This window comes from Protopterus annectens, chromosome 3.part0 (assembly GCF_019279795.1).
Source record: "Protopterus annectens isolate FY-2018-M chromosome 3.part0, PAN1.0, whole genome shotgun sequence".
NCBI classification, from domain to species: Eukaryota; Metazoa; Chordata; order Ceratodontiformes; family Protopteridae; genus Protopterus; species Protopterus annectens.
The window spans coordinates 1559715094-1559787182 of record NC_056731.1 but is presented as its reverse complement, the minus strand read 5'-3'; positions in this window follow the sequence as shown (position 1 = coordinate 1559787182).

Here is a 72089-nt window from a genome sequence, read left to right as displayed (position 1 = left end):
TTCCCACTCAGGAATCATAGAACAACTTACTAAGCTAGGCATCAACCCCTATATCACTAGATGGGCTGCAAACTGGCTCACAGATAGAACCCACAGTGTGAAAGTAACTGAATCCAAGTCAGACTGCCAACCAGTCATGAGTGGAGTCCCACAGGGTTCAGCCCTGGGTCCTCTCCTGTTTGGTATCTGCTTCTCTGAAGTCCAGGCCAACACGAAGGGACTCTGTCTGAAAAAGTTTGCAGATGATTGCAAGTTGGGAGCTATTATTAACTCCCCAAGTGATGTTGACATCCTGCAAAAAGGCCTCAAAGAGACCAATGACTGATGTCAGAATCATGGCCTTAAGCTCAATGCCAAAAAATATGTCTTCCTCCTCTTTGGTAAAAACCCAGTTCTCTTGAATTACCACATTGATGGTAGTCCACTGAACACAGAAGGTGTTATAAGAGATCTGGGAACACAGGCTGACAGCAACCTCTCTTTTGACCACCACATTGCCACTGTGGTCATAAAGTCCTTCTATGTAGCACATCTCATTACAAAGGGTTTGGCATCCAGGAAGAAAGAGGTCATTGTCTCCCTCTACTCTTCCCTCATTGGGCTAATCATCGACATGCCCCATTTGGTATGTACCTCACTAGACACCTGCAACAACTGGAGAGGGCACAAAAGTACCTCACAAAGAGGATCCTAGGCTTTAAACACTTGTCCTATAATGACAGACTCAAAAAACTCCAACTATTCTCTGTCTCATATCACCTACTTAGAGACAATCTCTGCTTGACTTACAAAGCCATGTCTGATGCAGGTCTGTTAGAAATGCTACATCTAAAAAAATCCCAAGCACTCCACACCACATGTTCCGGAGATCTCAACCTTATTACCACAATCAACAGAACATGCTGGAGGGACAGGTTCATAACCCAGAGACTGCCCATGTTATGGAATAGACTTCCCATACATGTCAAGCAGAGCACCTCACTGGCCCTCTTCAAGAGAAACTTGATGAGCAGATGGGAAATAGAAAATTCACACTGGGGATTACTCCAGTGGATCTACTCAACAGAGGCACTAGGAACTAAGGTTGGGTGGCATGATGCTAGGGTAATCCTGAAGGCTCCAGGGCCATTAGCTAGTACACACCTAAGAACCTATAAGAAAATTTTAGAAAAATCTAAAAAAAATCCAGCCTCTTATTGGCCAACTTTTAATTACTGGCAAGAATAATATAAAAATGGAAAAAGATTCTGTAGTTAGAAGCTTAAAATATAACCCCGGTATGTTAAAATCACAGCTACAGACAGCAAGTAGAACAGTTAACAAGTTACAAAAAGATACAGATGAAAATTTCCATTCCTGGGTTATGTAGCCTTTACAATAGTTAGGGAAATTATCACTCACACAGCCAGAAGGATCAGATTATGCTTGGCTACCATTACCTTTTGTAGCCCCTCTACCTTATGACCGACGTGAATCTCAACACACTGACATTTTTCTAGGAGCGACTCATGCTATTGGACAGCAGGACTGCAGCCCCCCAGCTGTAAAAAAGAAAGGAAAAGAATTTAAAAAAATAAAATAATTAGTATACTATGCATAGTGACTTGCTGTTACTCGAACTGCACATGTGTGCGAGTTCCAGGTTTAAAAAAAAAACAATCTGGACTGCTGTTAAACCAGTCCAGATTAAGAAGAGAGGCATGAGTATACAGCTGCCCAGAAGTCTATGTGGTTTGTAACCGCAGTAAAATGGAAGAGGATCAGACTACCACATCCACAATAACATATATGACACTGATTAGTTCTCACTGCAAGAGCATGTTGGGCAGACTGGCTGCTGATTGGTTCTCACTGCAAGGGCATGTTGGGAAGGCTACTGATTGATTCATTCTTGCTGCCAGGCATGTTAGGAAGGTGGTTACAAAGCTCCAACAGATTCTTACTGCAAGAGAATTAGGATGGCTACTGAATTCAGGTTTGTTATTGGTATGGAGGTGTGTGTGTGTGTGTGTGTGTGTGTGTGTGTGTGTGTGTGTGTAAAACACCCCAGTTAAATATACCTGGTGGTGTGTGAAATGCCCCAATTAAATATACTTGGTGGCTAAAGTGGCTTAGGCTCAAACCACTTGTGAAAACTGCCCATGTTTTTATTCTGTTCTGTTCCTCATAAAATCTGTTGTTTTCTGGAATTTTTGTAATAAGTGAAAGAGTGAATTCACTAAATAATTACAGGCATTTGAATTTCAGACTTCATATTCTTCAGAAAATACATGGTAACACAAAACTTTTTATTCTAGCAGTTTTGTAAGTTTATATGATCAATAATTGAAACTTGTCCCTATTCTGGGGTTGTATTTCCCCATTATTGGCTTTTTCCATGTGTTTTATGCTAAGAGGTTGAGAGCTATGGTGAGAACTGAATTCACTAAATGATAGCCATTTAAGTTTCAGTCTTCCTGTCTTCAAGAAACAGCTGATTTACCATAGTGGTAGGTTGGTCTGATTGTAGTGCACAGGATCCTGGGTTCAGGACTTGGCAGTAAAACTCATTGTGGTAATGCACACCATTTTATTCTAGCAACTTTCCAAGGTTATACAAGCAATGTTTAGAATGTGTCCCTGGTTTTTGGGCTTTCATCCCCCCAATAAATGTTGGCTTTTTCCAGATTTCTTGTGCTGCAAAGTTGAAAGATACAGTTTAGTTTCGAGTGGATTTTACAAGGAGTTGAGAGCTTCAGGTGAAGAGAAGTTTAGTGCTGCTTATGCTAAATCAGCTAGCATTGTTAATAGCATAACAGGCTGAATACTTGCCTTTGATGCAGAAGGCTGTAGGTTCTACTCCTACAGTATATAGATGCATTGCTGATACTGTTGGGGGTGGATGCTGCAGTCCTAAAAATGCCCTCTTTGGTGGAGATGCCTAGTCACTATGAACCTATCAGTTTGCCATCCAGTCCCTATTGTAATATTGCTAGTTTATTATTTTTTTAATGTAACATAGGCAATTTATTCCTCAAGGGCAGCGGGCACTTTATTTGTAGATGAAACAATGACATATAGAGTTCTTTGCTAGCAGCAACCTCTTCATTAGTTACAGATCTCTTTAATGTGGAGTTATTTAGATGACTGTTATTTCTGCAGGGATTGTGCATCTTTACTGATACTGGTGGATTGTAGAAGTGTGAGTAAACTTTTATGATGGAAATGTTCTGAATTGGGCAGTTTTGTCATTATTGGTGCATGCATTTTCCTTCATTGTTTACTGGAAAAATGTTCAAAACAATATATTTAGAATGCCGTCCAACAACTGTACTGTATTATACAAGGAATATAATTTAATACAAACAGAAAGGTGTATCAAAGAACACATGTATGTTTCATGTGCAAGGGGCCTATGATTTAAAAACAGCCCAAAGTTATCCGCCACTGGCCAGATGTATTTTCTTTGAAGGTGGGTTTCAATGCTGTTTCAATGAATGTGAGTTTTAAGGGCAGAGAAGTTTTAATGCTAAGTCTATTTTCATTGAGAGACTGAATTGCTTTGTTTAGCAGATGTCTATTAGTGTTTGTGCTGTAAAATGTAAAATAAAACTTTTAAATGAAATCCAAATCATTGTAGAAGTAAAGCAGTATGCACATTACAGTGTTTATGGTAAATGGGGTGAAATAGCCAAGTAATGGGACATTGGAATGGCTACGGGGGAGGCCCCATTCGACCATGACTTTGTGAGATGGGAAAGGGCAGTAAACTCAAAGACAGCCCCAAATGAACTATACCTCTCAACTGTCCAGATTTTCACAGAATGAATACATTTTTGCTTATTTTTGGTTTGTTCTTCATAAAATTTGTGGTTTTCTGGCAAATCATTTAGGAATGAGGTCACTAAATAATGACAGACATTGAGTTTCAGTCTTCATACCCTTCAGGAAAATGCATGCTAAAGAAAAACCTGTTATTCTATCAACTGTCTAAGTTTATACAAGAGCAATTTATAATATGTTTGCTTGTTTCCCCAATATATTTGGCCTTGTCTAGATTTCCTGTGTTAAGAGGTTGAGAGGTACGCGCAAATAAATTGCTTTATAGAATTAGGTATATCCAAACCTCTCAACTGTCCCCAGTTTTGGCTGAAAATGTTGCTCTCCCCCTAATAATCCCTCTGCAAAATGGTAATTTTGGAAGAAAATGTGGAGGGTGTACAATTAACATATAATTGCAATGATCAGTATTATATATTACTTTTATTTCAGAAATGCATGTAGATTCTCTTATTTTTTCAGCTGCTCAACTTAACAGTGCTAATATTAAAAAAGTGTCCCTTCTTTGACAGGTTCCCAGCTGTATCTTGTGGCTATTTTATATTTTTACATCACAGTTTTGGTCCATTTTTCATAAAATTGTGTTTTTCTGGCAAATTCATGGCAAATCATTAAAGATTGAAGTTAGAAAATAATGACAGACATTTGAGTTTCAGATTTCATACCCTTCAGAAAATTCATACTAATGCAAGACCTACTATTCTATTATCTTTCTAAGTTTATAAGAGCAATATTTAAAAATTATCCTTATTTTTGGTCCTTTGTCCCATGTCTATTTATGGCTTTGTCCTGATTTCTTGCTCTGAGTTTGAGAGGTATGACAAATGTGTCAGGGCCATCATCATTAGCCAGAGACATTTCAAATTGTGGCATACTTGTTGTACCCCACTCCCCCATATAGTGACTCTGGATGTGCCCAAGCAAGGCAAGGAGCAGTTATGCAGTGTAAGTTTGCAGAGTATCCCCCATCCAAGGTAGACACAAGTACTGCAGTGGCTTTTCATCTGCCCCTTGATTTTGTAGAATGTTCTGGTTTTCTGTCATATTTTTATAATGTTGATTTATGCTTCTTGTTATTCAGAAAATGCATGTTGTTGTAGTGCCTGTTGCCCTGTGTTTAAGTTGCAATGCTTTAATGACCATCAGGTAAGCTTGTCTGAGATTCTAAGATGCAAGTAAGCTTTAATAAGCATACTGTTAAAGAATTATCAACACTGAAAGCCTTTTTGTTTTTACTATGCAGAAGCTATTTACATAACTAGATAACGTATAAGCCTTAGGTATTGAAATGCATATGACAGTTTTTGTAATAAAGGACAGAATTATAGTATTTTCAGAAGCTCATTACATTTGTTGGAGACTTGCAGTCATCTTTTAAGGTTTTACCCATAAACTAAACAGAATGCCAATCTATCATGTGTGGTCCATAACCTGTGCAGTAATCCTTTAAGCAATTTATCTTGAGATTGTTTCTTGTTTGCTGCTCATTTGTTTACTTTGATCATGTTTTCCCCATGAAACAAGTAGATAGTTGTTGTCAGGCAGCAGGTCTTTTATGGATAAGAAACATTTTTACAAGTGGGGGTATCACAGAGATTGTTACTCTCAGCATGTTAGTTGGTACTTTTATAAAGCTGAATATAAATTATAATTAGAGCTGCAGTGCAAGGAGAAGTGGTTTGAGTTGAGTGCTGCTTGTTTTTTTTATAATTGATTTTGACTGGCATTCCAGTAATGTATTTAAAAAGTAATTTATTTGTTCATGCCTCACAACCTTTTTGTTTCTATCTAGATATTAAGTAAGCTGTCTTGTAGCTAGTGCAGTAAAATATTTTTTTTTCTTCTCCACTTCATTTTGTCTTGATTGGACTCTCATAATGATGGTTTGGCACCCAGGACAGCGTATTTAATTAAAGTCCCAGTTTTTGTGGTTTGGAGCATAGCTCCACCCTTTTCTAGTCCTAACCCATAGGACTGTCATCAACATCCCCTTAGTGTGCTGGCTGTTGGGGTGCTTGACATTTCCTCCTCCTATGGAACATGAGGGACAGCAACTTATCCATCTTGCAGAGGCATACACCAATAGTGTTGTGCATGACCCTATGCACCAACCCTGGTATCACCTGGTGGGTGATGAAATCCACACTTCTGCTAGTACCCCTGGTGTATACCACAGCACCAGCTGCTGAGGCAGTGTTACCTGAGGGCACAGGTAGTGCAGGGGCAGCAGAGGCAGTACTGCCAGGTTGGGTCCCAGATGTGCTGAGCATCAGTGGGAGAGCTGGTGCAGTGGGGGCATGCTGAGCCACTGGGGTTGGCCTACCTCCCCGGGCTGTGAAGCATTTAGTGATTTGGTATAAATGGTTGACATGGAGATATTTTGACATCACATGATAGAAAATAAAAAAGAGAAAAGGATTGGGGTGAGAGAAAAAAGAACTAAAATTTGTACCATCATATGTGACATACAATGCATTATCACAATAATACAACAATTCTATCTGAAGTTTTAATTTAAGTATACTTTCTAACAACTACAAACTATAATTACAGATTGTTCAAAGAAATTCTTGCAATGTGCAGATGTTACACATATGCTTGGTCCAATTATACAGATTAAAGTTAACAGCAGGGCATTTATGCTTGTTCCAATTATACAGATTAAAGTTAACAGCAGGGCATTTATGCCATTTGGGTAGAATTTAATTCCTGTACTATTGTTAAAGGATTGCACTATTTTATACTTGTATTTCAACCTAAAACTTCTGACTACAGTTTTATACTTGACTCCTAAAGTTGGTTTGTGCTAGAGACTGATGCATGCATACGTGCTTATAGTTAGGATATTCGTGCTTACTTTGCTACTACTGTATAGAAAAGAAAACATTTTTTTTAATTTTTAAAGCTACAACAATACTTCTCTTCTGCTGCATACATACTACTTGCTTCCCTCAATTTCTCTAGATGATCACCATGGGCTTGCCTAATCACATATTTCAGAATTTACTGTGAAAAGAAAATAAAAAAAAAAAAAAAAAAAAAAAAAGGAAAAAAGAGCAACATGTGTACTGGTCTTGACTATATTTAGCTATATATGTATTATAAATTCTCTTTATTAGCATGCTTTCACAACTGTGGAATGTTACTATTTTGGAACTCATCCAACCACTGGCTGAGTATATCCCTCTTGTGTCATTTCTGGTCATTAAGGTGGTACCTACACTATTCTCCAGTGCATGGGATGCCAGTCACACTGGATACAGCCTTGGCCAGACTATTCCAAGCCTCAGACTTATACTGGGAGCCGGCATAGTCCACCTGCAAAAGCCTTTGTCTGCGGTGCTTTACCAGGAGTCCAATAAAGATTCTGGACTCTTTGACACTCCATTTCTGTGCCCTAAATTGGAAATAAGGAGAAAATAATCATAGGCACTAGACGGCCTACAATTGCAAGTACCTTGCCGAAAATTACGGGAAAACAGCTCTTGTACTACACAAAGAAAACACCTAACCAAGCATGTCCAAGGGTCAGCTTCCTGTGATTTCTCTTGTCCATCTGGTGAATCTGGGCATACTGGGGCAATGCAGCAATTGCCTCATGTACCTAGACAACCCTCTCCTCCTTCCACCAAACACTACAACCTGCGAGTGATGCACTTACATAGCCAAACTGGAAGCAAAGCTCTCTCCAGCCAAGATTGTGCTAGATAGTCAAGAGAAGAAGGTTCACACCCACACAACACCTCAAACAACACATAGTCCTTCAAAACCCACACCATAAAAACCCACACATAGCAGCACAAAACCCACATATGCTGAGGCTCTTAACATTAACAGGCCCAAGCAACAAGGACCTCCGAAGCTGAAATGCAAACACCACCCACAAACACAACCAAAGTGGCACATAGCTCACAACACCAGTGTGCCACCCAACAGCAGCCCCTAAGGTAAGGCAACGTACCCAACACTTTAGTCATAGGTGACTGTATAGTCAGGCACAATGATGTCCCACTCACCAGGCTGAACAAGGAAAAAATTACAGCTAGTTGCCTGTCGGGTGCCAGGATCTGCCACATAATGCATGCACTAAAGTCAGTCCACAACAGGTACAAATATGACTCTGTCATTGTCCATGTTGGAATGAATGACTTGAGACATACCTCCCTTGACTACATGAAAAGAGACATGGACGAGCTCTTGGATCATGTAGCCCAGGCAGGTATGGCCCTAGCCCTGAATAGCATCCTGTCATCACCCAGAATGATACCACAGTATAAGGACAAAATGACTGACTTCAATAATTGGCTAAGCTTCTGGTGTCATTCAAAGGGGATCCAGTATCAGTCTGCCTGGGAATGACATGATCAACAAACTATGATGCTTTGCAAGAGATGATTTGCACCTGTCACCCTTGGGATTCAGGTTACTGGCTAAGGTCTTGCCACCCCTATAGTGCCTTTTTCAGGCAAGGTTCAAAGGACAAAACTACCACTGTAACGGGTACAAGCAAGCAAAATCTGAAGGCAATGCTACTCAATGCTAGAAGTCTAAACCTCAAGATGCACTCTCTCTCGAGGCTCTCATAAAAATAGAGAACATCAATATCTGTGCAGTAACTGAGACCTGGTTTAAAGCTCCAGAGAGCACCCCTGAAATACCAGGCTACAACTGATATCACACTTTTCGGACACCAAACCAGGACCAAAACACTAAAGGTGGAGGAGTGTCCATATTCATCAAGGATAGTCACACCTCCAGGCTGGTTGCTCAACACAATGCATCTGAAATTCTCCAGGTGCAACTAACACTAGGTAAGACTGCAATACAAATTGTAGCTTGTTAGAGATCTCCCACCATGCCTCAAGGCTCTCACTACACCTTTCTAAACATACTGGAAAATATTAAGATATAACCAAACACCATAATACTGGGTGATTTCAACTACCCTGCCGTTAAATGGGAAAACTACTCCTGTATCAACATCTTTGCTCAACTGTTCTGTATTCATAAATTCCAATGCCCTAGAGCAACTAATTCATAGTCCCACCGGGGGTACTAATATTCTAGACCTGGTCATTACCAACATGGGAGATTGAGGCTCCACACCAGTTGTCACCATCTCGTTAGTCAGATCAGACCATAAGCTAATCACCCTTGACATCTACATCCCAGCCCACCTCCCTTTAAGGAAACCTCCGTAAAAAAGTTCTTCAAAGCCAACTTCATGCTTCTCAAGTCAGAAGTAACAAACTTCATGACACCCATGCAGATGGGAACTGGAAGTTCAACTGCTGAATCCTACACTAAGGTGCTGTACAAGCACATTCACTCGTGTATGGACCGAGCCATCCCAAATAGAACCAAGATGTTGTCCTCTAAACAAATAAGCCAATGTGGTGGTCCCCTGCCATAAACAAGCTGTACAACAGAAGGAAGAAACTGTTGCAGAAAAGAGGAAGAACCCAGGATTCAAAAAACTCCCTCACCAGCCTCAGTAGAAAGCTGAGACCCCTGATAAAATCTTCCAAAGCTTGTTATGAAAACAAAATTACCAAAGATTCCAAAGACAACCACGGGGCATTCTATAGCTATGTCAAGAATCTAATTGGCAATACTCAAATCTGCTCTGAGCTACAGCAGAATGGCACATACTGATCCCAAGGATATTGCCAATATCTGGAAAGATAGATTTAGTGCCAAATTCACCCTCCTCTCACCGCCTAAAGGGCCCATCTCAGTACTGAAAGAATGCCAGATTCCAGTAATCATGGCCACTCAGGTAAAAAACGCACTCTCCAAGGCCAAGAATACAGCATCCATGGGACCAGATAGCATCCCTGGCTGTGCACTGCATGAACTACAAAATGAACTGGCACCTTACCTATGTCTCATGTTTAATCATAGCTTCACCTTAGGCTTCATGCCCACAGAGTGGCACACAGCTACTGTCATCACACTCCACAAGGAGGATCCACTTTGGATCCCGGAAACTACCATCCCATCAGTCTGATGAGCCTGATCTGCAAAGCCATGGAATGTATTATCATGGAACTTATAAACAAAGACATTGGCAGCCTTCAAACACTGGACCCCGTCCAGTTTGGGTTTGTGAAGATCCAATCTTTCCTCCTGAACCTGATCGACTTCTTTGCATCAGTCTCCAGAGCCATGGATGAGGATAAGGTGGTTCACACAGCCTACTTGGACTTTGCCAAGGCTTTTTGACACTTTCCCCTCTCTGGAATCATAGATAAACTTACTAAGCTGGGCAATAATCCCTACGTCACTTGATGGGTTGCAAACTGACTTACTGACAGAACACACACTGTAAAAGTAGCCGACTCCAAATCCAGCTCTAGACAAGTGACAAGTGGTGTATTGCAGGGTTCTGTCCTGGGACCACTCTTGTTTGGCATTTACTTCTCTGAAGTACACGCCAACACTAAGGGACTCTGACTTACAAAGTTTGCAGATGACTGCAAGCTAGGAGCCATTATTGAATCCCCAAATGATGTGGATATACTACAAAAGGGCCTTACCAAAAGAGATCCCTGATGCCAGAGCCATGGGGTGAAGCTAAATGTCAAAAAATGTATGGTTGTCCCCTTTGGGAAAAACACATACCTGTGAACAACCGCATAGGTGGCAGTACACTAAACACCAAAAGTATGATAAGAGACCTAAGGACACAGGTAGAAAGTGTCTCACCTTTGACAACCACATAGCCTCAACAGTTAGAAAATCCTTCTATGTGGCACTAAGGGATTTTCATCCAGAAAAAAGGAGGTAATTTTCCCTCTGTACTTATCTCTCATTAGTCCCATTATAGAAAACAATGCCCCATTTGGTATGTACCTCACAAGACACCTGCAATGGCTAGAAAGGCTGAAGAAATAACTCACAAAAAGAATCACAGGCGTAAAGCAGATGCCTTATGCTGACCATCTAAAGAAACTCCAGCTATACTCTGTCGCATATTGCCTACTCAGAGGCGATCTCTGCCTAACATACAAGGCTATGTCAAACCCAGAGTTGTTGGACATGCCACACTTAAAGAAATCCCAATCCTTCCGAGCCACATGCTCCAGGGATCTTAACCGTGTCATCATGATGAATAGAACATGCTGGAGGGATAGATTCCTGAAACAGAGACTCCCCATACTCTGGAATAGGCTGCACATACATGTCAGGCAGAGTGCCTCAATGGCCCTCTTCAAGAGGAACCTTCATGATTGGATGGGAGATAGGAAATTCACCCTGGGGATTACATCAGTAGCCCTGTGAGACAGGGGTCCAGAAAAGTAATACTGGTGGGAAGCAATAGCCAGGGAATCATTATGGCTAGGCTTGTATAGGCCCTAGGCCCGATAGCCTAGTACCTACATATGAACCTATGAACATTCCCCTCTAACACCAGACATGTCTAACCCAAAAGCAGTGCAATAGCAAATAATGATTTTCCTCCAGTTCCTGTTGTCGCATTTACCATTAGTGCACAAACCCGAGCAACAATGCCAACCACATTGGAGTAATGTTAAGCAGAGAGCAAAAATGTTGGAAATTGGAAAGTTAAATTTACACTTGACTTTAGTTTGAAGGATGTGTAATGCTGTAATTGTTAGGTGATTTATCTTTGCAAATATGCAATGGGGGCATAAATTTCATGATCTGACACATGTTTGGTTTGGCTTATACACTGACAGTATTGATTTTTACAGTGTGGGGTTCATATGTATGCATATGGGGCAAAACATATTCTTTCACAGATGTGATTTTCCATCTTTGCCACAGAAGAAGTGTTTCTCAGACATAGTCATGAATTATTTACAAATGCAGATGACAGATTGAGGTGATAGCAGTGTATGTGTGTGACCTAACAAGGTCCTTGTATATACATTCATTTGTGAATGTGTCGTATTTAAGTGTGAAGGACATCCAAATCCAGATAGCAGAATTATACTTACAGAAACATAGCAGACAGACTGTATACCTTCACTCATACATCTGAACCTTCAAACCCAGTAAGGGTATCTTTTCGCTCATACATATAATTCATATCAGCTCCACTGCTATGCATAGTTATTGTTATTTATAATTATGTATAACTTGTTATAAGTAATATTTAATATAATGTGAAATAGAACAACAGTAAAAATGTCTGGAATTTCCTGTATTAGAACCCAGGACCATGTATATGGCAGCCCAGCCCTACACTTACACCTGTTGCTACAGGAATATTGAAACAACACTTGGATATTTTCCTGTTCATTACTATAAACTGAAAATAAAAATATGTTGCACTTCCTGTATTAGAACCCAGGACCATCTGTATTACCATCTTACACTTACATCTGCTGCCACAGGAATAGTTATATAACAGTTGGATATTTCCCTATTCATTAATTAACTTCTGTGTGTTAACCACCATGCAACACTGCTTACCGTGTTTGAGCAGTGCCCAACACACACTTGATGCAATGTGTCTGTTTTGAAATTGTTGAATGCTTAATAGTTGCAGGTGTTTGGGAAACTTGCTAATGGCTGCTGAACATTGTTTGAGGTGTTGTGTGGTGGTCTGCAGGTGTTTTGTCTGCTTCCTGTGTGAGGAATTAGTCCAGGTTTGCACACTGCTAAGCATCACACAAACAAGGTAAGCAAAGCTAAACATGCCATTTAATGTGTTTCTCCATTTCCCCTGTTTGCGCTAAGCTGCTCACCTCACAAATACTGGCATAAAACAAAAAAAGGAAAATTAGAAGAAAGGAAGAAAAGAAATCTATTAAATAAACAACATTGCAAAATTTATGTTGATACACATGAAATATTTTTACATGGGTTTGGATTTGAACTCTTACACTAATGAACTTTCAAAACACAGTAAGGGTGTCTTATCTCTCTTTGCCATAGAAACAGCTTTGTAGCACAGAATGAAAATAAGTGTGCATACAAGCAACTGCGATGCAACATCACTCACAGTATTAACAAAACATCTGACAGTTATACACTTCTGAGTTGTTTGTACATGTATTCATTTCAGATGTAGTGCACTGATTGATCACACAACCATGTATGACTACTGCTTGCAGAAGTGCAGCTTTGTCTTACCTCTCTGTGTTTTTTGCTAATTCTTCTTTTATCTGATCAGTAATCTGAGACATGTGGTCTGTAAGGGATTCTGTATCATTGTCCTTAAAATGTGTGGGGATATTAAATGGCAATAATATACAGCTGTCAAGAAATGTAGGTGAGGTTGGATATTACTGAACAGAAACTATGAAATGTGTGCTGCTTACTTACATTTAAAATTTTGATACAATTACTTTTACATTTTGTAAGGCTAACCTGGCTGACACACCCACTGGAGGTAAGGGAGTCTGAACTGCTATTGCATTTTCCTTCTCTCTACCAGTTGCAATCCATTAGCAACAAACACTGAAGGAATGCTTGCATTATGTTTACATTTGCTACAGGGAGAGAAGAATGTTGGATTCAGCAATTCTAATGAGTTCATAGCTCATTTGCATATTCACCATGCTCACAGCTCTGAATCTATGCTATAAAAAGGGAACCATGCAGCTAAGGGACTTGAAGGTGAAAGAACTTGTTTATGTGGATAACACAGAAGAAGACTGCTGTTACTTTGGATTTATCTGCACAGAAGACTACTGCTCTTGATATGGTATGATTGCATTTTTCAGTTATATACTGGATATGCTCAAATGTCACTAAGAAATGCACACACATACACACACACACACACACACATATATATATATATATATATATATATATATATATATATATATATAGGGTCTATATTATATATTCGTTCGAAGTTTCAAAACTTCGAACCTCATATGTTCAACAACATATGAGTAAAGTCTGAAACATCAAAAATATAATACAAAATTAAAAATAAAAACTTACCTCAATGCTCTGAGCAGGGCAGGGCAAGCCTCCCTGCAACCCCCACCCACACCCTACTTAAATATATCAACTCCGAGATTGCACTTCAGTGCAGAAAAGGGAAATTTTCCCATTCTGCACTGTACAGAGCCATTGCTTTTCACCTTCTAACTTTTTAAAGTTCGATCACATGGTGTCGACCATATGACATTTTAACTTTAAAAAGTTTGAATAATTAATAGGGACCCTATATATATATATATATATATATATATATATATATATATATATATATGTATGTATATACGTGTATGTGTGTGTGTGTGCATGCGTATTAGCAAATGCTACTTTTATCTGTATGCACAGAAGTTTACTGATGGCATAGGCATTTTTGTCAGAGCATTTTACTTTCTCAGATGCACATCCTTATTAACTTTCATCACAAGTGCTAATTTTGATTTTCTCTTTACACTATTCTATTGTTATTTCAGTGAAATATGAATGTCCTGTATTGCCAATGACACAGGGGTGCTAGCCTTTCTAGGATGGCCCATAGACACTTCTAGGGAAGTGCTGGCCACAGGAAAAGGTGACTGACAATTGCATAAAATTGAATGTCCTGTGGTAAATATGGACACATGATTTTGGGACAGTTTATTTAATAGCTCTATTAGCAGTTCACTAGTGTTTTATTAAAATGTGTCACTTGCCTGTTGTTTTGGGGATAGATGAACCATTTCTGAGTTGTCACAAACAGAGGTTTGCTTTGCTACTGTTTCTCTCCTTGTTTTGGGTCCAGCATTGCTTTGTGTGTGACTGAAATATGTTGCAACCACATAAATCATTGTTTGTATTTGCATAGCTTGACTGTTTCTTGTTTTTCCAGTGGGTAATATTGAAAAACTACCATTTTATGTGTTATACCTAAGTATGACTTTTATTTATTTGATACGTATGTGCATTTCCTTCTTTTGTGTTTTATGCCACCTAGGATTATGGCAACCAGGCATCCCAATCTCTGCAACCTCCCTTTCAGCGACCCTGAGAATGAAGTAATTGTCAAAGCATTTAGGTGACATAGTGTCTTTCTGCTTAACAGAGGATGTGAGAATATGTCTGGGATAATGAACATTTGATAGCAGATAGGGACTGATGTAAACACTGTAGGTGGCCAGAGCAGGTCATATGATCAGGTGCATCATAGGGCCACTGACATGATTTCATCGATCTGGAGGGGAGCAGCTGCAGTCACCTGTAGATGGATGGCTACCAGGGGGGCTGCTATATAGCCATGACTGACACAAAATGAAGAGCTCCTGTCCACTGTCAGGGATCCAGAGATCTCAGTGGAAAGTGCACAACAGCATGTGATTGATGTTGGTGATGATGTTTCAGGGAGGACAAGAATGCCCCAGGAAGAGCTTCCGGGCAGGCTTACCTGTCTTAATTGTTAAATACTTATTTTATAGTAAAATATTGACTGCAATGCTTAGGTTCTGTTTAACATAAGTTTTTTTTTTTTGGGGGGGGCGTGGAGGACAGTTGCAGACTGACACAATTAACAACACATTCTGGTAGATTACACACAGGCTTAGGGAGAATGTGTCATCCCAGTTTTTGTTAAAAGTATCATTAACAGACACATAAAGGACAAAAACAATACTAATTTCATGAACTTTAATCGCACTTTAACTTAGGAATGGGGTCCATTCCCATCATGGTATTAGAAACCCAAAAGACTTGGAGAAATTAATAAGGGAGAAGACAAAAAGTTTTACTCTCCTCTGCTACTGTTAATTGTGATGATGGTGTCTTTACCTTTTGCTTAACTTCTTTCAGAAATTATCTGCATATGGTAAGCCAAACATTTTTATGTCAGTTATGATGATCAGTTCAAAGAAACATTTATTTTACCCATATGTGTGCTGTTGGTGTCAAGCTTGTTATGTGTATTACTCTGCTTTCTGTAATAGTGGCACTACTGTTAGTTTGTAAGCATATATTGAACTGTAGTAGTGTAGGTATTAATTTCTTCCCTGTGTTTGTTACTTATTATCACAGGTTATCTTGACAGTGGAAATGTAGGACTCTTACCACCTGATGTTAGAGTATCAGCAGACTCTGATGATGGTGACCAAACACAGACAAAGTCGGGGGGATGCAGAGGTCGAATCTGACACTAAGGTTGATATTAATCCATTCCCTGTAATTCTATCAGACACAGCCAATAGGCTTATGCCAAATGATTCCAGTGAGTTCTCTAATATTGGACAGGTGGAGGGTGAGACACTCAATCAGGGTAGTGTGGTTACTGCAGCTTCAATGCCTGTTGACTCTGGTTGTAGCCAAAGTGTAGGTGAGGTGCCACACAGGAAGGTTGTTAGGAGTGGTCGGAGGAGGCCTTCTGTCCATCCACCACATGATCCAGGTGTGTCTTCCCATTCCACTGGATGTATGCTTAGGGCCATCATGGAGGTGTAAGCACATTTCAATAGGTCCTCCAGATAAATGCTTAGGGTTGTAGATGTGGCACAGGCTGACATGCATGACTGCCTCCACTGTGTTGCCAATTCAATGGATCAGATAAATGACATGTTGGAATGGGTGGTGTCTGTGATGGAATGTCTGCTGGGAGGGGGACAGCATCCATGTGGGCATAGGTTAGCTGCATCATCTGATGTTAGCTGACATGGCCATGCCTGGTCACACTCCCATAGTAGCACTACTTCCATTGCTCCATCAGTGGTTCAGGTGTTCACACCCAGATGTGGTAGGCCATGGGGTCATGGTCTTGGGTATACTCATGAGGAGAACTTGTCCAGAAGACATCAGCCATATTCAGGTAGCAGCAGTGCATCTGACTGTGGGTGTGGATGTGCCAGTGCAACAGCTGGCAGAGACAGTTCTTGTGGTTGGGTACAACTACAATGAACTGCCACGTCTACCATGCATGGCTCACATCTGTCTGACATACCAAGATGTAGAGCTAGCACAGATCATAGCCACGTTCTTGCAGACACTCACTCACTAGTTTTACCTGGAGGGTCCACTCCCCTCCCCCACACACACACACAGCAATTACCTGGTTCAGCCATGAGGCTTAAAGCTCATTCTGTCTCAATAGCCATTTGTTACGTTATCCAAATGTCTGACTGTTTCTCTTTCTGACTGATACAGACTCACATTTTGTGTCAGCCTAGGCTTCCTGCTACCACTTTACAACATCCTGTGCAAGTGATGATACGTTCATAGGATGGTACTAGGCTATTGACCCGGAAGCCCTTATAAACATAGCCAAGAATTTCACTCATGTTCCTACAAAGTCAGCACCTCTTTTCCCTATCCATCAGGGATATAGGTGGAATCACAAGGGTATATTTTCTGTTTTCCATCCAGTCGTCCAGATTCATCTTAAAGAGGGCTAGTGAGGTACACTGCTTGATATGGAGACAGAGTCTTTTCCACAGATGGGGGAGTCAATGGGACACAAATTTATCTCGCCAACAAGTTCTATTAATGTCACAGACCAGGTTGAGACCTTGACTGTGGGTTGCATGAGTAGAGTTTGACTTATGGATATGCAGCAACTCCATCAAGGCTGGGTTTGAGATGGCCTTGTATGCCAGACACAGGTCACCTCTAAGCAGTCTGTATGAGACTGAGTATAGGGACAGGGCTTTTAAGCCTATCTGTATAGGATAGCTGTTTGAGAACCTGGATTTTCCTGGTCAGGAACCTCTGTGGTTTCTCCACCTGTTGCATGTACTTGGCAAGGTACATGCTGAAGGGGGCATTGTACTTGATAATGGGTCAGATAGGGAAGGAGTACAGGGATGTTATGACCTCCTTGTACTTGGATGAAATACCCTTACTTATGAGGTGGGCCATGTACAAAGCCTTCCATACAATGGAGGCAACATGGTGGTCAAAAGTCAAGTTGCTATCAACCTGGGTGCCCAAGTCCATCAAAACTGACTGCATGCTTAGTACGTTGTTATTATAATGATGGATTTCTTGGCATTCAGTTTGATGCCATGCTTCTGGCACCAGTCATTAGTTTTCTTAAGACCCTCTAGGAGGATGTTCACATCACTAGGGGAATTTATGACAGTGCCCAGCTTGCAGTCATCTGCAAACATCGTCAGCCACAGACCACTGGTTTTGGCTTGCACCACAGAAAAGCATATCCCAAACAGCAGAAGCCCCAGGACCAATCCTTGGGGTATGCTGCTTGTTATGGCTCTACTGCTATAGGTGGCTTCCCCTATCTTGACTGAATGAGTTCTCTCAGTGAGCCAGTTAGCTACCCATCTGGTAACATATGGGTTGATGGCTAGCTGGGAGATTTTATCTATTATGCCCGAGTGTGGAACAGTGACAAAGGCTTTGACTAGGTCAAGGTAGATGGTGTGCACTGTCTTCCGCTCATCCATGGCTTTGGTGACTGTTTTGAAGAAGGCAACCAAGTTTAACAGGCATGATCTCCCTTTGACAAAACCAGACTGTGTGGGATCAAGCATTTGGAGGTTGCCAGTGTCCTTGTTTATAAGGTCCATGATAATGCATTCCATGGCCTTGCAGATAGAGCTAGTTAGGCAGATGGAGCTATAATTGTCTGGATCGGTAGATGCTCCACCTTTGTGCATAGTGATGACAGTGGCTGTCCTACATTCCTCTGGGATGAATCCGGTTCACAGGCCTTGGTTGAATATCGTGCCTAGTGGTTCTGATAGCTCTTGCCTGAGTTCATGTAGGACACAGCCAGGGATGTTGTCGGGTCCCATGGAAGCTGTATTTCTTGCTTTTGAGAGGGCATTAATAACCTGTTCCATGGTGAAGAGGGAAGGGAGCAGGTGCTGGGGATGTCCTGTTTTACTGATGGGGACAGGGGGGGTGAAGTTTTCACTGAACATGTCTGCCAGCAGGTTGGCTATATCTATGGCATTTGTGTATGTGGTATTTTTGACCACCAATTCAGAGCAGATTTGGGAGTTACCTTTAAGACTGCAGATGTATGCGAAGAAGGCCTTGTGATTGTCTTTAGTGGATGTGGCCAATTTGGACTTGAAGTTAGCATTAGAGGATTTCACCAGTGACCTTATTTGCTTGTTCAGACAAATGAGAAATTGCTTCCACCTTGGCACCTGGTCCTTCTTGGTCCTGGACAGCAATGTTTTCCTTTTATTATAGATTCTGTTTATTGCTGCTGTCCACCAGATAGGTTTACTCTTCCTTGAGGAAGATGATTTGGTACTGTCAGGTATTGCTGAGTCTATGTAGCTATATAGATGCTCCTATAGCTTTTTGGTGTAGGCTTGGACATTAGTGCTTGTTCCAACCAAAGGGATGGTGGCTGTGAAGCTACTTATATCTGCTCTCAGGAGGTTGTAGTCAGCTTTGGAAAGGGTTTTTTGTTTGACCCTGGCAAGGAGGGGGGTCAGGGGAGTTGATGACCTCAAAAGTGATTGCTTTATGGTTGGATCTCTAATTTGAGGGAACCTATGCATGGGATAAAGCATTTAAGAGCTGCCTCTGTCCATTAGTAGTACAGGGGCAGTCCTGGGGGAAATTTTCTGTTTCCTATCCATTGTTATTGTTTAGAAAATGCATTTTAATGCAACTCTGTTGTTATATTAACTTTGTAAGTGAAGCAGTGTAATATTTAAAACATTGTTCCTGACTTTTGCAGTTATTCCTCATTATTTTTTGGCTTTTTCCAGATTTCATGAGCAATGATGCGAACAGGTATGAGAGACACCCCCACATTAATGCACACACATTCAGACAAAAGAAGTAGATTAAAATAATGGGCCGGATTCACAATGGCTTGCACGGAGTCTACGAGTAGAGTAAGACTCCATGCAGCCATCGTGTCCAACGAGCAATCCAGGAACAGCCTGTAGGGGCGTGTAAGAGAGCTCCTAAAATGTCTCCTACACGGACAGGGCTGGGATATGCAAATTACCTCACTTGCAGCCGAAAGGCATGCAAATGAGGTAAATTTGCGATCCAGGAAGCACAAACCTGTCCGAGTAGGAGACGTGTTAGCTGCAGAAATGTACTTAGTTGACAACTGAGTACCGTTCTGCAAATAGCATAATGGAGCCTTGTCAGCTCCAAATAAAGGTTGCATATGGTTGAGGAAGCATGTCAATGGTCAAATATACGACCATTGGAAAGTTTCCCAGATGCAAAATTAAAATAAAAACAATTTTTTTCGGCGATTTCCGATGTTTAAGCATAGTGCAGTGCTGTGCAAACGGGGTGCGCTATAAAAATCATAAAATAAGACAATAAAAGCCACAAACGTGGAATTTATGAAAATTGTTAAGTGACAATGTAAGGGAATAGCAGGCTGAAGACAACATGGCCACCGAGTAGGGGTTGCTAAGGGGAGAAGCCCAGTCTAAGACATGTAACCAAGCATTAGTAGGCAATCCTATGTAAATGAGTGTTAGGATAGTGAATCACACTTTTACATAGCAAATGAGCACAGTCAGTGGAGTGTAGGAGTAGGATATGGGGAGGAACAGAGTAGGAGATAGGTGACATCACAAGGGGGGTATGTATGAAAGTAGTGAAGCTCATTGGAGCACAGTGGCATGTGTTAGCTGTCAGTTAGAAATCATGGAAAAAGGTGTGTCAACAGGTAGGCCAGGGAAAGCCAAGAAATGGAAGGTGTATACTGTGGATAACACCAAAGTTTCTTGCTGAGCGGGTATGCGCGTGTGTGCACGCCTGTAAACTCAAGTAGGACAGAGTGCGCAAGTGGAAGCGTGAGTGCGCGCGTTTAAGCTGGAGTAAGCATGTATAAGGCTGTTGGAAGACCTGTAAGCGTGTTTGCGCTGGTGTGTGCACGTTTCAACCCGAATAAGCAAGTTTTAGTCTGTCTAAGCATGTGTGCACGCGTGTGAGCTGCTGTGAGTGTGTTTCCGCTTGTATGCGCGTCGCTCCCCCGAGGAAACAGAAATGAAAAAGGAAGCACAACAAATAGTAGGAAGATACCAGGGAATACTAATAGAGCTAGCAGGTGCAAACAATCAGAATCAGGCAATTACACAGGCAGAACACTAGCCCAGCCCAGCACTTAAAACTCTGCAAACAACAGTGCAGTTTGTTTCTCTCAAGAGACACTGCAACACTGGAGTAAGCTACTAGAAGTGAAAACTGAAAAAGCTACACTCAGACAAAAAATGCTAGGGGCTGCCATTGCTGTTATAAGGTGACATATGCAACATGCTGAGGGTGGTGACAATGCAAATGCTGCTGGACAACCCACAGTGAGGAGACGGAGAAGAGTGTACAGGCCCAGGGTCACCTACCAGGGGTTACATGAGCTGGAGATAGTGGAGCGCTATAGAGTGGACAGAGACCTCTTGCAGCAAATTGTTGAGCTGTGCAGGCCACGCCTCACACACAGAACCCACAGAGGGGAACCCATCCCAGTGGAAACCAAGGTATGTGTTGGCCTAAGAATACTAGCAACAGGTATCTTTCAGAGACCAACTGGTGATATGATAGGGATATCACAGGCATCAGCATCCAGGGTACTGCACCAGTTCCTGGATGCCATGTCAGCACATGTCAGTGATCATGTATATTTCCCCAATTCCCATGAGGTATTGGCCAGCAATATGCGTCTCTTCCAGCAAATAGCAGAATACCCTGAGGTAGTGGGTGCAATAGACTGCACGCATATATGCATCAAAGCACCAGCCGGTGAGTGGGGTAGGGCCTACATTAACCACAAGGGCTTCCCCTCTATCAACTGCCAGGTCATGTGCGATGCCCAGGGCATAATAATGAATGTGTGTGCTGGCTGCCCTGGAAGCTACCATGATTCCCATATCTGGCATCTGACGCAGCTGTACCAGACATTTGCCAATGGGGACATCCCACATGGTCACTTAGTGGGGGATGCTGGCTATGCACTGGAGCCATGGCTGATGACACCCATCAGAAATGCACACACACCTGAACAGGAACGCCATAATGAGGCACACGCACAAACACGAAATGTAATCGAGCATGTGTTTGGGTTGCTCAAGTCATGGTTCCGGTGCCTGGACACATCTGGTGGAGCCTTGCAATACTCACCAACTACATGTACCCAAATTGTCATGGTATGTGCTATGCTACATAATATGATTCTGTGAAAACAGCTGCAGCAGGACCAGCATAGGTCTGGGCCAAACAGCCCCCCACCAGTGCCAAGGCCATCACAGGCAGAGCGTGACTCGGAGTAGGAACAACCTGAGCCTGCCCCAGTAGGCAGAAGGAGGCGTGCCCAGTATGCCTCAGCCTTGGCAAAGAGGCAACGCATAGCACATACACTGGCTCGATAGGAATCCTGGAAATGATACCTCTCTCTGACTCGCACATAAAGTAAAAGGATACCTAACTTGACACTACCTGTTTCCAAACATGTATAGGGAGTGCAGTATGTGCATCTGACATAGGCAGCCCTGCAGCACCACTTGAGGCATGATTGCCATGTGTTAAGCAATGTAAGGTAGTGCTAAACAGCATTTACCTCCATGTAGTATATGCAAACTTGATGACCTTGAGCATCATCCTACCCTCACCAAACATGAGGCCACAATATGAAGATAAGATGATCAATTACAACAATTGGCTTAAGTATTTGTGTCAGTGAAAGGGGATACAATGCCTGTCAGCCTGGGATGACATGCTCGACAAGACATGATGCTTCGCTAGGGATGGATTTCACCTATCACCTGTGGTCTTTTGGATATTGTCAAAGGCTCTTGTCACCCCCATAGTGCCTTTTTTAGGTAAGGCTGAAAACAGAAACCCAGCTCCATAAGTATCACAAGGGATAAGAAACCATAAGTAATGCTACTCAGTGCCAGAAGTATAAACTGCAAGATGCACGCACTCCAAACTCTCCTCAGCATGGAGAATGTTGATATCTGTGCAGTAACAGAAACCTGGTTCAAGGCTCCCAAGAGCACCCTAGCATTAACAGGTTACACCTCATACCATGCTTTACAGCTGCAAAACATGGAACAAACTACAAAAGGAGGGTGAGTATCAATATTTTTGAAAGATACCCACACCCCCTGGTTGATGGCACAGCATGAAGCATCAGAGACTATCCATGTGCAACCAACAGTGGCTAAAACCACCTTCCAGTTCATAGCCTGCTACAGACCATCCTCCTAAACCCAGGAACCACACTTGGCCGAAGGTCTCCCCAAACACCATTATATTGGGCGACTTCAACTACCCAAACATAGACTGGGAGCATTACCCTAGCCCCAACACCCTAGCCCAAAGGTTCCCAGAATTTATAAACCAAAATGCTATGGAACAACTTGCTACCACTCTCACAACAGGGCAAAACATACTGGACCTGATCATCACCAACATGGGGACTCTATGCCCAAGACCAGAAGTGTATCCCTCACTGGTAAGATCAGACCAGAGAGTGATCTCACTGGATATTCACATCCCGATCCCAGCCCATGGCCAGAAAAACACAATGAAAATTATTCACTAAAGCAAATGTCACACTCCTCAAAACTGAGGTAGAATCCTTCACAGCCCCTGTGCCTGTGGAAAATATGGCCCAGACCTCATAACCCTTTATAAACGCATTCTATGAACACCTTCAGGAATGCATGGATCATACAATCCCAAATAAAACCAAGACCCAATCCTCCAAAGCCAGGCATCCTGTCCGGTGGGCCCCAGCCATAAACAAACCATACAATACAAGGAGGAAGCTACTATATGATAGATCAAAATCCCAAAAAGGGAAGGTATCTCTGATCAGTATTATTGAAAAACTACGGCCAAACATAAGATCGTCTAAGGCCATCTTTGAGATAAAAATTATACAGGACACCAAGGATAATCACAAGGCATTTTTTACTTATGGTAGGAACCTGTGTGGGAATCCCCAGATATGCTCAGAAGTAGTCCAAAATGACAAACAATACACCAAACTCACAGACATTGGCAACATCTGAGCTGACAGGTTCAGTGCAAACTCCCCCCCCCACCAAAAGGGCAAATATCTATCCCAGCAGAGTGCTGGCCCCCTGACATTGCAGATGCTCAGGTAACAGACAGCCTCTCCAAAGCAAAACACACAGCATCAATGGGACCAGACGGTGTCCTAGGCTGTGTCCAACATGAACCCCAAGAAGAATTGAACACAAACATAAAACCACTATTCAATCTCAGCCTTACCACAGGATTTGTACCCAAAGAGCAGTGTACAGCAGCAGTGGTCCCTCTCCACAAAGGTGGTGCCTCAATGGATACTGCAAACTATCACCCCAGAAGCCTGACTAGCTTGGTCTGCAAAGCTATGGAAAGATCATCATGGACCTCAGAAATAAACATATTGGGGACCTACAGACGCTGGATCCTACCCAGTTTGGCTTTGTTAAGGGCAGATCCTGCCTCTTAAACCTGGTTGAGTCATTTGAAACAGTCACCAAGGCCATTGACGTGGGCAAGGTGGTCCACACAGCCTACCTGGACCTCGCAAAAGCCTTCCATACAGTACTCCACTTGGTCATCATAGATAAGATCACTAGCTTCAATATAAACCCCTATGTCACTATATGGGTTGCAAACTGGCTCAAGGACAGAACCCACATGGTCAGAAATGCTGGAACCATGTCAGACCCCAAAGCAGCTACAAGTGGCATCCCACAAGGCTCAGTCCTGGGACCTCCCTTGTTTGGTATATACTTCTCAGAGGTACAAACCAACACAGAAGGACTGTTGGTGAACAAGTTTGCAGATGACTGTAAACTGGGCACCATAACTGACTCTCCAGCTGACACAAGCATCCTACAAAAGGGCCTCATAGAACCAGACAATCGGTGCCAGAGCCATGTCCTCAAGCTAAACACAAAACAGTGTATAGTCCTCCCCTTTGTCAAAAACTAAGTGCCAACAAATTACCACATAGGTGGTAACCCATTAAGTATGGAAGAAGTGATAAGGGACCTGGGGACCCAAGCTGATAGCAATCTCTCATTCGATAACCACGTGGCCAAAGTGTTTAGAAAAACATTTCATATAGCTCACCTAATCATGAAGGTATTCACATCTACATCAGGGGAGGTCATTGTGCCTCTTAACTCATCCCTCATCAGGCCCATAATGGAGTACAATGCCCCTTGTGGGATGTACCTTATCAGACACCTGCAGCAGCTGGAAAGACCACAAAAGTACCTCACCAGGAGGATCAAAGGGCTCAAACACATGCCATTTGCTGTCCGGTTAAAGAAACTGCAGTTCCACTCAGTGGCATACTGCCCGCCCAGAGGCAATCTGTGTCTGATGTATAAAGCCATGTCCAACCTGGAATCAATGGACATGCTGCACCTTGGAAAATCAGAATCCCATCAAGCTACACACTCAAGAGACCTGAACTTCAGGGCTGAAATAAATATGATATGCTGGAGTGACAGATTCATAACCCAGTGGCTCCCCCCACTCTTGAGTAAATCCCCACTCCAGGTTAGCCCGAGTCCCTCATTGACTCTCTTCAAGAGGAATCTTGATGAGTGGATGGGAGATTGTAGGTTTACCCTGGGTATCACTTCTATGTCACTGTTAGACAGAAGTAGAGTATACTAACCCTGAAAAATGTCATGGCAAACTCCACTTAAAATGTGTGTTGAAAGCCAAACATACTCTGGCTAGGATTATAAATGCCCTAGGGCAGATAGCCTAGTATGACCCTATGAACAGAATCACAGACACCAACTAGTACAACTGTGGTCAATGTGGAGTAATGTTTGGCAATGTCCACCCAAGTCGGTGAATACACAGCAATGTCGGACAAGCCTGGTTTAAGTAGGCCATAGCTGAACAAAATGCAACATGCTCATAGTTGCCCAAATGGCCCTTAACCAGTCTGGTCTGCTCAGTATAAACATTTAAAGCAGTGATGGGACTCAAACCCATGATACTGTGCACAACAGTGAAAGTACTGAACCACTACACCATGAGTGTATTGAAGTGTTCAGCCAGTATGAGAGAATGTTGCCAAGTCTTTGCAAACTATCACATGGAAACCCCACAGGCACAGCATAATCCCTGTTGAGTTATGACACAAAGGAGTCTGGCAGTAAGAACACAACATGACTTCCAACACACACAGTATAAATGTCAATATTGGTCATGTTCACACACAACCAGAAATGTAGTGGACTCCAGGTCACAACATATGGAAAGGTCACACTGGGCATGCTCACACACTTGGATAAATGAGACATATGTCAGGCAACAAATCATGGAAAGCCTGAACTGGGCATGCTCACACACTTAGGCCATGTCTGAGTATAGCAGTCAGTCACACATATCTGGCAGTTGTATGTGTTAAGCCAGGAACCTCCCATGATCCAGCAATCCGCTTAGTGCACACAGTTAAATGACAACAGACACATATATTAATATACTGGAACCCTGTCATGATCAAACATGTTACGCAGATACACAAGTTGTTCATAGAAACTGGGAAAGCTACGGCAATAAAGACCTGCAAACAGTAGCAGCAACAAATATTGTGCATCCCGGACATAAACATAGGTGCAGAGGTCAATACTAGGCTGTCTGCCCTAGGGAATTCATAAGCCTAGGCAGCATGTATTTGGTGTCCACCTCCCCAGTAGAGTAGCCTACTGTGCCTCTGTAAAGTAGGTCACAGAAGGCACCCTTTAAGGCTAGTTTGCTGTGCCTCTGTCAAGCAGGGACACAGTGGAGATCCCAGGGGTGAATTTGCAATTTCCCATCCATGTGGCTATATTTCGCTGGAAGAGGGTTGGAGAGGGGCTATGTCTAACTTTAATTGGGATTCAATTCCAGAGTGAGGAGAGCCTCTGGGCAATGAATCTGTCCCTGCAGCATGTCCTATTTACTTTTGTGCTGAGGTTTAAGTCCCTGGAGTGTGTAGCTCTAAGAGTCTTGGATGTTATGAGGTGGAGCATGTCCATTACTTCTGGGTTTGAAATGGCTGTGTACGTCAGGCATAGATCACTTCTGAGTAGGCATTAAGCACCTGACTAGAGCTGGATATCCTTTAGTTGAGCTGCATAGGACATCTGTGTGTAGCCCATGAGCCTCTTGGGGAGGTACTGTTGTGTTCACTGTAGTTGCTGCAGGTGTTGGGGAAGGTACACCCCAAAAGGGGCATTGTAGTCAAACATGGGTATGTATGTATGCAATTATCTGTGAAAGGAATGCCCTTTTTGAAGACTAGGATAACACACTAAAAGATGTACATTCCTCTTTGGAAAGACTGATGATGTCAGCGCCCTATAAATACAGCAGGAGACGGGAAATCATCTAGTAATGTGAATAGCACGCTGTACTAATGCGTCTCTCTAAAGTATCATAACATAGTTAGGTAGGGGTTTGAATTTTACAAATGCCATGTGTGCGTTTGTCACACAGTTTGTCAATGTGTTGTGTGTTTTGCTTTTATTATTGTATGACATATTATTATAACAGTAATTTCAATGCACACATCAGGTATGTGTGTGCCACATACAGATATGTACCTGTGATCTTTAATAGTTCCTATGTGTGAAGCCTGCCCCATATGAATACAGTTGTTACCTTTGCCAGCAGGTGCCGCAGCTTACCAGACCTTAGGCCATACATGTATGTTGGTGACAATGCAGGCTACTACAGTGATCTGTGTCCTAGGCCAACTATGTGACATACACCCATGAAAGCTTTGATAGATTAATGTGGGTGAGGGTTCATGTCTGGAGTATATGTCAGACATGTTAAAACACAGCAAAGTCTGTGAGTGATGGACACCCAGTGTAGGTGTATGGCAACTGTCGCCGATATGCATACAGACACCTTCTTGCTTAGGTGATACACCGAGGGACTGCAGAATACTTTTGGAAATGTGAATATTACAGGAAAGACAAGATAACACTTGTCCACATGTACACACCATTACCCGTTCTACATGATGGGTGCTACCACCTACATGGTACTGTTGGAATACTATGTTGACTACATGCTGATGCCAATGCCACAGTTGTGTTACAGCAATACAGCATGGCTTGGACAACAGGTATCTGTCCGTATGATATCCTTGTGGTGGTTAGGTGTGTCATGTGTAGAATGCATTGTATGCCACTGTATGTATTTGCAGTCATGGATGGACATATCCGTAGTGTGTTGGCATGTATGTGAGACTGCTATATGCCAAAGAGTATTGTTCCCAGGGATGTGTGGGGCTCAGTAAGAATGGCTACTGGTATAGTGTAATACTGCAGGGATATCACTGACACCAGGTTCCTATATCTGTGTATCAGTTGAGGAGACACCATGTAATAACCACTGAATGTCAGGCTATGTAAGCTGTGTATACTACCAGAATGCAGACCATTGACATTTGGAAACTGTATTACCCACAGCATACTGTCAAACCATGTCATGTTCCATGCTAACCATGTTCACAAATGTACACCTGCAACTCAGTGCTGCAAACATCACACATGAACTGTCCACACTCCAACACATGCAGGCACAGGTACACACAACAGCCATGTGGCACATGTGCAGACAGTACACTTTGGGAATTAACACTGGTGTATACAAAACTGCAATGACAAACATAGGTAATGCATCATGCATGCTCGAATATATCCACAACATCATTACACTGTACTGTTAACAACATGATAATATTACTGCAGTGCTATGTAGTCACCCTGTGCATCAGCACCATGCTACCCTGTTCCTGCATCAATGTTACAGATGGCAGGAGGTGGCACAGTTTCATCATATGCACAGGGTGTGTACTTGGTTTGCCAGAGTCTGCCATTGACACATCCAATTGCCATGTATGTGTGTGTGTGTGTGTGTGTGTGTGTGTGTGTGTGTGTGTGTGTGTGTGTGTGTGTGTGTGTGTGTGTGTGTGTGTGTTAGTGAGGGACAACAGTACAACATGGGGCAATGTTGCTGCAATGTGTGTGTGTATGTGTTAGCCCTAGGTGTTATCATTATGTGTATGTGTATGCATGCACACAGTTCCACCATGTGGCTGCCATATACGGGTGTTTGTGGACAGCCACAGACTGTACCTGCCAGGTCATACAGATCACTGTCTCTGGCCACTGACATGGTACCTGTGCCTGGCAGGGGTGCTACGGACAGTATCAGGTACTAAGCCAGACTGGGTACTGTCATCAGAAGCAATGGGTTGTTGACTGGACACATGTCCCTGCTGTGACTGTCCAGAGCCATGTGCATGTGGTCTTCTCGGATGGTCTAATGACAGCACAGACCCAGCATTGCTGGGGCTGGTACTGGCACTATGGGAGCGGCTGCGGGTTTGTTGTCGTCCGCGATGACTGCCAGCTGATAATGTTGCTGGCATATGTCCATGTCGACGCTTCAACCATTCTGCACTGTCCTGGCTCCTGGACATGTAGTTGTGGAAGAGATCTAATGTGTCCCCCCAATGTCTACCAATGACCTCGCTGATGTTACGGATGGCAGATGCAATGTCACGCATAGTATCATTCATAGCGGTGCAATGTGCTCTAAGCTCCCTCAGACCCTGTCTGGTGTACTGTTCCGTACGTGCCTGTGCCTGCATTGCAGCCCAGAACATAGCTGAGGTTGAAAGACCTCTGTGGGCACATCTGACAGGGGCAATACGACCACAGATGCTCCCACGAGAACCCCTGGATATCTGCCTGTGTGGTACCATGTCAGGAATCTGGCCATGGCTGCTGTGAGGGGATGCATGTGTCAATGATAGCACACTACCCTGGTCAATGCCCACTGTATGCTGTCCCTCAGCTAAGGACATTGGTGACAATGGATGTATCGGCAGGATGACTGTGCGCATTGATGGGGTTGACTGCTGTGTAGTGTCAATTGGCTGACCAACGACAGACCCTGTCACACCTCCCTGTGCCATTACACATGTATCATCATAATCACTATCCCCAACAGTGGCTTCAGGTTCCCTGCTGCACTCCACCAGAGCAACATCAGAACCTGTGAGAGGAAGATAGGAAACACAGTTTACAAATGTGTACATGATATTAGCACACAGGCACACATGCACACAGGCGCACATGCACACAGGCGTACATGCACACATGCACACATGCACACAGGCGCACATGCACACATGCACACATGCACACATGTGCACATGCACACATGCGCACATGCACACATGCACACAGGTGCACATGCACACAGGCACACATGCACACATGCGCACATGCACACATGCAGACATGCACACATGCACACATGCACACAGGCACACATGCAAACAGGCACACAGGCACACAAGCACACAGGCACACTCCTCAGTACAGCAGATACAAACACAGACCCACCTGCAATCCAACACATACACAATACTGTTTTAGGGTGGGTGACAGTATCACAAGGAAAAACATCACTGCACATGTGTCAGCATGCAGATTATGTGTTGCACAGGAACATGCAGTGCAAGTGTAGACAGCCCTTGTTAATAACTGTATACATGTACTTGATGCTTGTGTGTAGTTGTTTAGTGTTTGTCTCCACCCTGAGACACAATGTGTACAAGGACATAACAATACATAACAATGTTGTGCAAGTGTTACAAGCTGTGGGTGCATATATTTGCACACACACACACACACACACACACACACACACACACACACACACACACACACACAAAAACACATGATGGTGCTACGCAATGACTGCTATGTGTACTTTTGTGGTCGGCGGAACTGGATGTGGTGTAGTAACGTGAGCCATGAGCAACATGCTTCTTGTGGTCAGTCAACAATAATAATGTGTGCCAGACAGGCAGCTAGCATGCTGTACCTGACATGCAGTAACATGACTACATCCACAATTACACAGCCACTTGTTACATGGGTTTGTAAAGTGGCCAATAGTGAGCATTGCCTAACATGAATGTATTATTTGTTCAAGCCTGCTGCACAAAGACATGATAGGCCACTACCCCTCAGGTATATTATGTGTTCTGCGTAGATGATAAGTGGGATACTGAAGGGTGGCCATACAGCAGGTGTCATAATTGGACATGTGTAGCAGGCTAAGGTGTAGTGTGTATGCCAAACATGTGTGTGTTGTGTACATGTGTATCAGGTATGCCTATACAATGTCCAGTACTGTGTTGCCACACATGTGTGTCATGCTCTGTGTATTGGATGTGAGTGAGGCAGCTATTGAGAATAATGATATATGCATAGTCTCACAGCAAACATGTACAGCATGCATTATGCATAGTTGTGTTACATGTGCACAGACTACATCTTCATATGACATGCACATGTCATTAGCAATAGTATTGTTATTACACACTCACCAGCATGGATTGGTTGCCTTGCTGTCACTCCAGGGGGACCTGCAAAAATATGAGAGTGATTGCCAGTGGCCACAACTGTGCCATTGATACTGTGAGTATGATAAAGTACAGTAGTACAACAGGTGGCTTTCACAGGTGTACAGATCATGCTCAGAATATCAATCTTGCAGAAGAATAGGCAGGTTAACAGCTACACAAACAGTACACATCTCACACATGCATAAACTACCAGTACAGAGAACAGTCAACTACAGATATGGCATGTTACCTGCACGCTCCATTTCAACATGCTGTGTGGCTCTGGCCTCCATGATGACACATGTTTGTGGATGTTGCTGTTGTTGGCCTGGAGCCATAACACTTAGGAGGTGCTCCCCCACACTGGTGAGGGGGGGTGGATAGGTACCCCACCACCTGTGGCAAGCTGTTGTCTGTGGATATCAGACGCACACTGCTGGACATGTCTAATTAAATCACTGCAGTGATGGCGTACCTGCTCATATGTCCGGTTATGCATGCCTATGTCATTTACCCGTCGGACAAGATCTTGCCACAGTGCAGCCCTCTCATGCTGGTTCTGGCTGGTCCTGGAAAACAGCACACAGTAATTCTGCACCAGGCTCTGGTGGATCTCCTGATCCTCTGCTGCTGTATAAGGTGGGTTTCACTCCCTGGAAGGAAAAGAAAAATATGTGAGCAAGTCATGTGGCACACTTAATATTCTAATGTACTGATATCACTTAACTGCCATATATAGCATCTGTCTGTCTATCATGTTCGATACCACATATCAGTGCTCAGCCCACAACTGTCTGACAGTGCCTGCCACACTCCATACAACAAACTAGTATACACAAGCACTCGGCACACTGTGTGGGATACAATGCACAACCTCACACTGGAGGTATGTATCAAGCTAATGGATGAAGAATATTGTCATCCCATGCAATGAATGCAATGCACATATACAGTTTCAACAGTAATCCACCCTAGTCTTTGATGCCATACCCCTACCTGACATATGTGCACAGTTGTTATTATAGCCAGCATACTGCTGTCACAGGGTATACATGCTGCCAGGTACAGACACATACCCTGTAACACACAAGTGATTGCGGCCATGGTACAGGCATCATTACACACACATTACACATACATACAATACACAAATGTATAACAACACAGATGAGCATTAACTGTGTACCTTATAGTACTGTGTGCCCCTACTTACAGATACCTATGCATGAGGTATGTAATCTGTGCAGACTACAGGAAACACACCGGACAGTGTTACCAGGGAATGTGAACATACACCATACTGCAGTGTTTAGGCCTACAACATCAGGTAGTACAACAGTTCATATGTGAGCTGGATTCAACAGTAGTACCACTTACTGAGCATACATGTATTGCTTCTGCCTACGATGGGACACTGCAGTCGTACACAGGGAAGTACAGCACAACATATGCCAATCTACTATGTTTACATCCTGATAACTGACACATCTTTCTCTGGCCTCACACCAAGGACACCAACTACCATGGCAGACACAAATTCACACTAAGCTATCACACCTTTACAGACCTTGCACACAATCAGTGTCATACTCATTCAACGTCACATAGCTGGTATTGCACTGAGTACATGTGTGTGTGCATTGTGTCATAGGTAGGTACTATGCTATTGGCCCTGGGCCTAGGGCAGCCTAGCCATATGCTACCCTGCCCTTTGGGACACATGTAATCTGATTTTACTTTCTCCTGTGAAATGGTTACACAGAGGTGACTCACAGGGCATATTACCTATCTCCATAACATTCATCAGGGGTATGTATGACATCTACTAATAAGGAGCCTTGTTTGTTAATGCTGGGTGGTTTACTCCAGGGTATGGCATAGAAACCTGTACCTCCAGCATGTGCTGTTTAGTGCGGTGACAAGGATTAGGGCCCTAGGTCATGTAGGCTGGACGGATTGTGAGGTGTTGCCATGGTGGTTGGCCAACTGGTATGGGTGTGACATAACTGTGTATGTCCAGCAGTGGTAACCTCTGTGTAGGAAGTATGCAAGGCACTCTAGCTGTGGTTTTGAGAGTCAGTCTGCATAGGGAATGTGTTTGAGGGCATTATCAGTCTTTGTTAGGTATGTCTGTGGCCTTTCCACTTGCTGTAGTTCTCATGGGAGGTACATACTGCATAGGATATTGTGAGGTGTAGAGGGGTACACTGACTTACATTTCCCTAGCTGACACACCTTTTGTGATGACACGTACCATGTACAGGGATTACAAGACTAGTGTGCCACTGTAGATATCAAAGGGGAGGCTATTGTACACCTGTGTCCCATGTTCCCTTCTGACACCTCCAGTGGTAGGCGGGCAACCACCTATGTGGTAGTTAGTGGGTAACATGTTTTGGAATGGGGTATGGTACTGCAGTATCAACAATGGTGTTCAGTCCATGCCTTGGTCACCAGGCACCTGTTGCAGTACATCTGCCCCCTTGTCCCCCTCTCTCACTCTCTCTTTATATATGTATATATATATATATATATATATATATATATATATATATATATATATATATATATATATATACACACACACACACACACACACACACACACACATACACACACACACACACAGTGGGAATATCACTTCTGAAACAGTTGTGAGACATACCATTCTGTAATGATATTGCACAGTGCTGTGCATAATGCATTATGCTGTCCTCAGGCTGTACAGCTGTAGCAGGCCTCACTGTCTCAATCCCACAGAAGTTCACCACCACATGACATATACCTGCACTGCATGCTGTTTTCAATGCCACACACTACAACCTACATTGATATGTGCACATAGCAACCTTCAACTACATATGTATGTCCAGCCTTCACTAACCGTTGCAGTATGTCCCTTGCCCTATGCACATCTGCATATACATATAGATACAGACTGCTAACACATATGGAGGGTTCACAGTATGTAGATTATTAGATTATGTAGTTTACATTACCTTTGTCTCTGACAGTTTTTTTTCTGCTGGCTTGCTGGCTGGTTTGTTGGTTGGCTTGCTGGCTGGCTTGCTTTTTATGTTTTTTTTTTTTGCTCTCTCTCTCTCTCTCTCTCTCTCTCTCTCTCTGTCTCTCTCGACTGGCAGTACAGGCTACTTTTGTAGGTATCTCTGCACCAATTGGTGGCCAGCATTCAGTAATTGCATGCAGCCTGCTGTGTGTTAATTGCAGTTCTCACTGTGATTTCAGGACACTGCTATAAAATGATAGGTTAGGTAGATGTAGGCCTTTCAGTTTTGCAAGGTGGGGACCATGCTGGTTTGCTGTGGACACTGTTGTGTGAGTCAGAAGGTTGGTATATCTCTCATACCTAACGCTGTGTTGTAGCAACTGAAATGCATGTTGTACTGAAACCTGACTGTTGCTTCTTCCAGTTCACTCTTCTCAGTGTGTATGTTAACTCACACCTGCTAATGCTAACACTGTTTACATGGGAGTATGTACTTACCTGTGGGATTTGAGGATTAACTGGCATACAACAGTAGTTCTTGCAATGTGCTGCTATGGCTTTTGTATTTTCCCTTTACATTATTCACTCCTTGAATGCCTGATATTTGTCTTTACTGGAATGTGTTGCTGTGGCTTTCCTATTTTCCATTTACATTCATTCCTTGTAATGCATGATATATTTCTTTCAGCACTAAGTTCTTATATGTTTGCTGTGGCTTGGTGGCACTTCATGCAGTCTGGTGAGCCCAAGGTCTGGGGTTTGACACTTACAGGGGTATTTTATGTTGCTGCTGAGCAGTACTAGGGCCTTGTCATACAGAGTGAATAAGGCACTTTTAAACAGTTGGAAGCAGGAAGCAGGAAGTCAGTGGGGACACCAGCTAGGGATGTGCAGGCTGGGTGTAGGGAAGGTCCATAGCTGCACATTTCTTTAACTGCAATAGCTGTGCATATGTTTGACATTTGCTCTGACATTTGAAACCTTCCACCACTGAGAGAGGGGTGATGACAACTAAGTATATTGTACTAACAATTATGAATATCAGGCACATGCAGTGCTCGTGAACTGCTATACTGTCATTAGTATGTTAGATGGCTACATCCTTTGATATTTCTGTGTTGTACTCCTACATAAGGGCATGCTTGTGGAAGTAATTCTACAGCTATTTGCAGAGTATGTAACAGCAGACAGGCTGATATGCCTGTGTGTTTCTGACACTTGCAGGCCTCAGATACTCTCAAGTATATATTTGACCAGCCTCAGGGAAAGGTACATATCAGTGGGATACACCCGTGATATATTTCAGATATTCTGCAGTTGTGACTGTGGGGTATTTTGAGCATATTTATTACTACACCATTTCTGACATGCAAGTAGTGTCTACTTTAACTTATTGACAGGTACCATTACGTGGGATTCCCCACCTTTCTGCCTACTGTTAGTACATTTCATAGGGAGTCAGTGGGGCACAGGTAACAGTTGTTTGCAAATCAGGGACATCCCTGTAAATCAGTCACAGTTGGGAGGTCTGGCCTCTTACCTATTCAAATATGGTGGTGTTTATCCTGTTCTGACACTGTGTGGGGTTTGTAAGGTGCTACTGTAACATTATTACCTACTAGCATGGCTGTTTCTCTTCTCACACTAATGTAATGCAATTCCACAAGAATTGCCAGTAAAGATACACAGAACAAGCTTTGTGTAATGGCCTTCCTATTTTCCCTTTACATTCACTCCTTGTATTTCATGATATATTTCTTTCAGCACCAAGTTCTTGTATATCTGCTGTGGCTCAGTGGTAATTCATGCAGACTAGTGTGTCCAAGGTCTGGGGTTTGAGACTGACAGGGGTATTTTATTTTGCTGATGAGCAGACTACAGGCCTTGTCATACAGAGTGACTAAGGCACTTTTAAGCAGTTGTAAGCTGGTTTGCGTGACGCTTAGCTACGCTCATCTATGCTTAGCTAAGCGCACACAAGCGCACACCCGCTGACTACTGCTTAAAAGTGCTTACTCCAGCTAACACCCGCGCTATTTTCTTTTAAAGAAAAGAAAATGGGGAAATGGGAAAGTGGTGAAAAAGGGGGCACAAAGAGGGTAGGACAGTAGGAAAACAAGCTCGGGATGTGCAGGAAGGATGTACAGAAGGACCATAGCTGCCCATTTCTTTATCAGCAACAGCTGTGCATATGTTTGAAATTTGGTGTGAAATTTGAAACCTTCCACCCCTGAAAGAGGGGTGAGGACAACAGAATATGTTGTACTGCCAATTAGAATTATCAGTTTACATGTCCAGCGGACATGTGTGCGAATTGGGCAGCTATGTATGGTGCGTAATTTTTTTGTGGGAACAGAGTGCCCTTTTTTATTTATTTTTTTTCAGGTGAGAGTGGAATGTGAGGTACAGGAAGTAGGTATATTTGGGGAGGTAAGTTGGGGAGGTTAACAGACAAGACAAACAAGACTGGGACGGATGTTTGGATATCGCGAGCACATGAGCCCACAGATGGCAACAGTGGAACTGAAATCCCCACCCATGGGCAGTTACCACTGCGCCTTCACAGCCCAGGCCGGGGCTGTGCTGGGGCTGGATAGGATGGGCAGGCACACCAGTGAGTTGTGCCACTCTTGCCTTGAGCTGGCATAGGGGATCAGTCACAGAACGCCTGATCTCACTACACATCACAGACCGGACCCTATGGATGGTGAGTGGAGGCTCTCCTCCGGCCACGCTTGCAGAGGGGCGACGAGCCCCATCCCCTGCAGCGCTTCCACCCAAAGTTGGCACAGGGCCACCGGAGAAGGAGGTCCCAGCCTGGGCACTGGTGCCAGGTGCACTTGCCAGCTGAGGTGGGAGAGTTGTGTCCGCTGGAACCCACCTTCCCTGTTGTCCTATGTTTAGCAGTATTTTATGGCATTTTGGGTTAGTAACAAACAACACCACTCAAAATTACTTGTAACAGCATGCATCAGTATTCCCATTAACCAAACACCCATGAATTCCGAACATTGAGCAGCAAGCATAACACATGCATATTTAGAACAACAGTGCACATTCCAACAGCATGCAGGGTTGATTGGTGGCAACAGGCCATCAGGTTTGGATATGTGAACAGGCACATGTATCAATGTACATGCAGATATGAACCAACAGGACAAATGTCCATGGGAATTATGGGAATTAATATAGCAATAACCCACGCCCGGATGTGGGTAATGCTAAATTTACCCACGGTTGGCGTGGTTTGGTCCCGGTGAGCCGGATAACAAAGCCAACCGTGGGTAATTAGCATTACCCACACCCAGGCGGTTATTATATTATCATGACATTATTTAAGAAAGAAACTATTACTTTTCTTAAATAATGGCATAGTATAATGCCTGTTTACTGCCCTTCCACAGATGTCTGGCATCCGCGGCAGTTCTGATGTACTCGCGCCTGCGCGAGTACATCAGAGCCGTGGCAAAAGCAACGGAGAAAGCAAGATCTCTGTTGCTTTTTTTTAAGTCTCGCTATGTTAAATGAGTTTAACATAGCGAGACAGTTTTAAAATAAGCAACAGACATCTCCGTTGCTTATTTTAAAACTGTCTCGCTATGTTAAACTCATTTAACATAGCGGGACTCTAAAAGCAATGGAGATCTTGCTTTCTCCGTTGCTTTTTTTTAAAACACTGTCTCCCTATGTTAAATGGGTTTAACATAGCAAGACAGCTTTAAAATAAGCAACGGAGATCTCCGTTGCTTATTTAAACTGTCTCTATGTTAAACCCATTTAACATAGCGAGACAGTGTTTTAAAAAAACGAGTTATACTAATGGAAAAAAGTCCGGGCGACCGGACCTTTTTCCATTAGTATAACCCGATTTACAACGGGCACGCTGGCCAATCAGCGTGCACGTTTTGGGGGGGGTCATGGTATAATTGTGAATACACATACCCAGTTTGGTGTGGAATGGCATAATTTGTCAAAATAGGGTAGGGTGGAGAAATATTACATTAACAACTTACACTACCTATACATATATGTTATATTCCTAGTAGATGCAGATATATATCCTCTACATGTATTAGTACAGTTTTCTTTATGTAACCTTAGGAATGTTGGTGATGGGGATGTTACTGCTACATTAATATACATTCCATTTTTATTCATATATGTTCATATCTGGCTGTGTTCAGGTACAGCATCCTGCTACATTTGATTTATATGGGTCTAGACAACTGTGGATGTTCAGCATTTCATACACCCATACTATCTCCATAATGCAAGGGTACAGCAACATATCCAAATTGTGGGACAGACACAGTCCAGGTTCTGTACTTTAAGACATTACACTCTTTGGTTGTGGCTGTCTCATTCATTTCATTATGTAGTAACTGCAGTATACCTTTATTCCAGACTTATTACAGCTTTCTTGGTAGCTTCAAACTGTCTTTCTCACACTCTCTCACTTATTTTATATTTACATTTCAGAATGGTACTTAATTCTAGGCTTTATTAACATTTATTACTGGGTTACAACAATCCTTTCCTGCTGACTCACTTATTTCATATGGCAGAATTTACAAGGATGCATTCGACACTTGTCTATCCTTTGTTGATTGATTACCACTCATTTTCAGGCTGAAACAGTTATCTGATATTACAATACAGGTGGAAACTCTATCTGAGACTTGTTTAATCTTTATTACTGGATTGCAATACACTCTTTTCCAGGCTGCATCACTTATCTAATCTTACAATACTAGCAGAATCTTTATTCTAGGCTTATTTCACCTTTATTACTGGGTTACAACACTGAACTCTTTTACAATCTGTCTCACTTAAATTCTATAACAATAATAGCTAAATAATTACTAACCTGCCTGGTGGCGCAACCTCAGCAGCCTATCAGCATAGGCTTGCCAATTCGTGGAACGAACACCTGCAGCTGTAATATAAATGAAGGAATATTGGAACATACCTCTCCATACTATAGGCTAGGATAGCATTTCTTACATACGTAATTACATGGATACTTACTCAGTAGTGGGGCATTGGGCATTTGGCGGGCCTCCTGGATCCAACGGTTCAGTTGGTCCTCCTTACGTCGCTTCAGGTCCGCATGTTGGTGATGGACCTGTTCACCAGTCCTTGGAATGCCTGTGGCACTGGTGAGATCATGTGCCAACCGGTTCCATGCCTCTGCCTTGTACGCTCCCCATTGAACCTGGCCCTGCATGAGTTGTGCTTCAAGATCATGGACTAGGAACCAAACCATATATTTTGACTCCTCAACACCCCACCTTTGTGCTCTAAAGCGATTTCCCTCTCCTGCACCTGCCATCCTGACTGCAAATGGGTACCACAATCAGTTATGGTGTGTATTCCCGCCTATGGGGCTTATATATGCCAGTTTTCCTGCACTTATCAGTGACTGGCCATTTTGGATATTTATCAGCTAAAAGTAAACCTGCTTTGTCATGGTTCTATTTTCATTCATTTCTATATATATATGCTAATACTGTATTTCTCAGTACAACTGTCATGGCTTAGTGGTTCAGTACTTTGACTATGGTGCACAGTATCCCGGGTTTGACCATTGGCATTGCTTTTTTTATTTTACTACTGTCTAGACAGGCTAGGAAGTGTGTCTGTGTAAAGGAGGCTTTGATACAGCTTGCCCAATGTTGCCCGCCGGTAAGCTGGTTGGCGTGCTGCACAGCTCCGCTCAAACGGCTTATGCTGGGTAATGTGTTATTTAGCTATGAGCACTCATATTACACTGGGTGAAGTGCTGCTGAGCTACAGGCATTCATATTAAGCTTGTTAATGTGCTGCTCACCTCCGGGCACTCAAATTAAGCTTGTTAAAGTGCTGCTTAACTACGGGCACTCATATTCAGCTTGCTAAAGCGTTGCTCAGCTATGGCAATTATAATCCTTTTTTTATAAATTATTCTGTCAGATTTCTTCACAAATACATGGCCCATTTCATTACATTTTACTTAAATTATAGTTTTATATATATATATATATATATATATATATATATATATATATATATATATATGCCAGGGGATTGTTTCATACTTATTTAAATAAAAATGGTGAATGATGTTGTGGGGGCTCGAACCATGACTACCTCCTCTTTGGCCAACATCTCTACCGCTACGATATTGCTACTTGGCTTAATTTGCATATGTAGATCTTATATGCTTTTCAATGTCTGTTAACTGTGGCTGAGAGAAGGGCATACCCGCGCAAATGAGTGCAAATGTGGGCAAACATTTTTGAAATTATAAAAAAAAAAATGAAACTGCTATTTTTACGTTTTACACATTTTCAGTAGGGTTTAGTCTGTGGGGATGTGTGGTGCTGTGTTCCTTGACATTTCTAAGGACTTGCTCGTGGGTGTTTACTTTCAGGCCTCTGACTCTTCTGGGGGCGTGTCCCTTTGCAGTACTCAGCATTCGGACACGCCCCCTACTTTCCTACACGGACCGTGTTAGCCTAGGGTATGATTCAGCATGCCCTCATGAATATGCATGGCATGCTGATGTCATACTGTTCAACTGCAGCCTCCGAGGAAGACATATTAAGTCTTACATGGAGGTTTCGTGAATCCGGCCCAATATCTTTTGTTGCTTGCCTACTATAAAAAGAATGCTAGGTAGGAATTTCAATCATTTTGTCAAACACTATGGACAGATGTATTTATGGTAACAGAAGAATTCTAACGTGTCAAAAATGCAATACTTTTTCTTGTTGTATACTTTAGTGATAGAAGAAATACAATTAATAAAAACTGGATGAAAGTTTGTGCACCAAAAGTTTCAGATTTTTTTTTTTACCACAAGATGTGTACATTACAAAGAAATTATGACACTGTGTTAAAAATAATTATGTAGAGTATTAATTTTAAGTTCTGGCCAAAATGTTTGACACTTTTGGACAAACCTAATAATGATGTTTCATTATTTAATATGCAAAAATAATAGTCAATATGCCATTAGTCAGTTAGTTAGTTAGTTAGTTAGACAAATTTGTTGACGTGAGTAGAACACTTGTCCATTTGGACTATTTACATGTTCACCCTAGCAGTTTAAAATAGAAAATGCAATAAAGTACAAAATTTAAAGTTAGTATTACAGCATGCAGTAGGACAAGAAAGGGACACAGAATCAGAAGACATGTAAGAACTATTTATTATAAGGGACACAGAATCAGAAGACATGTAAGAACTATTTATTCTGAAACAAGAAGGACAGGGAAGAAAATGGGAAGTTGTTATTAGAAGAGTAATAAGTGGCAAAGTAAAGAGAAGCCACCACCAGTCAGGAGAGTAAAAAGTGTGGGACAATTCAGCTGTGTCTTTATACATCACATATACAGTTGAAGTCCTGGGTGTTTGTTTAAGTGGGTGAATGTACCAATCACTAGTGAATATGTGTAACTAAGAGATGATATAGTAGGGTGGTAGAACTGGGTAATTGCACTTGTTTGGTAACAGGTGCAAAATTTTTCTTTGAACAGGAAGTGTTTCTGTTCCTTTCTAAGTACTTAAAGGAAGAGGAGTATTCTGTAGGAGAACCTGGAAGAGATACCCAGACATGTGATTCTATGTTGGAGAAGAAGTATCTGAGCAGTGCAGTTTTAGTTTGGGTGTTTGGAACGAGGTCATATGGGGAGGGATCTAAGGCTGTAGTTTGAAGTGCATAGAAATAAATTGCTGACAAAGAAAGGGAAGGATTGACACTAATAAGTTTGAAGAGTAGGTAGCCTAGCAAAAGTTTTATAATAAGAGAGAGGTGGGAATCCAGTGAGCATTGGCTAGAATTTGGCAGTGACGTATCTTAGAAGAGAGTGTAATAAATCTGTAGATGTCAGCAGCTATATGTAGGAAGGGGTTGAGTTGTTTTTGGAGACTGATGCTTCCAGGAATAGTCCATATCAATGTTGTAAAAAAGTACCCCTTTACCTATGGCTATACATCATTTGAAGGAGAGAAAGTAGGACATTTTATTGGCCAAAATAGTTGTAAGTTGATTGTTGCTTTGGTTACTTGTACATTGCTGACATTTAAGATGCTGATCTAACCAAATTCCTAAATGCAGAAACCTTTTGGAGTGGGCTAGGATATTAAGAGATATATGGCAGCTGTTGGAGACATTAACAAGCTTGGTTTGGGTTCTGAATTGTCCTTTTGATATTTAGGAGTAGCAATTTGATGTGTAGGTAACTGTGGAAGGTCACCAAGGATGAGTTTTAATGAAATGGAAAAACAAACATGAAAAGGACTGAGCAGTGAGGCATACCTGAGTGTAGTGTGACAGAGTCTGACAAGGAGCTACCAGTTTTGACCTGGAAGTGTCTGTCAGATAGGAAGCTTTTAAAACATTGGAGAGCTTGGTTTCTAATTCCTTTAATGAAAGTGAATTAAGTTGGAAGTATGGTAAACAAGATCAAATGTTTTAAGTTTCCTTTGTTAAGGTTTAGGAGTATATCATCAATGAGTGCATATATAGCAAAGTGGGTGCTTGGTTGGTCCACAACTGTGCTATCAGAGTAAGATAATTATATATTTTGGAGGGTAGTTACATAACTGGGTGTAAATTAGTTGTTTCTAATTTTTTTTCCAATGTTGGGTAATATAGAGACAAGATGAAAGTCTGAAATGGAAGAAGGATTGGGTGACTTTTATAGAAGTTTAATGTATGCTTGTTTCTAGATGGAGAGCAGGATGTTGAGGGTGAGGCAGTTATTTTATAGCACTTTAAAAGGTTCCCCACAAAAATGCCTGCAATGGGAAACAAGTGATGGGTGGATCCTATCAGATCAGGTTTGAACATGGGAGTGGGTGTTGTTAAGGAGAGTTCTGATTTAATTCCTTGAGATGGTTCTGAAGTAGAAGAGGCTTTGTGGGGGAGGCTATGTCATTGGAGTGGATAACTGCTGGGGGATAGATGGGAGATGAGAAAAGGTTTTGTTGAAATCATTAGTAGAAAGCAATGTAGAGGTGGATAATATAGTGCCTGTTCCTAAGGGGGTAGGAAGATGATGCCCATCCAAGATTTGGTTTACAATTTTCCAGATATGTTTATGATTTTTAATTGAGGATTTTGGGGAGGAAACTAGGTGACATGATTTATATCTTCTAGTACCTTGTTTGGCCAGTTTCCTCAGAGAAGCAAATTTGTCTTTAGTGCTAAGTGATGCAGTCTTTTCCCAGGTTTTCCAAGTTTCATATATTAATTGGAATAGGGTATTGCTCATAGAAGGGTTGTAGAGTTAGGTGATATTTGAAAAGTGATTGTTTTGCAGCTGCAAGGGTAGTAAGTAAATACTCTGATAGAAAGAGAGGGGTCTGTAATAGTGGTAATGGTAGGAAAGATGTATTGGTTAGATCATTATATAGGGCTTGTATGCTGGGGGGGTAATGGGGTATGGAGTAGCTTTTTAGACGGATCTTGGACTGTGAAAGACAAAATGAAGTCATCACTAAATAAAGGGGAATACCTGGAATGATGAGATAATGTTAGGGGAATTGCTAATAATAAGGTCAGTGGGCCAGATTCAGGAAGGCTTACACGGAGTTTAAGAGTAGTGTAAGCCTCCTGTAAGCCTCCCGATTCAGGTACAGCCCAAACCTCCGTGTAAGAGACAGCTAACACGTCTCTTACACGGACTGGGCGTGGAAATGCTCAATACCTCATTTGCAGCTGAAAGATATGCAAATGAGGTATTTGAGCGATCCAAGAAGCCCAAACCAGTCCGTGTAACGGACGTGTTAGCTGCAGAAATGTACTCAGCTGACAACTGAGTACATTTCTGCAAAAATGAAAATGGAGCTATGTCAGCTCCAAATAAAGGGTGCATATGTTTCATTAAGTATGCCAATGGCCAAATATGTGGCCATTGGCATGAAAAAGTGTTGCAAAAATATTTTCAACAACTTTTTTTTTTCCGTGGGATTATGATGTGTAACTGCAGCGCACACCCGCGCACACGGGGTGCACTACCTAAAACTAAATACCGAAGCTTATAAGCCCACAATTGTGGGATTTATGTATTACATGGAATGTCAATGGAGGGACTTGCAGACCAAAAACAATATGGCCTCCGTTTAGTGGTTGTCAAGGGGGGAAGCTCCGTGTAAGACATGTAACTAAGCATTACTAGGCAATCCTATGTAAATGAGGGTTACAATACTGAATCACACTGCAACATAGGTAATGAGCACTGTCTGAGTAGTGTAAGAGTTATAGAAGGGGGAGGAACAGAGTAAGAGGTAGGTGACATCACGGGGGGAAGGATAGAAATAAATGTATCAGACTGGAGGGCAATGTAAGGTGACAGATAACAGACAGACATCAGGGAGAGAGGTGTGTCCCAACAGAACACTAGAAAAGTCAAGAAACAGAGGGTGCACACTATCCCTACACACAAACTTTCTTGATATACGTGCATGCGCACGTGTGCGCGCGTGTAAGGCAGGTTCAACATGTGGAAGCGTGTTGCAAACCATTTACAATGGTTTGCGTGGGCGTGCACGTGTGGAAGGCAGTGTGCGTGCGTTTTAACATGAATCAGCCAAGTCCACACCGTGTAAGGATGTGTGCGCGCGTTTAAGTAACTGTGAGCGTGCTTAAGCTGGTGTACACATTGCTCCCCCTCAGGAAACAGAGAAGAAAAAGGAAACAACCAGAATACAGGGAAACTGCTAGAGGATACTGCTGGAGTTAATTGGTGGAAACAATTGGAAGCAGGCAATTACACAGGCAGATTAGAAGCCCAACCCAGCACTTAAAACACTGCAAAGAGCAGTGCAGGGTGTTTCTCACAAGAGATACTGCAAGAAAGTAAGCTATCAGAATTGAAAACTGAAAAAAGCTGAACTCAGAGCAGAAATGCTAGGGGCTGCCATAGCTGTTATATTCAGGCATAGGCGAATTGCTGAGGGTGGTGACAATGCAGATGCTGACAGACAACCCAGAGTGAGGAGAAGGAGAAGAGTATACAGGCCCAGGGTCACCTACCATGGGTTACATGAGCTGGAGATAGTAGAGCGCTACAGAGTGGACAGAGACCTTCTGCAGCAAATTGTTGAGCTGTGCAGGTCACACCTCACACACAGAACCAACAGAGGGGAACCCATCCCAGTGGAAACCAAGGTATGTGTTGGCCTAAGAATACTAGCAACAGGTACCTTCCATAGACCAACTGGTGATATGATGGGGATATCACAGGCATCAGCCTCCAGGGTACTGCACCAGTTCATGGATGCCATGTCAGCACATGTCGGTGATCATGTATATTTCCCCAATGCCCGTGAGGTTGTGGCCAGCAATATGCGTCTCTTCCAGCAAATAGCGGGATACCCTGAGGTATTGGGTGCAATAGACTGCACGCACATATGCATCAAAGCACCAGCCAGTGAGCGGGGTTGAGCCTACATGAACCGCAAGGGCTTCCCCTCCATCAACTGCCAGGTCATGTGTGATGCCCAGGGCATAATAATGAATGTGTGCTGGCTGCCCTGGGAGCTACCACGATTCCCACATCTGGCATCTGACGCAGCTGTACCAATCATTTGCCAGTGGGGACTTCCCACACGGACACCTAGTGGGGGATGCAGGTTAAGCACTTGAGCCGTGGCTGATGACACCCATCAGAAATGCACACACACCTGAACAGGAACGCCATAATGAGGCACACGCACAAACACGTAACGTCATAGAGCGTGTGTTTGGGCTGCTCAAGTCACGGTTCCGGTGTCTGGACACATCTGGTGGAGCCTTGCAGTACACACCAACTACATGTACCCAAATGATCATGATATGTGCTATGCTACATAATATGATCCTGAGGAAACAGCTGCAGCAGGACCAGCATAGGGCTGGGCCAAACATACCCCCACCATTGCCAAAGCCACCACAGGCAAAGGATGACTCGGAGGAGGAACAACCTGACCTTGCCCCAGTAGGCAGAAGGAGGTGTGCCCAGTATGCCCTGGCCTTGGCAAAGAGGCAACGCATAGCACATACACTTGGTCAGTAGGAACACTGGGACTGATACCCGCTCTGACTCACTCATATAGTAACAGGGATGCCTAACATGACACAACCTGCTTCCAAACATGTACAGGGAGTGTAGTATGTGCATCCGACAGAGGCAGCCCTGCAGCACCACCTGAGGCATGAATGCCATGTGTCAAGTAATGTAACACCATGTACCATATGCACACCTGAGGACCCTGACTAACATCCACCCTCACCCATCACAAACCACAAAAACACAAACCCACATTCATAGGTACCACAAAGGATAGGAACCTAGATGTAATGCTACCCAATGCCAGAAGTATAAACAGCAAGATGCGTGCAGTGTAAACGCACACAGTATAAAGGATGTAAATATCAGTGCTGTAATAGACAACTGGGTCAAAGCCCACACCAGCACCCTAACACTACCAGGTCACACCTCATACAGGGATGTACATGTGCAAAAACATGGAACAAGCTACAAAACGAGGGTGACTAGCAATAAATGTCATGGATAACCACACCCCCATGTTGGTGCCACAACAAGAAGCAACATGGATTAGCCATGGTCAAATACCAATTGCTAAAACTGCCTACTACTAAATAGCTTGCTGCAGACCACTGTCCTAATAGCAGGAACTGCACCAGGCCTATGTTCATAGGTGCATAGGTTCATACTAGGCTATCTGCCCTAGGGTATATATAAGCCTAGCCCAGAGTTTTGTGGCTTCCGCCACCCCTTCAGTTCTAAGGATAATATACCCATTATGTTGCTGTGCCTCTGTCAAGCAGTGACACTGAGGTTATCCCTGGGGTATAGCTGCGATCTCCCATCCATTGGTCATGATTTCTCTCAAACAAAGCCAGTGAGGTGCCCAGCCTCACATGTACCAGGATGATGTTCCACAGCATAGGGAGTCTCTCGGTGATGAATCTGTCCCTCCAGCACGCCCTATGAATAGCCATGTTGAGGTTTAAGTCTCCTGCCCATGTAGATCTGATGGAGTTAGAGGTTTTGAGGTGAAGCATGTTCATTAATTCCGGGTTGGACATGGCCTAGTATGTCAGGCACAGGCCACCTCTGAGCAGATGGTAGGCGACTGAATAGAGCTGGGGTTCCTGCAGTCAGGCAGCATAAGACATACATTTGAGACCTTTTATCCTTCTGGTGAGCAATGTTTGGGGCCTGTCCAATTGCTGCAGGCGTCGGGTCATAAACATTCCGAATGGGGCATTGTACTCAATCATTGGTCTGATGAGTGATGAGTACAGGGGAACAATGACCTCCCGTGATCTAGATGTGAATCCCTGCATGATGAGGTGGGCAATGTAGAAGGTCTTCCTAACTACTTTGGCAACGTGACTGTCAAACGAAAGGTTACTGTCAACCTGGGTGGCCAGATCCCTGATAACCTCTCCTGTGCTTAGAGGAGTAACACCTATATGGGAACTAGGGGTAACCTTGTTCTTCCCAAAGGGTATGACTATGCATTGTTTAGCGTTTAACTGTAGGCCATGGCTCTGGCACCAGTTATCCATTTCTATGAGACCCGTCTGAAGGATGTCTGTGTCAGATGGGTTGTCAACTATGGTTCCCAGTTAGCAGTCATCTGCAAACCTTGTCAGCCATAATCCTCCTGTGTTTGCTTGTACGTCCGAAAAGTAGATGCCGAACAAAAGTGGGCCCAGGACTGAGCCCTGTGGGACACCACTTGTGACAGGCTTTGAGTGTGACATGGCGCCAGCAACCTTGACCCTGTGGTTGCTGTCACTTACCAGTGTGTAACCCATCTTGTGATGTATGGGTCTACATTTAAGCTGGTGAGTTTGTCAATGATACCCGAGTGGGGTATTGTATCGAAAGCCTTTGCCAGGTCAAGGTAGGCTGTGTGGACTGCTCTGCCCTCGTCAATGGCCTTGGTGACCGTTCTGAAAAAGTCAACCAAGTTTAAAAGGCATGATCGCCCTTGACAAAGCCAAACTGGGTTGGATCCAAAGTCTGCAAGTCCCCTATGTCTTCATCTATGAGTTCCATTATGATCCTCTCCATAGCTTTGCAGACCAGGCTTGTCAAGCTGATGGGACGGTAGTGTCCGGGGTCGGTGGAGGCACCACCTTTGTGAAGTGGGACCACCGTTGCCGTACGCCACTCCTTGGGTACGTATCCTAAGGTGAGGCCAAGATTAAACAGCTACCCTAACTGTGGGTTCAATACCCCATTGAGTTTGTGGAGCCCACAACCGGGGACACCATCCGGTCCCATGGATGCTGTGTTTCACGCCTTGGATAGAGCAGTTCTCACCTGAGCATTTGAGATGTTTGGGGGGCTACAATCCTCTGGTATAGATATCCCTCCCTTTGGGGGGGAGGGGGGGAGAAATATGCACTGAACCTGTCAGCCAGTATGTTGCCAATGTCTGTAGGTTCAGTGATCAAACCTATGAAAAAAAAAATTATGAACTAATCCTGAGCATATCTGGGAGTCACCTCCCAGGTTTCCAACATAGCTAAAAAAGGCCTCATGATTGTCTTCTGAGTCCTTAGCGAGTTTTCTCTCAAAATGTTCCCTGGATGATTTTATGGGAGATCTCAGTTCTTTACTCATAATGAGCAGGGGGTGTCTTCCCTTCCACGGAATTTGCTCTATCTTGTAGTAGCTCCTTCCTTCTGATGTAGAGCATGTTTATGGCTGGGGTCCACCAGACTGCATGTATGCCTTTGGTACAAAGAGTCTTTGTTTTGTGTGGGATTGCCTGTTCCATGCAGTCCTGGAGGTGCTGGTAGAAGGCATTTGTAAGTGATTCAGTGGCTTGGGTAATGGTTTCCGCTAGCTTGGGGGCCTTGAAAGAGACCACACCAGTCTTTGGAAGTGTGAAGTCGGCTTCTGAGAAGTTCTACACTGTGGTCTTCTTTATCTGGGGTGGGGGCGGGATGTGGACTTCCAGTGAGATTAGTTTATGATTTGATCTCACTAATGATGGGTATACATCTGGTGTTGAACATTGTGACCCCATGTTTGTGATGATGTGATCTAGTATGTTGTCTCCTATTGTGGGGATGGTGACTAGTTGTTCCATGGCATTTGAGGTTATGAACTCTAGGAACCTTTGGCCTAGAGTGTTGGGGCTTGATTAGTGATCCCAGTCTATATCTGGATAGTTGAAATCACCCAGTATGATGGTGTTTGGAGATACATTTATCCCCTCCAGTGTTTTCAGGAAAGCTGTGTGAGGTCCCTGAGTTTGAGAGGGTGGCCTGTAACCTGCCACAAACTGCCGAGCAGTCTTGTCTACGGTTAAATGCACCTGGATGGCCTCCGATGCATCGTGTGTTGCCACCAACCTTGAGGTGAGGGTGTCCTTGATGAATATGGACACCCACCCTCCTTCCTTGGTGTCGTCTGGATTTCGGGGCCGTAACGCATGATATGAGGTAACACCTGATACTGCCGGGGTGCTGTCAGGAGCCCTGAACCAGGTTACAGTCACAGCACAGACATCGATGTTCTCCATACTGAGAAGGGCTTCGAGTGCGTGCATCTTGAGGTTGAGACGTCTGGCATTGAGCAGCATTACCCTTAGTTTATTTCCTTTTTTGTGTTCTAGGGTGGTAGGTTTAGAATCTGAGCCTTGCCTAAAAAAGGCACAATGGGGGTGGCAAGAGCCCTAGCCAAATTCCGGAAGCCCAGGGGTGACAGGTGCAAGCCGTCCCCTGCGAATCAGCGTGGCTTGTCCAGCATGTCATCCCAGGCAGATGGACATTGGATCCCCTTTGAATGACACCATAGATTAAGCCAATTATTACAGCTGGTCATCTTGTCTCTGTATTGTGGCATCATTCTTGGTGAAGGTAGGATACTGCTCAAGGTCAGGGTCATACCTGGCTGGGCTACATAATCAGAGAGCTCCTCTATGTCTCTGTTCATGTAGTCAGGGAGGTACATCTCAGGTCGTTCACACCAGCATGGACAATGACTGAGTCATACTTGTACTTGCAGTTGAGTGACCTGAGTGCTTGCATTATGTGGTGGATTCCAGCCCAATAGGCAGCTTACTGTGACCTTCTCCTTACTCAATCTGGTGAGCGGGACATCAGTGTGTCTGACGATGGAGTCACCTATGACGGGTGTGTCTGGCATTGTGTTTGGCCTTAAGGGCTGTGAATGTTTGGCACACTGACTCTGTGGTCTATGTGTTGCATGTGCTGTGCCCTGTGGAGGCAGTTGTTTGGGTGTCTGCTTTGGTGGCCTCTGCTATTATGGTAGATCTGTGATCAGAGGCTCCGAGTATGTCTTTGTGTGTTTATGTGTATGATTTGAAGTTGTGATAGTGCTATGTGAGACTGGGTTGTAGTGTGTGTGGTCACCTTCTCCTCCTCTCTGGTCCTGCCAGTCCTATGTTGAGAGAGCTCAGCCTCCAGTTTGGCTATATAGTTGCATCTCTTGCATGCAGTTGTGTTTTGTGGGAGAAGGAGAGGGTTGTCTGTGTACATGAGTCAATTGTAACATTGCCTCAATATTCCCAGGTTCACCAGCTGAGCAGGAGAGGACACTAGCAACTGATCCCTTGACATGCTAGAAGGAATAGACAAAAAACTGTTGGAAGACAGGAAGATATCAAGCCCCCCAAACCACATTATATTGCTTGACTGACAATACCTACACATACACCATAGTTTCATAGTTTCATAGTTTACTACTAGGCTATCTGCCCTAGTGCATTTATAAGCCTAGCCATAGTGATGTGGCTATTGCCACCCCTTATAGTGGTAATAAGTGTACAGAATAGATTCCGAATATTGTGCCTCTCACTTAGTAGTGACACATTATGACCCCCGTACATAATTGAATACCTTGACTGTGCCTCTGTCTAGTAGTGACACAGGGAGGACCCCTGGGGTAAAACTACAATCCCACATCCAGTTGTCCAGACTTCTCTTGAAGAGAGTCAGTGAGGGACTCTGTCTAACATGAACTGGGATACTCTGCTAGAGTGTGAGAAGCCTCTGAGTTATGACTCTGTCCCTCCAGCATGTCCTATACATGTATGTGCTGAGGTTCAAATCTTCAGCTCCCATGGTTCTGGTGGAGTTGGATTGCTTGCAGTGGAGCATGTCCACCACATCCTGATTGGACATGGTCTTGTATGTCAGGCATAGGTCACCTGTAAGTATGCGGTATGCCACTGAATAAAGCTGGATTTCCTTTAGTCTGGAAGCATATGACATGTGTTGTAGACCCCTGAACTCATTGGTAAGGTACTTTTGGGGTCTCTCCAGCTGTTGCAAGTGCTGGGTGAGGTACATACCAAATGGGGCTTTGTATTCAATCATGGGCCTGATAAGGGAGAAGTATAGTGGTACAATGACCTCCTGTGATGTGGATGGAAAACCCTTCATGATAAGGTGGGCAAGATAGAAAGTCTTTCTAACCACTTTGGCAACATGGGTGTCAAACGAGATGTCACTATCTACATGTGTCTCCAGGTATCTGATTTGTATTCTGTGCTCAGTGGGTTGCTGTCTATGTATTGATTTGTGGGTACTTTGTTCCTCCCAAAGGGGATGACTACACATCAGTTGCAGTCAGTTTCAGGCCATGATTCCGGCACCAGCTATCTGTCTTTGTGACGGCATTCTGTAGGATGTGTGTGCCGGCTGATGTATTCACTTATGGTGCCTAGGTTGCAGTCAGCTGCAAACTTTGTCAGCCACAACCCTCCTATGTTTGCTTTCACATCTGAAAAGTAAATGCCAAATAAGAGGGGTCCCAGGACAGATCTTTGTGGGACACCACTTGTGACTGGCTTTGAATCTGACAAGGCACCTGCAATGTCGACTTTATGGGTTCTGTTTCTTAGCCATTTTGCAAACTATCCTGTGAGATATGATGTTATATTTCAGCTGTTGAGCTTGTCTATGATGCCTGCGTGGGGTATTGTGTCAAAGGCCCTAGCCAAGTGCAGGTAGGCTGTGTGGACCGCGTAGCCCTCATCAATGGCCCTACTGACAGTATCAAAATAGTCAACTAGGTGCAAAAGGCAGGATCTGCCCTGTACAAAGCTGAACTGGGTGGGATCAAGGGTCTGTAGGTCACTAATGTCTCTGTTTAAGAGCTCCATAATGACTCTTTCCATAGCTTTGCAGACAAGGCTGGTTAAGCTTGTGTGGTGGTAGTTCCCAGGGTCTGTGGAGGCATCTCCTTTGTGGAGTCGGACCACTGTTGCTGTCACGCCAGTGTTCAGGTACATATCCTGTAGCAAGGCTAAGGTTAAATAGCATTTGTATATACGGGTTTAGCTCCTTCTGGAGTTCACATAGCATGCAACTGGGGATACCATCAGGTCCCATTGATGCTGTGTTCTTGTCTTTGCTGAGTGCGGCTCTCACATGAACATCTGAGATGACAGTGAGGTTACATTCATCTGTGATAACTATCTTCTGTTGGGGGTGAGGGAGGGGGAAAATTGCACTGAACCTGTCTGCCAGAATGTTGCCAATATCTGTCAGGTCACTGAAATATATGTTGTTGTGTACCAACTCAGAGCATATCTGAGGGTTCCCACCCAGGTGTCTGACATAACTGAAGAAGGCAGTGTGGTTATCTTTATCGTCTTTGGTGTTTATGACTCAAAGTTGACCTTGGATGTCTTTATGAGAGAATGTAGCTTTTTACTAGTGCTGCTCACAGCTGCCTTCCCTTTAGGAGATGTAGCTCTGCCTTGCATTACTATCCTTAATCTGTTATACAGTTTGTTTATGGCTGGGGTCCACCAGACAGGCCACTTTCCCTTGGTGGAGAGGGTCATGTTTTTATTTGTGATTGCATGGTCCATGCTATCTGACATCTAGCTAAGGGAGTCATTCTGGTTCTGCCCATAGCTTATGTCATCACAGACCAGCAGCCCCTGTGGTGTACACTCAGCAGGTAACAGCCACCACATGTGCATGTAACCACCAGGAGTATGACATGTAACATAATGTGTAGTCTGATTAAACAGAGTACCCCACACTGCCATGCTGTCCACCCAGATAAGCTGTGCCTGATGTAGAAAGCCACCACTGGAATCAATGCACATGCTGCACCTTGTACAATGTGAATCCAGGGAGCACATGAGGTCCTGAATAGCACTGACATATATAGGACAGTGTAAGAGCTGTCACACAAACACAAGACACCCCACTGGCACACATGAGTAACTACAAACAGAAGAGATTGGGTTCAATGTCAACATAGTGAAGGTATGCCACTAGTATGGCACAAACACCACACATACAATCATGGCAGGCAAACATAAACACAGTATACTAAGACACACACAACAACAACTCACCAATACAAATGTGATGGTGATGGACACACATATCCCAAATCAGTACTGCATAGTCAGGTAAGATACACAACACAGTCCAGCATAGATCCTGCAAATATGTACCACAGCACAGTCTGAGGCCCATCCCACCCAACATGTCCAAAGCATCAACAATAACACCCCAGGGTTCAGCACTGTGGACAGAGCTGGTGACAGAGGTGGGCACATGCCTGATACAGTGTTGTGACCCTGAATAGAGACATGTGGTTCCCAGATGGTTGCAACTGTACCCATGGTCTGATGTTCATTTTTGACAGACCTATGGGCAAAAGGACACCACCAGGCACAAAACTGGACAGAAGGAACTGACTGATCTGATGTCCCAGCCTGATCTGAGTCTCCTAGAACATTGCTCCAGGATGAACCTGGGTCCCCAGACCATGATACCTCCTAGCATGGACACCTGCACTGGAGGGTGAGCCACTTGCATATCCTGATCACACATCCATGTAACTTGCCCAGAGGCAGGTCTGTGGGTACAGCCACACTTCTGTCAAATCTGTTTGTCCTGAAGACATGGACTGCACTCCATCAAACACATGACATCCCAGTGTATGAAATAGACTAAACATAAAGAATGTGACACTGTCCAATTTCAGGACTTCCATTAAATGTATCAGGGTCAGCAAAAGCATACTGTCTAATGGCCAGCAAGTGGCAGGGATAAAGACCTAGTTGAATGCAACCCACAAATGGCACCAAGCTGTCGGAACAACAAGACACACAAGGCTGCACCCACACACAGAAGGATGGACAATGCAGCACACAACCATGGAGCATATCTGAAGGCAGAGAGGCACACACACAACAAGGCAGGAACATGACCAAGGAACAAAGGCACAGGATGCACCCACACAGGCCCATGTGTGCAGCAACATGCCAAATGGGCAGGGAACATGACAAAGGCACATGCAGCCACACAGGAAAACAGCACAGGATAATGTGCACTGAACACACACAGGTATCATTCAAAAAGGCACTAATATAGCAGTGACCAGGCGCATGCACAGTGCAGCAGGGCAATAACATGGAAGGTGATGGAATCAGCACAAAATGGAGGAAAACACACCAAGGAACATGCAGAACACACAACCCACAAAGGAAGGAAGGCACATCTCCCACAAATAAGACACACCACCAGCCACACTAGTGCACAGCAGCAAATGGACACCACACTGAAGGCACGGTGGTAAGGTGGCGTATAAAGGTAAAACCCCACATGTGAACACACCAGGACACCAGACACTCTGATGCACCCTATAACATATGGAAAAGGACACTCAGAATAGCGCACAGCTGAAGGGCACATGAAGTGGCACAAAGTGCAAAACAGGACAAAACACATGGAAGGGGAAACACACCACATGACACCAAGACAGCAAAGAACCACACAGTGATGAAAGGACACAAATAGGGGCCACCAGGTGCAAACCCCACAGGTGGCACAGTGCACATAAGCCAGAAGGCTGAACAGCAATGACATCCAGGCAACTAGGCAACACACAAGGATCCCCAGGACAACACAGATGGCACAATAAGGCAGGAAAAGCACACCACAGCCAACAGTGCACATGAAACATAGGACAGGGGGCCCAGTGGGAAGGTGTAAGGTGAAGAAGGCTTTGCACACTGCATGACCTTCAGGTTCAATAATCTTGCAGATAGGTTGGTGATGACAGATGTGAGCACACCACAGGATGACCTCTGATGAAGATGAAGAAGGCAGTATAAAGGAAGGAAGGAAATTAGTAATAAAAAGGGTGAATGCAGTGGAAGGGTGTGAAGGGTGTGGTGAAGTGTGAAGGAAATGACAGTGATGAATGAGGAAGATACAGGATGAGGATAAAAGGGGAATGAGAGAATAATGAATGTGAAGACATGAATGAGGGAAAAAGAGTGAATGGAAGGAAGTGCAGGTGAATGAAGGGATGATAAGGGGTGGTAAGGTAAAAAGGATGTATATAAAATGAAATGTCTAAAATGGGGATGGAAGCCCCACAGTGAAGGGTGGAAATGCTGCAGTGTAGGCACTGTGTGGGTCTTGTATTTTATTGTAAAAGGAAGGTGAAGGGGGGAAGTGGTGGTGAGGGGAAAAGGGGTGATGGAAGCCACATATCCATACCTGTCCACTTGTAAATGTTTGAGCACACTCCACCAAATCCCATGGTATTTGAGCACTGTGACACATATGAATGCACATACAGTGGTTTCCCTAACAATGACAAGGCCATGACAGGTAGGCTGTGGACCACTTCAGTGGCTTGGACTGCATAACATGCATTTGCCACATGACAAAGCCATGTATATATGAGGGTCACATCTATATGAGTTCATGATATCCCTACAGCTTTGTGGAATGCTTCAGAATGTATGGAGCCCAGGCCGAAGCACCACCCATGGAGGGACCTATCTACATGGCCACATGCAGGGACTGAACAGAATTGGGTAGCCTTCTGGTTCATGTGACATGCTGGGACATGTCAATCCCATGATGTCAATTGCTGGAAGGGCAAACTGATGTCATCAGGCACTCCATATCTTCTTGAGTGCAGCATGAACCTCCACCAGGATGATGGCAATGTGTAATGTGCATTGCATTATATATTCATGTTTACATAACAGTCAATCCAGTCTGGGAACCCTCAGATGCCTTACACACATATGCTGTATGTCCATACTCACAGACACATATTGTAAGGTGTATACAGGTGTTATGGCACATCCAGGACACCCTTGCATCACTATTATATGTGATTCATGATCCATGCATTCTGAATGTGTCCATAGAATGCCTTTTATACAGGTATCTGCAGTCTGGTCCATATTTTCAACAGGCCTGGGTGAAGGTTTCCACATCATTTATGAGGAGTGTGCATGCTTGACATGAGCTGTTGACTGACGTGCTCCAGACTGAGCAAGGTGAGGGTCACATTTTGCTACCTGTCTGATAGAATGTGATAACACAAGCACACAGGTCACACAGCAAGGACACCTAACTTATTGGAAAGAGACAGAGGAGCTCTGCAGCACCCTCTCAAACTCAGGACTCCCACACAGCCTTCATGCTGACACAGGAGAGTATAGATTTATCTGCAAACACCATCATACTGGTAGCTACCCAAACATAGACTGTGAACATTACTGGCCACAATACCCAAGCCAGGGTTCCCATAGATCACACACTCTTTTGCTATGCAACAGGTAGTCAACTTCCCACAAGAGGGGCAGATATACTAGACCTGATCATCACAAACATGAGTACTACACTTGAAGTATATCCCTCATTGTTGCAATCAACCATATACTAATCATACTGGAGTACTGGATCCCCATATATGCAAACCTCAAACACATTGATGTGGAAATGCCCCTATAAACTGTGACAGTACACTACAGGATGCAGATTCCCTTTGAAACACTGATGATGTCAGCACTCTATAACTATATTATCTGAATTAAAAATTCTACAGTAGTGCATGCCAGCCTGCTAATGTGTCTCTTCCAGTGGCATAGCAGTTGGGTAGGGGTTTGAATCCTGCAAAGGGAATGTATGTGTTAGTGGGTTTGTGTGACTATGCTGAAGGAAAGGTTCCCTTTTGCCAACTGGGAGAAACACACTACAGGGTGCACATCCCTCTTCTAAACACAGATGATGTCAGCACCTCTAAGTACAGCATTAGAAAGAATTTCTCTCACCAATGCAAATGCACTCTGCTAATGTGTCTGCCTCTAGTGTCATAACACAGTTAGGTAGGGTTTGAATCTTGCAAATGGAAAGTATGTGTTTTACTGTGGTTGGGGTTAGTCTGTGCACAATGGTGGGGTGGGATGTGGCTTTTGCCAAATGGGTTATGCACAGGTGCACATTTTTAACAACAGTGATGTTGACAGCACCCTATACAAACAAAACAACAGAGAAGGTGTTGGTACCACATGTAAGGCACACTCAAGTAATGTCCACAAAACAGAGGATGAACAACCTTTTACTCTATACAAACAACATGACAAGACAACTGCCAGTACTGTATAGTGCACATGCTACTGTAACAGCACATGTACCAGAATATACCTAGATACAGGTTTCAGGAGCACACAGCACTAACAAGTTATACCTGTTACCATTCTTGTCAGCCCCAACACTTGGACCAGACAACAAAGGAGGGGAGTATCAATATTCATGCAGATTCCACACTCCACATTGGTGGCAGTACCATAGGAAGCCATTGAGCAGAAGACAATTGTGACCTGGGGAACAAACTTGATAGCACCACATTTGTCAACCACATGGCCAACGTGGATTGAAAGACATGTTATATAGCCCAGCTAATCATGAAGGGATTCACATGTATGGCAGGGAGGTCATTGACCTCTTACCCATCCATCATCAGGCCTATAATTGAGTACAATGCACCTTTTGGGATTTTAACCAGACACCTACAGCAACTGGTAAAGCCCAACAGTACCTCATCAAGAGGATCAAAGGGCTCAAACAGATGCCATATGCTGCCAGGTTAAAGAAAATCCAGCTGGACTCAGTGGCATACTGCCTGTTCAGAGGCAATCTGTGCCTGCCATATACAGCCATGTCCAACCCAGAAGTAATGAACATGCTCCACCTCAAAATCAAAGTCCCATACAGCCACACGCTCAGGAGACCTGAACCTTAGCACTGACATAAATAGGACATGCTGGAGGGGCATATTCCTAACCCAGAGGCTCCTTCACTCTGTAATGAACTCACAGTACAGGTTAGGCAGAGTCCTCATTGACTCTCTTCCATAGGAATCTGATGAGTGGATGGAGATCATAGTTGTACCCCAGGTATCACTTCTATGTCACTGTTAGACAGAGGCACAGTATAAAACCTAAAAGGGCATAGCAGCATAAATTTTAATTGGGTGGCAAAAGACACACACATTCTACTAGGCTTATCAATGCCCTAGGGCAAATAGCCTAGTATGAACCTATGAACATGTGTACTGCTATAGTACTTCTGCCATATGTTGCATGTGTGTGTTGTGGGGATGCACAGGTAATGGCCAGATATTTCTGGTGCAACACACCTGAAACACTCTGGGTGTTCATCCCTACATACTGTATGTGCCATCCAACCCTGTGATGTGGACACACATTACTCAGCCTGGATATACATATCCCAACAACACCACAAGCACAGTACACTACCTTGCTCTGTATGTAATTACACAGTTATTCACTAGTTAGGACTGTGATGCTATCCATGCAGCCCACTGGGCCAGTGGAAGCCACAACACACACTGCTGGCCCCTTTGCAAAGCTTACCACAGACATCCCACATAGTGTACTGTGCACACACATATCTAACCCAGAACATGCACACCACTTATTATCCTGTCCAGTGGACTACAGATACAGGCACTTGTATAACAATAGTAGGAGGCTACTGCAGCACAGGGCAGATTCACATGAAGGCAAGGCATCTGTGGTCAGCAGTGTTAAGATGCTTCACATTCACCAAATGCACAGATATTGGCAACATTGTTGCAGACAGTTTAGGTGCAGGTACCCCCCCCCATTGTCCTACACACGTGTTATTAGTTATCCCAGTTGACTGTGACCTCCCTCTCCTCTCTCCTCTCCAGGTGAGGCCACCCTCATCATTGCAGAACACATAGCATCATCACTGTTACAAATGGTATCCCTGGATGTGTGATACATTCACCCTGGAGGACATAGCACCACATGACAGACTGATATTAATCCCTGGCCATACTACAGGATATGTACCTGAACAGTGCCATACATACACAGTGGTCCCACACCAATGAGGAGGAACCTCTACTGACCCTGGGAACTACTGCATCATATGCACAACTGGCCTGTGTTCTAAGCTATGGAAGTTTAGTATGGACAACATGTACAGATTACATATGTATATATTTCAGGACTATGTACACACAACCTATCTCATGGACATACCTATAGATAGTGAACTATGATACATTTGAGGTGTCACAGTACACAGTATTAACCTGCTACTTTGCATTACCTGTGTTTGTGGCAGCTGTTGCTGTGTCAGTGGTGCTGCTTGCTGTTTGCTGCTGCTGCTGCTGCTGCTGGTTCTGCTGGCTGTCTTTATTTCTGTTTTTTCTTCTCTGTCTCTCTCTCTCTTTCTGTGCAATGAATGTATTGCATGTGTAGTGTGGTACTTGATGCTTTTGTAAGTATCTGCATAGGTCCATGTGATGGCCTTTGCACCAATTCTAAGGCAGCAGTTGCTAATTGCATGCAGTTGTGTACTGATTGCATGTCTCCACTGTGATTTCAGGACAGTGCTATAAAGGGTATGTGAGATAGGTGCTGCCTTTCAGATTGTATTGGACCATGCTGGTATGCTGTTGACAGTGTTCTGTGAGTGTGAAGGTTAGTACATCTCATGCTTCATGCTGTGTTGTAGATTCAGGTTGCTCTTACCTGTTCCCTGTAGTGAGTGTGCATGCATACTGACACCTACAACTATATTTCATATGTATTGCTATACATATATATATATATATATGTACATATACATACTTTCATATATGTACATTAGCTGACATTATTGGGTACAAGCTAACAATTAGCAGGGCTGTTTCTGTTAACACTACACTAGTATGGGAACCAGTAATTGGGACATAAAAGTCTGCCTGACATGCTTTGGGTAGTAGACATACTATATTGCCTTTATCTTCATTCCTACTATTACATGTTCCATGTATTTAGCACTATATTCCTGTATGAGAGTCATGGCTTACTGGTAGGTCATACAGACTAGTGTTACAATGGTCTTGTGGTAGGGCCTACTAGTATGCTTATATTCTGCTTTCAAATTGAGTACAGGGCCTATCAATCAAAGTGCTGGAGGCACCTTTAAGCAGTTAAAGGTTAGTAGGTCTCACAGGAGCCAGGCTGTGTTGCAGATTCTGGTTGCTGCATTTATCTTCACTGTTTCCTGTAGTGAGTGTGTATGGATACTGACACCTACAACTATATATATATATATATATATATATATATATGTATGTGTACATATACATACCTTCATATATGTACATTACCTTACATTATTATGTACAAGCTAACAATTAGCAGGGCTGTTTCTGTTAACACTAAACTAGTATGGGAATCCAGTAATTGGCATTAAAAATCTACCTGACATGCTTTGGGTAGTACACATCCTATATTGCCTTTATATTGATTCCTACTATTACATGTTATATTTATTTTAGCACTCTTTTCTTGTATGAGCATCATGGCTTAGTGGTAGGTCATAATGTTACTAGTGGTCCTGGGTTTGAGACTATAGTGGGAATTTACTTTTCTTTCAAACTGAGTACAGGACCTGTCAATCAAAGTGCTGAGGCACCTTTAAGCAGTTAAAAGGGTTAGTAGGTCTCACAGGAGTCAGGCTGTGTTGCAGATTGTGGTTGCTGCATTTATGTTCTTCACTGTTTCCTGTAGTGAGTGTGTATGAATACTGACACCTACCACTATATTTCACATGTATTAATATATTTATATATATATATATATATATATATATATATATATATATATATATATATGTATGTGTGTGTACATATACTTCATATATGTACATTACCTTACATTATTATGTACAAGCTAACAATTAGCAGGGCTGTTTCTGAACACTAAACTAGTATGGGAATCCAGTAATTTGGCCATTAAAACTCTACCTGACATGCTTTGAGTACACATCTCCTATATTGCCTTTATATTGATTCCTACTATTACATGTTATATTTATTTTAGCACTATGTTCTTGAATGGCAGTCATGGCTTAGTGGTAGGTCATACAGACTAATGTTACGAAAGTCCTCGGTTCGAGACTGGCAGTGGGAATTTATTTTTCTTTCAAATGAGTACAGGACCTGTCAATCAAAGTGCCAAAGGCACTTTTAAGCATTTAAACCAGGTCTGCGCTGTTTGCTGGAGCTCACGATGTGCACTGGTGGTGAGCTCGCACAAGCGCACACCCGCTATTTTCTTTGAAAGAAAAGAAAAAGGGGTGACAGGAAAGTGGTGAAAAGGGGTCACAAAGAGGGTAAGACAGTAGGGAAACAAGCTTGGATTTGCAGGAGGATGTAGGTGAGGCCCATAGATGCCCATGTCTCTCAGCAACAGCTGTATGTAATTTGGTGTGACATTTGAAACCTTCCACCCCTGAGAGAGGTGTCAGGACAACATTAATAGCCAATTGTAATTAACAGTTTCAATGTCCAGCGGACATGTGTGCAACATGGACAGCTATGTATGGGGCGTAATTTTTTGTGGGTACAGAGTGCCCTTTTTTTTTTTTTCAGGGGAGAGTGGTATGTCAGGTGAAGGAAGTCGGTATAGCTGGGGAGGTAGGTTGGGTAGGTTAACAGACAAGACAGACAAGACGATACAGGGGCGTGTATGACACATGGGGGTTACACAATTGACGGGCACGGAGGTTGGGATATCCAAGACACATGAGCCCACAGATGGCAACAGTGGAACTGATATCCCCACCCATAGGCAGTTGCCACTGTTCCTTCACAGCCCAGGACGGGCTGTGCTGGGGCTGTGCAGGGACAACGGGCAAGCCCGTGGCTGTGCCACCCCTCAAGCTGGCATAGGGGCCCAAGAACAGAGTCTTGGATCTCCTTCGCACCACAGACCGACACCTTGGAGGGTGAGTGGACCCCCTCCGCCACGCTTGCAGAGGGGACGGGCCCCATCCCCTGCAGCGCTTCCACCGAAGGTGGCACAGGGCCACCAGGAGGGGGTCCGCCTGGGCACTAGTGCCAGGTGCAGTCACCAGCTGAGGTGGGAGAGGTGGGTCCGCTGGGACCTGCCTTCCCAAGCGCTCTAGGTTTGTGAGTAGTTATGTTAGTTTGGGTTAGTGGCATATTATTCCATTCAAATTAGTTGTAACAGCATGTATTGGTATTCCCATTAAACAAACACCCAGATATTAACACCATTGAACAAGGGCATATCAATATCACATGCATTATTTGAACAGAAATACACAAGTCAAACAACATGCAGGGTTGATTAATGGCAACAGGCCATCAGGTTTGCAGGTTTGCAGGTATGAACAGGGCACATGCAACAACAGACATGCATATATTTTTGAAACAGGACAACTGTCCATGGTTAATGAAATGTTCACATACCAATATTTAGTGGGTTTTTAATATGGAATTATAGGGTTGGGGTGGAGAAAGAAAATGATGACACATTCATAAATTATACATTGATATACATTTGTAATAGAAACACAATTAACTTGTTGAGGCTGATGTTTCAAAATTATTTTATTTGACTGTCATGCTAGACACCTGTTACAGATACATCACTATCCTACTTATTTTGAATTTGATCAGATACATCATCCTGCTACACTTTGATGACAGGACAGGGGACAACTATGGATGTTTAGTATGTCAGATAATCATTCATTCTATCTGCAAATTGTTTACTGTGATCACCATATACAGATTTTGGCCTAGACATTCCAGATCAGACACACTGAAATCAGTTTGGGATGTTAAGTGGTAATTCCCACATGCATTTAGTTCTGTAGAACCACACTGAAGCTTATATATTCAGGTGTTATTACTACTTTATTCATTGATACATGACCCTTTCTGTCACTCTCACACATCCTGCAATTTCACAGTTCAGGTTGGTACTTCTAGGCTTTGTTCACATATTAGACCTGTGGTGATTCAAACACTTTCCAACAGCCTCACTTCTGTCATGATTCAGCATTTCAACAGGGGTATATCTCACATGTGATTACCTCAGATTCTGAAGCTGTACTCTTGAGACTACTGCAGGTTATACTACATTTAATTAATGGTGGGACATCTGTATTACAGCACTATTTATTTCTATCAATTATATTTCCAGTTACACTTGCATACTGATGAACTTGTTGCAGCCATACCTGCAGACTTTTACTTGCTGCTTGCACATTATATTACTTTCAATCAATACACTGCAGTGTTCTTATACATGCTACACTATAATATTTATTTACAAGTACTAGGTGGGGTTACTAACCTGCATGGTGCAGCCGCACCAGCCTCGGGTCATGTGTCTCTTGATTCATAGAGCGCACACCTGCAGCTGTAATACAGAAGAAGTAATATTGGACTACACATCTCCATGCTATCAGCTAGTTGAGATCCTTACATCCATAAGTAAAATGTAACTTACTCAGTAGTGGGGCGTTGGGCATATCCTGGGCCTCCTGGATCCATTGGGTCAACTGGCCTTGCTTAGCTCGCATCAGGTCCGCATGGTGGTGACGGCTCACCAGTGCGTGGAATGCCAGTAGCACTGGTCAGATCATGAGCCAACTGGTCCCATGCCTCCCCTATATGCTCCCCATGAGACCTGGCCCTGCATGAGTTGGGCCTCATGATGGTGACAAGGAGCCAGACCATGTATCTGGACTCCTCAAGCCCCAACGCTGTGCTCGAAAGCAATGTCCCTCCCTACTCCACTCATTCTGCCTGCAGGTGTTCTACAATCGTTTCTGCTGTGTATTCCCGCCTATGGGGCTTATATATAATTTTCCCACATTTCTATGATTGGCGAATTGTATCTACTTCACAGAAACTGCTTTATCATGCTCCATTCTGGATTAAATCCTATATATATGCTGTTTCTGCATTTCTAGGTACTGCTGTCATGGCTTAGTGGTTTACTACTTTGACTCTAGTGCATGGTATCCTGGGTTTGAATCTGACCACTGATGTTCATTTTTTATGACTGTCCTGAAATGAGTTGGACCTGTCAATCAAACATGCCAAAAGCACTTTTAAGCACTTAAAACCAGGTCTGCTCGTTTGCTGAGCACTAACGCACGCACTGGCTTGTGGCTCGCACAAGCGGTGTGCGCTGGGATAAACCTTAATTGGCTAGTAACACACATGTTCAGCTAAGCACAGCTAGTTGCACAGTTTGAGCCTGTTAAACCAGTGCTTAGCTAGCAAGCAATTTGCAGTTTGTGAAACACTACTCAGCTACGGGCATTCTGTCTCACTGCAGAAAAACCCTTTTTAATTAAAAAATTTTTTTTTAAATTTAATTCAGGAGAAAGAAAATCTGCCAGTAATGCGCATAGCATGCTCTGTTAATGCGTCCGTCTCTAGTGTCATAACATAGTTAGGTAGGGGTTTGAATCCAGCAAGTGTGTATGTAAAGAACATCCTTTTTGGCAACTGTGAAAACACACCACAGGATGCCCATTCCCCTTTCCAAACACCGATGATGTCAGCACCCTATAAGTATATCAGGAGAAAGAAAATCTCCCACTAATGCGAATAGCACGCTCTGCTAATGCGTCCATCTTTAGTGTCTTAACATAGTTAGGTAGAGGTTTGAATCCAACAAGTGTGTGTGAAAAAAATATCCCTTTTGGCAACTGGGAAAACACACTACAGGATGCACATACCCCTTTCTAAACGATATCACAATTATTTATGGCTTTTGATTACAGACATGTCACGTGTGTTTTGCCCACACAGAATGCCCATGTGTGCGGGTTGTCTCTCACAATAATGCATGACATTGATTAAACCAGTTATGGCAATGCACACATGATGTATGTGTGTGCCAAATACACATATGTACCTGTGACCTTCAATAGTTACCATGTGTGATGCTTGCCACATGTGAATACATGGTATTTGCACAGGGTAACATTATGACTGTGGTCTTCTGTGCAGGTGCTGCATGTGGGATGTGTATATACAGTGTGAGATGTAGATGCTATCAGCCTAGTAGTGAGGGATACACACCTGGTCTGGGGCATATAGTCTACATGTTGTTGATGAACAGGTGCTGCATGTTTTCACCTGTTGTGGAGTGGTAAGACGTTGTTCCATAGCAATGCAGTGACCGCATGCTAAGAACCATTCAGCTAGGGTGTTGTAGCTACAGTAATTCATTAGCATTCAGTAATATGTCAGCATCCCTGGTGAGGGTCTGATGCCAACCAAGGTCAGGGTTCTACCAGCCTGTGTCACTTGCTCAGTGATCCCTTCCATGTTCCCTATCATGTATCCCAGTGGGGGACATCACACATCAGCTGTAGTGGCATGGACAATGACTGAGTCATATGTGTCCATGCATCTGACTGACCTGTATGCTTGTGTTATGTGGTGGACCATAGTGCCCCATGAGCATATCACTGTGACCTTCACCTCGTCCAGCCTGGTGAGCATGTCCTCACTGTACTGGACAATTAAAGTACCTAACACAACCACAGCAGTAGTGTTGTATAGCTGTACAGACTGTGCTTGTTTGGCACACAGGATTTGTGTGCTATGTGTTATGCGTGCTGTGTGCAGGCCTAACATATGCCTGTGTGCCAGCTGCAGAGGTGTCTGCCAGTCATGCAGGATGCTATCCTTAGGCTCCACGAATGGCCCGGTGTGTTTCCATGCTTGTATTGCTGTCAGTGTAGGTCCACATCAGACTGGTATTGCAGTCACTGTAGTATTTCATGCCACCTGACAGGTTATGCCAGTACTGGGTTAAGAGTGCTTAGTCCACAGTTTGGCCATGTGTTTCCATCTCATACATGTGTTGTACATCCATGGGTAGAGGATAGGGTAGACTGTGTACATGTGGCAGCTGTGACATTACTACATGACTCACATATTCCACAACTGTACCATAGAGGTGGCTGACAACTGACCTTTGCACATGCTACCATAGTATTGAGATTGCATTGGTGATTAACAGCACATAGGGCCAATGGTGAACAAGATACATAGGTCCATAGGTTCATACAAGGATATCTGCCCTAGGGCATTTATACACCTAGCCAGAATGTGTGTGGCTTTCACCATGCATTGTGAATCTATCTTGCTATGCCCTTTTCCAAGGTTAATATACTGTGCCTCTGCCTAACAGTGACACATAAGTGATACCCAGGGTAAACCTACAATGTCACATCCAGTCACTAATATCATGCTTGAAGATAGTCACTGAGTGACTCTGCCTAACCTCTATTGGGATGATATTCCAGAATGAAGGGAGCCTCTGAGTTATGAATGTGTCCCTCCAGCATGTCCTATGTATATCACTCCTGAGGTTCAAGTCTTTCCAGCGTGTATCCTGATGGGATCTGAATATTCTGAGGTGCAGCATGGCCATTAAGTCAGGGTTTGACATGGCTTTATATGTCAGGCACAGATTGCCTATGAAGAGGCAGTATGCCACTGAGTAGAGCTGCTGTTTCTTTAACCAGTCAGTATGTGGCATCTGTTTGAGCCCTTTGATCCTCTTGTTGAGGTACGTATGTGGTCTTTCCAGTTGCTGCAGGTGTCTGGTAAGGTGCATGCAGACAGGGTCATTGTAGTCAATTATGGGCATGATGAGGGATGAGTAAAGAAGCACAATGTCCTCCCCTGATCTACATGTGAATCCCATCATGATGATGTGGCCCATATAAAATGTTTTCCTAACCACTTTGTCCATGTTGTTGTCAAATGGTAGAATGCTATCAACCTGTGTACCCCAAGGTCCATAATTCCTTCATCTGCACTTAATGGATTAACACATATGTGGTACTTTGTGGTCACTTTGTGTTTGACAAAGGGGATGACTATCGCTTTTGGCATTCAGCTTGAGGCCATGGCTGTGGCACAAGTCGTGTGTTTGCAAGAGGCCCTTTTGGAGGATGCGTGTGTTAGCTGGAGAGTTGATTATGGCGTCCGGTTTGCAGTCATCTGCGACTTGCTCAGCCACAGTACTTCCATGTTGGCCTGTACCTCTGATAAATATATAATGAACATGACAGATCCCAGGGCTGAGCCTTGTGGGACACCACTTGTAACTGTTTTTGAGGCTGACATGGCTCCAGCAATTCTAACCATGTGTGTTCTGCCCTTGAGACACTGTGCAATATCCATAGTGACATAGGGGTTAATATGTACACTGGTGAGCTTCCCTAGAATGCACAAGTGGGGTATTGTATCAAAGGCTTATGCAAGGTCCAGGTAGGCTGTGTAGACCACCTTCCCCTTGGCAGTGGCCTTGGTGACTGTTTCAAAGAAATCAAACAGGTTTGAGAGGCAGGATCTGCCATTAACAAAGCCAAATTGTGTATGGTGACATGCCTGTAGGTCCCCAATATCTATATATATGAAGTTCATGATGATCCTTGCCATAGCTTTGCAGACCAAGCTATTCAGACGTATGGGGCGAATAGTGTCCAGGATCCGTTAAGGCACCACCTGAATGTAGAGGGCCCACTGTTGCTGTACACCACTCTTTGGCCACATATCGTGTAGTAAGGCTGGGATTGAACAGTAGTGTTATGTCTGGGTGTAGCTCTTCTTGAGGTTCATGTAGGACACAGCCTGGGACACTGTCTGGTCCCATTGATGCAGTGTTTATTGCTTTGGAGAGGGCAGCTCTTACCTGAGCATCTGGGATGTCAGGGGGGGCAGCACTCTGCTGGGAGACATATTTGCCCTTTTGGTGTGGTGGGGGGGAGAAGGTAGCAGTGAACCTGTCCACTAGGATGATGGCAATGTCTGTGTGTTTGGTATTTCGTGTGACATCTTGGACTACCTCTGAGCATATCTGGTTATTACCACCCAGGTTCCTAACATAACTACAGAAAGCCTTGTGATTATCCTCAGTGTCTTGTGGAATCTTCTCTCAAAGATGGCCTTAGACAATCTTATGAGTGTCTGTAGTTGTCTTCTAATACTCATCAGTGATGCCTTCACATTTTGGGAGTTTGTTGTATCATGTAGTGGCTTCATCCTTCTATTGTATAGTTTGTTTATGGCTGGTGTCCAGCACACAGGACGTCTGCCTTTGGAGGATTGGGTCTTGCTTTCATATGTGATTGCATGATCCATGCATTCCTGAATGTGTCCATAGAATGCCTTTATACAGGTATCTGCAGTCTGGTCCATATTTTCAACAGGCCTGGGGGCTTTGAAGGTTTCCACATCATTTATGAGGAGTGTGAACATGCTTGACATGAGCTGTTGACTGACGTCCCGCCCTCCAGACTGAGCAAGGTGAGGGTCACATTTTGCTACCTGTCGGGTGATAGAATGTGCCGCATAACACAAGCACACAGGTCACTCCACAGCAAGTACAAGTATGAGGCAGTCATTGTCCATGCTGGTGTGAACAACCTGAGATGTACCTCCCTGGACCACATGGAAAGAGACACAGAGGAGCTCTTACAGCACCCTCTCAAACTCAGGACTCCCACACAGCCTTCATGCTGACACAGGAGAGTATAGATTTATCTGCAAACACCATCATACTGGGTGACGTCAGCTACCCAAACATAGACTGTGAACATTACTCAAGCCACAATACCCAAGCTCCAGGGTTCCCATAGTTCAGACACTCTTTAGCTATGGAACAGGTAGTCAACTTTCCCACAAGAGGGGCAGATATACTAGACCTGATCATCACAAACATGAGTACAAAATGCTCACCACTTGAAGTATATCCCTCATTGTTGCAATCGAACGATATACTAATCATACTGGAGTACTGGATCCCCCACATATGCAAACCTCAAACACATTGATGTGTGTGTGGGAAATGCCCCTATTAGCAACTGTGACAGTACACTACAGGATGCAGATTCCCCTTTTGAAACACTGATGATGTCAGCACTCTATAACTATATTATCTGAATTAAAATTCTACAGTAGTTCGTATAGCGCGCTCTGCTAATGTGTCTTTCTCCAGTGGCATAGCATAGTTGGGTAGGGGTTTGAATCCTGCAAAGGGAATGTATGTGTGCTAGTATAAGTGGGGTTTGTGTGTGCGTGCATAATGCTATGAAGGAAAGGTTCCTTTTGCCAACTGGGAGAACACACTACAGGGTGCACATCCCTCTTTCTAAACACAGATGATGTCAGCACCCTCTAAGTACAGCATTAGAAAGAATTTCTCTCACTAATGCAAATAGCGCACTCTGCTAATGTGTCTGCCTCTAGTGTCATAACACAGTTAGGTAGGGGTTTGAATCTTGCAAATGGAAAGTATGTGTTTTACTGTGGTTGGGGTTAGTCTGTGTGCACAATGGTGGGGGTGGGATGTGGCTTTTGCCAAATGGGGCTATGCACTGCAGGGTGCACATTTCCCTTAACAAACAGTGATGTTGACAGCACCCTATACAAACAAAACAACAAAAGAGAAGGTGTTGGTACCAATAACGCATGTAAGGTAACACTTCTTCAAGTAATGTCCACAAAACAAAGTAGGATAAACGAACAATCCTTTTACTCTATACAAACAACATGACAACAGACAACTGCCAGTACTCAGTATAGTGCTACATGCTACTGTAACACGCACATGTACCAGAATATACCTAGATACAGGTTTCCCAGGAGCACACCAGCACTAACAAGTTATACCTGTTACCATTCTTGTCAGCCCCAACACTTGGACCAGACAACAAAGGAGGGGGAGTATCAATATTCATCGCAGATTCCCACACCTCCACATTGGTGGCAAAGTACCACATAGGTGTTAAGCCATTGAGTACAGAAGACGTAATTGGGGACCTGGCGAACAAACTTGATAGCAATCTGTCATTTGTCAACCACATGGCCAACGTGGATTGAAAGACATGTTATATAGCCCAGCTAATCATGAAGGGATTCACATGTATGGCAGGGGAGGTCATTGTACCTCTTTACTCATCCATCATCAGGCCTATAATTGAGTACAATGCACCTTTTGGGATGTACCTAACCAGACACCTACAGCAACTGGTAAAGCCCAACAGTACCTCATCAAGAGGATCAAAGGGCTCAAACAGATGCCATATGCTGCCCAGTTAAAGAAAATCCAGCTGGACTCAGTGGCATACTGCCTGTTCAGAGGCAATCTGTGCCTGCCATATACAGCCATGTCCAACCCAGAAGTAATGAACATGCTCCACCTCAGGAAATCAAAGTCCCATACAGCCACACGCTCAGGAGACCTGAACCTTAGCACTGACATAAATAGGACATGCTGGAGGGGCATATTCCTAACCCAGAGGCTCCCTTCACTCTGTAATGAACTCACAGTACAGGTTAGGCAGAGTCCCTCATTGACTCTCTTCCATAGGAATCTGAATGAGTGGATGGAGATCATAGTTGTACCCCGGGTATCACTTCTATGTCACTGTTAGACAGATGCACAGTATACAAACCTCGGAAAAGGGCATAGCAGCATAAATTTTAATTGGGTGGCAAAAGACAAACACATTCTACTAGGCTTATCAATGCCCTAGGGCAAATAGCCTGGTATGAACCTATGAACCTATGTGTACTGCTATAGTACTTCTGCCATATGTTGCATGTGTGTGTGTTGTGGGGGATGCACAGGTAATGGCCAGATATTTCTGCACAGGCAACACATCTGAAACACTCTGGGTGTTCATCCCTACATACTGTATGTGTGTTGCCATCCAACCCTGTGATGTGGACACACATTACTCAGCCTGGATATACATATCCCAACAACACCACAAGCACAGTACACTACCTTGCTATGTATGCATGTAATTACACAGTTATTCACTAGTTAGGACTGTGATGCTATCCATGCAGCCCACTGGGTCAGTGGAAGCCACAACACACACTGCTGGCCCCTTTACAAAAGCTTACTACAGACATCCCACATAGTGCATGTACTGTGCACACACATATCTAACCCAGACCGTATGCACACCACTTATTTATCCTATCCAGTGGCCTACAGATACAGGCACATTGTATAACAATAGCAGGAGGCTACTGCAGCACAGGGCAGATTCACATGAAGGCAAGGCATCTGTGGTCAGCAGTGTTAAGATGCTTCACATTCACCAAATGCACAGATATTGGCAACATTGTTGCAGACAGTTTAGGTGCAGGTACCCCCCCATTCTCCTACACAAGTGGAATTAGTTATCACAGATGACTGTAACCTCCCTATCATCTCACATGTCCAGGTGAGGGCCACCCTCAACATTGCAGAACACATAGCATCACTGTTACAAAATGGTATCCCTGGATGTGTGATACGTTCACCCTAGAGGACATAGCACCACATTACAGACTGATATTAATCCCTGGCCATACTACAGGATATGTACCTGAACAGTGCCATACATACACAGTGGTCCCACACCAATGAGGAGGAACCTCTACTGACCCTGGGAACTACTGCATCATATGCATAACTGGCCGTGTGTTCTAAGCTATGGAAGTTTTAAGTATGGACAACATGTACAGCAATATTACATATGTATATATTTCAGGACTATGTACACACAACCTATCTCATGGACATACCTATAGATAGTGAACTATGATACATTTGGAGGTGTCACAGTAAACACAGTATTAACCTGCTACTTTGCATTACCTGTGTTTGTGGCAGCTGTTGCTGTGTCAGTGGTGCTGCTTGCTGTTTGCTGCTGCTGCTGCTGCTGCTGGTTTTGCTGCTGGCTGTCTTTATTTCTGTTTTTTTCTCTCTCTGTCTCTCTCTCTCTTTCTCTGTCGGTTTTGTGCAATGAATGTATTG